This window comes from Setaria viridis, chromosome 8 (assembly GCF_005286985.2).
Source record: "Setaria viridis chromosome 8, Setaria_viridis_v4.0, whole genome shotgun sequence".
Taxonomy (NCBI): Eukaryota; Viridiplantae; Streptophyta; class Magnoliopsida; order Poales; family Poaceae; genus Setaria; species Setaria viridis.
The window spans coordinates 17653038-17725126 of NC_048270.2; the positions used below are offsets into that span (position 1 = coordinate 17653038).

At 45.3% G+C, this 72089-nt stretch overlaps 2 protein-coding genes and 1 pseudogene across 2 annotated transcripts; all 3 read right to left on the reverse strand.

Annotated features, from left to right (window-relative positions):
- Window positions 1–31154: 31154 nt before the first annotated feature.
- On the reverse strand, window positions 31155–33678 carry LOC117833948 (copper transport protein ATX1). The gene is made up of 3 exons (XM_034713537.2): window positions 33517–33678; window positions 32534–32609; window positions 31155–31498 (listed from the first exon to the last, which is right to left on the reverse strand). The coding sequence occupies exons 1-3, from the start codon at window positions 33523–33525 to the stop codon at window positions 31344–31346; spliced, it is 240 nt and encodes a 79-aa protein (XP_034569428.1). The 5' UTR covers window positions 33526–33678; the 3' UTR covers window positions 31155–31343.
- A 1084-nt stretch (window positions 33679–34762) lies between these two features.
- On the reverse strand, window positions 34763–35947 carry LOC140220234 (protein ALP1-like; annotated as a pseudogene).
- Window positions 35948–36305: 358 nt separating this feature from the next.
- On the reverse strand, window positions 36306–37539 carry LOC117834345 (L10-interacting MYB domain-containing protein-like). The gene is made up of 4 exons (XM_034713946.1): window positions 37489–37539; window positions 37058–37396; window positions 36767–37007; window positions 36306–36505 (listed from the first exon to the last, which is right to left on the reverse strand). The coding sequence occupies exons 1-4, from the start codon at window positions 37537–37539 to the stop codon at window positions 36306–36308; spliced, it is 831 nt and encodes a 276-aa protein (XP_034569837.1).
- Window positions 37540–72089: the final 34550 nt, after the last annotated feature.

Genomic DNA, 72089 nt, shown 5'->3' on the forward strand with positions numbered 1-72089 from the left:
TGTATAGCCATCACATGGCTGGTACTAGCGCTTTTCTTGATGTCAGCCTCTGCTGTTTTAAGCATGCCACACAGCTCATTCAGACCCTTCTCCGTCCCATGCATATGGTAGTTCGATATGAAGTTCCCATAGCTAGGCGGAAGAGACGAAAGAATAAAATCAGTGGCCAACTCTTGGCCCAGTGGGAAGCCCAGCTTCTCCAACCGTTGAGTGTAACCAACCATCTTGATTACGTGTGGTCCTACTGCTGCGCCTTCTGCTAGCTTGCTCTCAACAAAGGCCTTAGACACATTGAACCTTTCAGTCCTAGCCTGTGTTTGGAACATGTCTCTAAGCACCACGATCATATCGTGCGCCTCATGGTTTGTTTCAAACTGCATCTGCAGCTCGGGTTCCATGCAAGCAAGCATAAGGCAGCTTACTTCGAGGTTAGCATCACATGCTTTCTTGTAAGCATTCTTAGCAGCAGCGGGTGCATCATCAGCAGGTTTTTCTGGTAGTGGGTTGTCTAGAACATCTTCCTTTTTCTCAGCCCTGAGAACAATTCTCAGGTTACGGATCCAATCCGAGTAATTTGTTCCATTCAACTTGTCCTTCTCAAGGACCGAACGCAAAGCAAACGGTGTAGTGCTGCTAGGTGCCATTTAATCTACAACAAAATAATGCAAAATACACTAAGACAAACGTATCCATGATAGAGCAAATCACATTAAACTATTTTAACAGAATCTACTCCCACTAAAATCAATATCCCTCTATTGAAACTTAGTGATTCAGGATCCACAACTAACAAGTCGACTAGTGAGCTTTAGCATCACCGCTAGCAAACGAGGTAGATCGGTAAGCAACTTTTGCTAATCATATCACATATGACTCCTGTTGTTGGGTGACATCTCTATGTCTCGGCGTCCAACCTTTATGCCCCAAGGTCCTTAACCGTTAAGATAACCTTGTTAAGCAAACCAACCCTTATGCGTGTAAGTGTCCGACACAAACCCGTCTAGTCAAGGAAAACTAGTGGTACCCTAATTTCATAGACCCACCACTAATTGTACAAGACATGGGACGGTGCAAGTTTTAGTTGGAAGGGCATACTAACTTAAACTTTGTGAGGGATCGTTCTACTTCTAACATCACAGCATGCAGAAAGTAAAACATAAATAGAATAGCATTCACACAGTTGTGACACAGTATGGCCCGTTTTCATATGGTGATCTCCATCTCCATAGAACCTGTTCACCATGGTGATCTCCATCTCCATGTTCCATGTGCGCCATCCTCTTGGTGATGAGTCCTCCAAGAACTAGAGCATGCTATTACGCCTAATAGCTAGTAAAGAAGCTAGTAATGAAGATTACATAGTTGCTAACTTCGGAGGCCCGAAACTCCATCTTCCAAGCCGGCTTGGAAGATGGAGTTTCGGGCCTCCGAAGTTTGGAACGTTAGGACGCCTAACTCTCTTTTGCAGGATGTATGTATGTATCTTGTGATCAGTATGGCCCCCTTGTGTATGTGATGCATGTGTGTAACTCATTCGTGACTTGCGTGTCACGCGTACGGCAACACAGCAGGAGCCATATGTGTTGTCACTTTATTGTATTTAATGGTCTGCGTACCAATCTATGATGATCCAAGCAACTATGTAATCTTCATTACTAGCTTCTTTACTAGCTATTAGGCGTAATAGCATGCTCTAGTTCTTGGAGGACACATCACAAGGAGGATGGCGCACATGGAACATGGAGATGGAGATCACCATGGTGAACAGGTTCTATGGAGATGGAGATCACCATATGAAAACGGGCCATACTGTGTCACAACTGTGTGAATGCTATTCTGCTTATGTTTTACTTTCTGCATGCTGTGATGTTAGAAGTAGAACGATCCCTCACAAAGTTTAAGTTAGTATGCCCTCCCAACTAAAACTTGCACCGTCCCATGTCTTGTACAATTAGTGGTGGGTCTATGATATTAGGGTGCCACTAGTTTTCCTTGACTAGACGGGTTTGTGTCGGACACTTACACGCATAAGGGTTGGTTTGCTTAACGAGGTTATCTTAACGGTTAAGGACCTTGGGGCATAAAGGTTGGGCGCCGAGACATAGAGATGTCACCCAACAACAGGAGTCATATGTGATATGATTAGCAAAAGTTGCTTACCGATCTACCTCGTTTGCTAGCGGTGATGCTAAAGCTCACTAGTAGACTTGTTAGTTGTGGATCCTGAATCACTCAGTTTCAATAGAGGGATACTGATTTTAGTGGGAGTAGATTCTGTTAAAATAGTTTAATGTAATTTGCTCTATCATGGATACGTTTGTCTTAGTGTATTTTGCATTACTTTTGTTGTAGATTAAATGGCACCTAGCAACACCACCGCATTGTTTGCTTTGCGTTCGGTCCTTGAGAAGGACAAGTTGAATGGAACAAACTACTCGGATTGGATCCGTAACCTGAGAATTGTTCTCAGGGCTGAGAAAAAGGAAGATGTTCTAGACACCCCACTACCACCAGTACCTGCTGATGATGCATCTGCTGCCGTTAAGGCTGCTTACAAGAAGGTATTTGATGCTAATCTTGAGGTAAGCTGCCTTATGCTCGCTTGCATGGAACCCGAGCTGCAGATGCAGTTCGAAACAAATCACGAGGCACACGATATGATCGTGGCGCTCAAGGACATGTTCCAGACACAGGCTAGGACCGAAAGGTTCAATGTGTCCAAAGCCTTTCTGGAGTGCAAGTTAGCAGAAGGTGCAGCAGTAGGACCACATGTAATCAAGATGGTTGGTTACACTCAGCGATTGGAGAAGCTGGGCTTCCCAATGGGCAAAGAGTTGGCCACTGACTTCATTCTTTCATCTCTTCCGCCTAGCTATGGGAACTTCATCTCGAACTACCATATGCATGGGACGGAGAAGGGTCTGAATGAACTGTGTGGTATGCTCAAGACAGCAGAGGTAGACATTAAGAAAAGCGCTAGTACCAGCCATGTGATGGCTGTACAGAACAAGCCTACCTTCAAGAAGAAGGGCAATTCTTGGAAGAAGAAGGGTAAGGCTGGAGTGTCCAAGCCAAACCCAGCGCCCAAGGCTAAAGCTGGACCTGCTCCAGATAAAGAGTGCATTTACTGTCATGAACTTGGTCACTGGAAGAGAAACTGCAAGCAGTACCTAGCTTCGTTGAAGAACGGCAGAAGTAAGAGTACTTCTACCTCATGTACGCTTGTTGTTAATGTTATAGACAACATATTTCTCACTGATACAATTATTAATTCTTGGGTATTTGATACCGGATCGGTTGCTCATATTTGCAATTCGATGCAGGGAATGATAAGAAGTAGAAGCGTGGAAAGAGGAGAAGTTGATTTCCGCGTGGGCAATAATGCAAGAGTTGCTGCTTTGACCGTCGGGACGATGCAACTCCACCTCCCGTCAGGATTTATTATGGAGTTGAATAATTGTTATTTCATTCCTAGTTTAAGTCGAAACATTTTGTCTCCTTCATGCTTGATGAAGGATGGTTATTCATTTGCGAGTGAAAACAATGGTTGTGTGATCTCTAAGAATAATATGTTTATGGCTTTTGCACCCATTGTGAATGGATTGTTTGTTTTAAATCTTGATGGTTCACCTGTCTGTAATGTAAGTGCTAAAAGGCCTCGGCCTAATGATTTGAGTCCTACCTACTTGTGGCATTGTCGTTTGGGTCATATAAGTGAAAAGCGCATGAAGAAGCTCCATTCTGATGGACTTCTAACTTCGTTTGATTTTGAATCATACGAGACATGCGAGGCTTGCTTGCTAAGCAAGATGACCAAGACGCCTTTCACAGGATTTCCTGAGAGAGCAGTAGACTTGTTGGAACTCGTACATAGTGATGTATGCGGACCAATGAGCACGACGGCTAGAGGAGGATTCCAATACTTCATAACTTTCACTGATGATTTTAGTAGATATGGCTATGTCTACTTAATGAGGCACAAGTCTGAAACCTTTGAAAAGTTCAAGGAATTTCAGAATGAAGTTGAAAATCAGCGTGGCAAGAAAATTAAGGCCTTACGATCTGATCGTGGAGGCGAGTATTTGAGCCACGAGTTTAGCAATCATCTAAAGAGTTGCGGAATTGTTCCACAACTTACGCCGCCTGGAACTTCTTAGAGAAACGGTGTGTCCGAGCGACGTAATCGAACTTTGTTAGACATGGTTCGATCAATGATGAGCCAGTCGGACCTACCGTTGTCATTTTGGGGATACGCTCTAGAAACAGCAGCTTTCACACTAAATAGGGTACCATCTAAATCCGTAGTTAAGACACCATATAAGATATGGACTGGAAAGGTTCCCAGTTTGTCTTTTCTAAAGATTTGGGGATGTGAAGTGTTTGTCAAGCGACTTCAGTCGGACAAGATCACACCCAAGTCGGATAAGTGCATTTTCGTGGGATATCCAAAGGAAACTTTGGGATATTATTTCTACAACCGATCAGAAGGCAAAGTGTTTGTCGCTCGAAACGGGGTTTTCCTAGAGAAAGAGTTTCTCAAAGGAGAAAAGAGTGGAAAGACAGTGCATCTTGAAGAAGTTCAAGATGAGCCAATCGGGCAAGAATCAATGAGTGATGCTAACGTAGCAGAACAAGTTGAGATACCCATGGCAATAGAAGCACCACCACAACCACGAAGGTCAGCAAGGCTCCGCGAAATGCGAGAAATATTATTGTTGGACAATGATGAGCCTGCGACATATGCAGAAGCAATGATGGACCCAGACTCCGAAAAATGGCAGAGTGCCATGCAATCCGAAATAGAGTCCATGGGAGACAATCAAGTTTGGAACTTGGTTGACCCGCCTGATGGTGTTAAAGCCATAGAGTGCAAGTGGATATATAAGAAGAAAAAGGACATGGATGGAAATGTTCACATCTATAAAGCACGACTTGTCGCAAAAGGTTTTCGACAAGTTCAAGGAGTTGACTACGATGAGACCTTCTCACCCGTAGTGATGCTTAAGTCCATTCGGAGTATTCTAGCTATAGCTGCATATTTCGATTATGAGATATGGCAGATGGATGTCAAGACAGCTTTCCTGAATGGAAACCTAGCTGAGGACGTGTATATGATACAGCCCGAGGGTTTTGTCGATCCGAAAAATGCTAGAAAGGTATGCAAGCTTCAGAGATCCATTTATGGATTGAGGCAAGCATCTAGGAGTTGGAACATTCGTTTTGATGAAGTGGTCAAAGGGTTTGACTTCACCAAGAACGAAGAAGAGTCTTGTGTTTACAAGAAGGTTAGTGGGAGCTCTGTAGTATTTCTAATCTTATATGTGGATGACATATTACTGATTGGAAATAACATTCCTATGCTTGAGTCCGTAAAGACTTCACTGAAAAAAAGTTTTTCGATGAAGGACTTAGGGGAAGCGGCATATATTCTGGGCATTAAGATCTATAGAGATAGATCGAGAAGGCTTATAGGTTTAAGCCAAGATACTTACATTGACAAAGTGTTGAAGCAGTTCAGCATGGAAGAGGCAAAGAAAGGGTTCTTGCCTATGTCACATGGCATACATCTCAGCAAGACTCAGTGTCCTTCGACTGCTGATGAGCGGGATCGCATGAGTAGAGTGCCATATGCCTCGGCTATTGGATCTATCATGTATGCAATGATAAGTACTCGCCCAGATGTTTCATATGCACTAAGTATGACAAGCAGACACCAATCTGATCCAGGTGAGAGTCACTGGACAGCGGTGAAAAACATTCTTAAGTACTTGAGAAGGACTAAAGATATGTTCCTCGTCTATGGAGGTGAGGAGGAGCTCGTTGTAACAGGTTACACCGATGCTAGTTTCCAAACCGACAGAGATGATTCAAAGTCACAATCAGGATTTGTGTTCACGCTGAATGGTGGTGCTGTTAGTTGGAAGAGTTCCAAGCAGGAGACAGGTGTTTGGATAAGGAATTTCCTCATTGAGCTTGGTGTGTCCCGAATGCGTCCAGCCCATTGAATCTCTACTATGATAACAATAGGGCAATTGCGCAAGCAAAGGAGCCAAGGAACCACCAGAAGAACAAACACGTAATGCGGCGATTTCATCTCATTCGAGACTTCGTTAACCGGGGTGAGATCAAGATATGCAAAATACACACGGATCTGAACATTTCTGATCCGTTGACAAAACCACTCCCGCAGGCTAAGCATGATGCGCATGTAAGAGCTATGGGTATTAGGTACCTTCTCGATTGACTCTAGTGCAAGTGGGAGACTGTTGGAGGTATGCCCTAGAGGCAATCATAGAGATGATGATATTCCATTTGTATCCATGATTTGTATGTTGTGTTCATTGAATATCCATTGAAGGCTACTTGAATTGATTTGCAATTATGTGAATTGTATGTGAAACTCTTTACTTGTATGGTTATTCTAATGTTGTCCCTAGTCGGAGTTCATGTGAGGACACACATGAATATTAGACTAGCACATGTATTAGTTGATGACTATGTTTCACAAGTCATGGACATGGAGATGTTGAACTAATAATGTGGACACATGTGGAGACATGTGCTAGGACTGACCCAACATGAGAAGTAGTTCTCTCTTTAAACAACATATACGCTTTGTCCTTAGACCTGAGATTGTCGCATGTATTCTAGATGTGGATCGACCTACTTAGGGGCTATCAAACGCTACGCCGTAACAGGGTAGTTATAAAGGTAGCTTTCGGGTTTGTCAAGAAGCATGCTATGAGACATGGTCAGTCAAGATGAGATTTGCCCCTCTCTGATTGAGAGTGATATCTCTGGGCCCCTCGAGTGATCGAATACGAAAATGCATGGCCATGCTACGTACGGTTAAGAGTTAACCTACAAAGGGATTCCGAATCACAGGATCGAGAAAGAGCGGTCGGCTTGAAGCTAGACCAAATATCGTGAGGCAAAGGGAATAGCATGTATATTATGTTGTGATTGATGAGGACACCACAAGTACATCTACACCAGCAGCACCTCAGGCGCCTCCAGTTGCTCCTCCACTTCAGGCACCTACAGTTGATCATCCAGTTGGGCCAATCACTCGAGCCCGTGCGAGAGACTTAAACTTCATCATGGTGTTAAGGAACGAAGGCCCATCGGAATAGGAAGATGGCCCAACAAGGCAGCCCAGGTGGGGCGCCTAGGGTTGGGCGCGCGTGACCCCTTCGGATTCCAGGGGCTGTGCCCCCTTTATTTAGTCCGAGTCCTTTTTGTTTACGACTTGAGTTTTGTTTTACATCTAGCTTTAGCTACTCTTGAACACGCGCAAATATGCGCTGTCCTTGTTGATTCAGAACTCCACCTTCGAGTGATATTTAGATTGCTCGCCTCTTTTTCTTGTTCGTTCTTCGATTGCGGACAGGAATCGATCTTCGTGATCAGGCTGATCTCGCACCGGCGAGGTTGGTAACCATCGGGAGTTGGTTCAGCGATTGCATTGGCGCTTCGGGTTCGCTCGTCGTAGTCGGATCGTGAGGGTCTACTTCCACCAAGTCGAATTTATCTCCACTCACCGAAAGATCGTGCACTCCGACTCTATCAAGTGGTATCAGCTTTCCAGGTTGATCGGTGAGTCTTACCGAGTGTTTTTCCCTTCCTACAGTCCACAAACACCAAAACAAATTTTTTCAGGTTAGATCCTTTGTCCCAGCAACCGTTTAGCCTCGCACATTCTTTCAATAAGTGTCTTTGTTGAATTTGTGTGCCTACTCGTTCAATTGTTGCTGGTTCCTTGTGTTTAATCTCTTGTTTCTCGTTTTTCATCTAACCCTAGTTTTCGCCGCCGCCGCCGTTCCGCTGCTCGCCGACCCTACCAGCCGCGCCCACCGCACCTCCCCCCGCGACAACCGCGCCGCGCCATCCCACTACTCCGATCGCCCCTCCCCTGTCAAAAAAAAAAGATAGAAAGCAATCAAAAAAAAAGGGAAAGAAACAAAAAAAAAGAAGAAGAATCCAACAGGGAGAAGGAAGGTGATTCGGATTTGTTTCGGTGGAAACTCCCTTTGCGCGCGCCGTGACTCCCCCTGGGTCACGACTCTCTGGGGCAAATTCCCCCCCCCCCACGCATTCCGTGCCAGCCTTTCATATCCGTATCTCTCTTTCTTGGTCCTTTTTTATTCTGAGGTCCGCCTTACTCTAGAGAGAGAGAGAGAGAGGGAATACCCCTGTACTTTCCGAAAAAAGTGTGTGCCATAATTTGATGTTTGTGATCCTCTGTGTTCATATTATCAGTTTTGGGGCACCCTCTGTGAAAAAAAAACAAAAAAAAAACAAAAGAGGTGCGCCCTCTCCACCTTTGCCTCTGTTCTTTCGATTTCCCTTGTTCCAGCAACTTTTGTTACGTGTTTGGCACTATCTTTCAACTTTGCATTATTGTTTGATTGTGCTAATCCTTCATTTGAGTGCAGCCTTCCCAGAACTCCACATAGTTCTACGACGAGCATATTTTGTTTCTCCAGGCAATCGCTCCTCCAATCTTTCGTGAGTTCTACCGGTTGGTTGCAGTTCGCCCCTGTGTGCGTGGTAAGAACGGATAAGAATTTGATAACAGCACTAGTGTGAGCGCCTTGTGAGCCGTTACACCCCTGTTTTGTCGTCGCTTTGGTTCTTGTATTTGCGCTAACCATGGCAGATGATGTCGACACGGGGGCTAACCAGCTGCAGGGCATACAGGCACAAGTTGAAGGGCTTGTCACCGACATTCAGACGATTCATGAACGGCTGGACTCGACGATCTCCTCATCGACCGAGCGGTGTGATCAGCTCGACCTTGCACAGACGGCCGCTAAGGCCACACTCGACTCAGTTGTGGCAAGACTCGATGCATTGCACACAACAGTCGCCGAGTTGCAGCAGGGTTATGGTGGTGACTCGGACCAGGACGATGGCGACCGCCGAGGCCGTGCCCGCCGCGTGCCACGCCGTCCCGGTAATGATTCCTTTGCCAAGATTAAATTTAAAATTCCACCTTTTAATGGCAAATATGATCCTGCTGCATATCTTGATTGGGAATTAGAAGTTGAACAGAAATTTTCATGCCATGATATTCTTGCTAATTCTCAAGTTAAAGCTGCTATTAGTGAATTTACTGATTTTGCTTTAATTTGGTGGCGTGAATATAAACACAAACATCCCAATACCATTCCAACCACTTGGGAGCAATTAAAAACTGCTATGCGCCATAGATTTGTGCCTTCTTATTATGCCCGAGATTTGCTTAATAAAATGCAACGTTTTCAGCAAGGTTCCAAATCTGTTGAGGAATATTTCCAGGAATTACAAATAGGCATGATTCGTTGTGGGTTATTGGAGGAAAATGACGCTGCTATGGCACGTTTTCGTGGTGGTTTGAACCGCGAAATTCAGGATATACTTGATTATAAGGACTACACAGATATGACAACATTATTTGAATATGCTTGCAAAGCTGAACGTGAAGTGCAGGGACGCCGCTCGAAGACATATTCTAACTCTTTTGCAGGAAGAAGCTCGACATCCAACTCCGCACCCGCTCTCCCTGCACCACCCACACCCACCACTACACCGCGCGAGCGCACGGCCAAACCTGCCAACGCTGCCCCTTCCACAGGCGCCGCCCCTCCCACAGGCCGTACACGGGATATTCAGTGTCATCGTTGCAAAGGATTTGGCCATGTGATTCGGGACTGTCCGAACAAGCGCACTTTGCTTCTTCGTGACGATGGTGAGTACTCTTCCGCTAGTGATTATGAAGATACTCGACATGCGATGCTTGCCACTGACCATGCAGCTATGGAGGTACATGTCAACCCGGGCGACGCCGATAGGTATGAAAGTCTTGTTGTGCAGCGTGTTCTTAGTACACAGGTCGCCCCGTCCGAGAGGAATCAGCGACACACTCTTTTCCATACCAAGGGCGTTGTGTAGGAGCGGTCGATTCGCATCATCATCGACAGCGGCAGCTGCAACAATTTGGCGAGTACCACGCTGGTTGAAAAGTTGTCTTTACCCACTCGTAAGCATCCACATCCATATCACATTCAATGGCTTAATGATGGTGGGAAAATTAGAATTACTCGATCAGTCCGTGTTCCTTTCTCCATGGGTGCTTATTCTGATTTTGTCGATTGTGATGTTATTCCCATGGAAGCATGCTCTCTATTACTTGGGCGACCTTGGCAATATGATACTGATAGCTTGCATCATGGTCGTTCAAATCACTATTCTTTCATGTTTAAGGGTCAGAAAATAATTATACATCCAATGACACCTGAACAAATTCTTAAAGATGATCTTGCTAGAGCTGCTAAACCTGTTAAACAACTTGAACCATCGACATCTATTAATTCTGAAATCAAGTTGAATGCTCCTGTTTTGCTTGCCACACGTGCTGATTTTGATGAGTTACGCGATGCTCCTTTGCCATGCTATGCCCTTATATGCTCTAGTGTGCTCGTTTCACTTGATGATGCACCATCTTTGGATATTCCCCCTGCGGTTGCTAACATTTTGCAGGAGTACGCTGATGTCTTTCCAAAAGATTTGCCACCAGGACTCCCACCACTTCGTGGCATTGAGCACCAGATCGACCTCATTCCCGGCGCATAGCTTCCGAACCGCGCACCATACCGTACAAATCCGGATGAGACGAAGGAAATCCAGCGCCAGGTACAGGCGTTGCTTGACAAGGGTTATATTCGTGAGTCTCTTAGCCCTTGCTCCGTTCCCGTGTTACTTGTTCCAAAGAAAGATGGCTCATGGCGTATGTGTGTAGACTGTCGTGCTATTAATAACATTACCATTCGCTACCGATACCCTATACCACGCCTTGATGATATGCTAGATGAGCTTAGTGGTGCCATTATTTTCACTAAGATTGATTTGCGTAGTGGCTACCATCAGATTCGCATGAAGTTAGGTGATGAATGGAAAACGGCTTTTAAAACGAAATTTGGGTTATATGAATGGTTGGTTATGCCGTTTGGTTTGACTAATGCGCCCAGCACATTTATGCGTTTGATGAATGAAGTTCTGAGGCCCTTCATAGGATTGTTTGTAGTTGTCTATTTTGATGATATCCTCATTTACAGCAAGTCTATGGAAGAGCATTTAGAACATTTGCGTGCTGTTTTTGATGCGTTGCGTGCAGCCCATTTATTTGCTAACCTTGAAAAATGCATGTTTTGCACACAACGTGTCTCGTTTCTTGGCTATGTTGTTACTCCACAGGGCATTGAGGTGGATAGCAGCAAGATTGATGCCATTCGGGAGTGGCCTACACCGACGACGGTCACACAAATTCGAAGCTTTCTTGGCCTTGCAGGTTTCTACTGCCGGTTTGTTCGTGATTTTAGCTCCATTGCAGCGCCTCTACATGAGCTTACAAAGAAGGATGTTCCCTTTGCTTGGAGTGATTCGCAAGAGGTTGCGTTCAGCACCTTGAAAGATAAGTTAACCAATGCTCCTCTCTTGCAGTTGCCTGATTTTACTAAAGTGTTTGAGCTTGAATGCGATGCTAGCGGTATTGGGCTAGGTGCTGTTTTGTTACAAGAAGGAAAACCTGTTGCTTACTTTAGCGAGAAATTAAGTGGTGCTAGCTTGAATTATTCTACTTATGATAAGGAGCTTTATGCTTTAGTGCGCACTTTGCATACTTGGCAGCACTACCTTTGGCATCGCGAGTTTATCATTCATTCTGATCATGAGGCTTTAAAACATATTCGTACCCAAACAAACCTGAACCGTCGTCATGCTAAATGGGTAGAATTCATTGAGTCTTTCCCTTACATTATTAAACACAAGAGCGGGAAGGAAAATATCATTGCTGATGCTTTGTCTCGTCGCTATACCATGCTGTCACAGTTAGATTTTAAAATCTTTGGCTTGCAAACTGTGAAGGATCAATATGTGGATGATGCTGATTTTAAAGATGCTTTCGCCCACTGTATTCATGGCAAACCATGGGGCAAATTTCACATACAGGACGGGTTCCTGTTTCGCGCTAACAAGCTGTGTGTTCCAGCTAGCTCGGTTCGTCGTTTGTTGTTACAGGAAGCGCATGGAGGCGGTCTCATGGGGCACTTTGGCGTCTACAAGACGCATGAAGTGCTGGCTGCCCACTTCTTTTGGCCCCAGATGCGCGCTGATGTTGAGCGCCTTGTTGCACGCTGCACTACTTGCCAGAAAGCTAAGTAACGATTGAACAACCATGGTTTGTACATGCCTTTGCCTGTTCCTACTTCCCCTTGGCTTGATATTTCTATGGACTTTGTTTTGGGATTGCCTAGAACTAAGAAGGGGAGGGACAGTATTTTTGTAGTTGTTGATCGTTTCTCCAAAATGGCTCATTTTATACCTTGTCATAAGACTGATGATGCTAGCAATGTTGCTGAATTGTTCTTTCGCGAGATTATTCGTTTGCATGGTATTCCAAATACCATAGTCTCTGATCGTGATGCTAAGTTTCTCAGTCATTTTTGGAGATCACTGTGGAATAAAATGGGAACTAAATTGCTGTTTAGCACCACTTGTCACCCTCAGACTGATGGACAAACTGAGGTGGTTAATCGCACCTTGTCCACTATGCTTAGGGCTGTTTTAGATAAACACTTGAAACGTTGGGAAGATTGCTTGCCTCATGTTGAGTTTTCTTATAATCATGCAACGCATTCTTCTACAAAGATGTGTCCTTTTCAAGTTGTTTATGGGTATATTCCTCGAGCGCCTATTGATTTGTTTGCACTTGATGCCGAGGACGCCCCACACATAGATGCCGCTGCACATGTTGATCAAATGATTAGCTTGCATGAGCAAACTCAACAAAACATTGCTGCTGCTAATGCTAAATATCAGGTTGCGGGTAGTAAAGGGAGAAAACATGTTACTTTTGCACCGGGTGATCGGGTTTGGTTGCATTTGAGAAAGGATCGTTTTCCTACCTTACGTCGTTCTAAATTGATGCCACGTGCTGCTGGTCCTTTTAAAGTGCTAACCAAGATTAATGATAATGCTTATATCCTTGACCTGCCTGCGGAGTTTGGTGTTTTCACGAGTTTTAATGTTGCAGATTTGAAACCGTATGTGGGCGAAGATGAGGAGTTGCCGTCGAGGACGACTTCAGTTCAAGAAGGGGAGGATGATGAGGACACCACAAGTACATCTACACCAGCAGCACCTCAGGCGCCTCCAGTTGCTCCTCCACTTCAGGCACCTACAGTTGATCATCCAGTTGGGCCAATCACTCGGGCCCGTGCGAGAGACTTAAACTTCATCATGGTGTTAAGGAACGAAGGCCCATCGGAATAGGAAGATGGCCCAACAAGGCAGCCCAGGTGGGGTGCCTAGGGTTGGGCGCGCGTGACCCCTTCGGACTCCAGGGGCTGCGCCCCCTTTATTTAGTCCGAGTCCTTTTTGTTTATGACTTGAGTTTTGTTTTACATCTAGCTTTAGCTACTCTTGAACACGCGCAAATACGCGCTGTCCTTGTTGATTCAGAACTCCACCTTCGAGTGATATTTGGATTGCTCGCCTCTTTTTCCTGTTCGTTCTTCGATTGCGGACAGGAATCGATCTTCGTGATCAGGCTGATCTCGCACCGGCGAGGTTGGTAACCATCGGGAGTTGGTTCAGCGATTGCATTGGCGCTTCGGGTTCGCTCGTCGTAGTCGGATCGTGAGGGTCTACTTCCACCAAGTCGAATTTATCTCCACTCACCGAAAGATCGGGCACTCCGACTCTATCAGTGATGGTTCGTCTGATATGATCTTCGTGTGCGTATAGGAGTTGGCACGTCTTGCTAGAGGCCGCTACCGACTATTGGGCCGAGTAGGAGTACTCGGGCCATGTCTATACGTATCCGAACCCATAGGGTCACACACTTAAGGGGCTGGAAGCCCAATTCGGATCTGATTCGAGTTGGATTAGGTTTAGGAGTACTAATGGGCCTCGGATCCAGAGGCCCATCAGGAACCTCTATAAATAGAGGGGTGGGGGCGCCCTAGGGTTTACACCTTTTGGCGAAACACATCTGCCGCGCCTCCCACGCCCTCGCCTGTTGCAACTCGCGGATCTAGCAGTCCGGCTTGTGACGCTTCCTCCCTGCACGTGTGGATACCTTGGAGGTGTTGTGCCTGCAGCACTTGGACGAGCCATCGACGAGCCGCCGACGAGCCACGACGAGCCGACGACGAGCCACGGCACCAGAGGCGATCTTGCTGCACGTGGACGATCTGCTGAGGAGCTGCTGGACGTGACGTTGATCGACTACGTACGACTACGTGATCGTCTTCACTGCATCGACGCATATCTACATCTTCCGCACCAGTAGTGCGTCGAGTGGTAATCCCGTGATCCTTATACGGCAGTTCTTCCTGGTTATACGCGGTAGAAATTTTGTTTTGCGCTAGTGTAGCCTACCTCGTATCCCAACAGTCTCATAGCATGCTTCTTGACAAACCTAAAAGCTACCTTTATAACTATCCTGTTACGGCATAGCGTTTGATAGCCCCTAAGTAGGTCGATCCACATCTAGAATACATGCGACAATCTCAGGTCTAAGGACAAAGCGTATATGTTGTTTAAAGAGAGAACTACTTCTCGTGTTGGGTCAGTCCTAGCACATGTCTCCACATGTGTCCACATTATTAGTGCAACATCTCCATGTCCATGACTTGTGAAACATAGTCATCAACTAATACATGTGCTAGTCTAATATTCATGTGTGTCCTCACATGAACTCCGACTAGGGACAACTTTAGAATAACCATACAAGTAAAGAGTTTCACATACAATTCTCATAATTGCAAATCAATTCAAGTAGCCTTTAATGGATATTCAATGAACACAATATACAAATCATGGATACAAATGGAATATCATCATCTCTATGATTGCCTCTAGGGCATACCTCCAACAAGCCTCCGTGGCATTACCGAGCCCGCCCGCTCGACGATTCAGGATGGTTCCCCCTCAGGTGCCCCACCGGCCACAGCAGTCGGGATGATGGATTGCTCGCCCTCCACCGCCCGCGGTACCTCGTTTCCCCGGTTTCCAACCGCAGGCGCCCCAGCCGACCTTACCGCCGCCATGCCTGTGAATGGCAACCGTTGTTTCACCTGCGGCAATGAAGGACACTTTGCCAAGGACTGCCCCAGAAACAAGAATCAGCGACCTGGCCAAAACCCCACGGCCAGCAGAGGAAGAAGGCCCAAGGTGAAGGTTCGCCAAGGTCGGCTCAACTACACCAGCCTGACCGAGCTCCCTGAAGGTGCGCCAGTGATGACGGGTACCTTCCTTGTCCATAATCAAACTGTTGTTGTTTTGTTTGATCCGGGAGCATCCCATAGCTTCATCGGAAATAAGACTGGTGAGAGATGTAAGCTGAGCGTTGGCCGCACTAAAGGGTCATATGTGATCTCTACCCCGGGAGGGAAGATAGCCTCAGACAAGATAGATAACCTTGTACCTATCCAGCTAGGCCAAACTCTTTTTAGGGAGAATCTCATCATCCTTGACCTGGAAGGAATAGATATCATCTTGGGGATGGATTGGATGACCCGACACCAAGTGGTTCTAGATGTAGCTGCCTGAGCTCTCCACATCAACTCCCCCTTGCATGGCAGCTCTACCCTATCCTTGACCTGCCCTGAGTACGCAACTCCTTGTGCGTATCCTGTATCAGAAGCCTAGATAGAAAAGCTTCCTGTTGTCCGTGAGTACCCGAATGTGTTTCCAGATGACTTACCCGGCATGCCACCAGATAGAGATATCGAGTTCGCCATTGAACTGCAGCCCGGCACTGCTCTGATATCAAAGAGACCCTATCGGATGCCACCCACCAAGCTGGCCGAGTTGAAAACCCAACTACATGGTCTGTTGGAGAAAGGCTTTATCTGACCCAGTACTTCACCCTGGGGTTGCCCAGCCCTGTTCGTGAAGAAGAAGGATGATAGTCTACGCATGTGTGTGGACTACCGACCCCTCAATGCGGTGACTATCAAGAACAAGTATCCACTTCCCCGCATTGATGTTCTGTTTGATCAATTAGCTGGAGCCAGAGTGTTCTCCAAGATTGATCTTCGTTCTGGTTACCACCAAATCAAGATCAGACCCTGTGACATTCCCAAAACTGCTTTCTCCACAAGATATGGACTCTACGAGTACCTGGTTATGTCTTTTGGACTCACCAATGCACCCGCCTAGTTCATGTACCTCATGAATTCGGTGTTCATGCCCGAGTTGGATAAGTTCGGGGTGGTGTTCATTGATGATATTTTGGTGTACTCGAAGGATGAAGAAGAACATGCCAAACATCTTCATGTGGTTCTTCAACGGTTGAGAGATCATCAGCTCTATGCCAAATTCTCCAAGTGTGAATTCTGGTTAGAGAGTGTCATGTTCTTGGGACACACCATCTCTCGGAATGGCATAGCAGTTGACCCCAGCAAGGTGCAGGAAGTCATGGACTGGAAGCCACCCACTTCAGTTCACCAGATCCGAAGTTTTCTTGGACTAGCAGGCTACTATCGGCTTTTCATCCCAGATTTCTCCAAGATAGCTAAGCCGATGACTGAACTGCTGAAAAAGGAGGTCAAATTTGTGTGGAACAACAAGTGTGAAGAAGCCTTCCACACCTTGAAACACCTGCTGACCTGAAGCGTCCCCACATAAGTAGAGACTAAATGTGATCCAAATTATCAGTCCTAGGAGGCTGATAACACATTTATTCAACAGAAAGTTCAGAAACCGTACAGCTCCCGAAGGAGCGGGCGGGCAAGCCACACCCAAAGAAAGACTAAAGCGATAACAACACAAATCCAAGTTGCAGTCCAGTCGGACTCCGGGTTGCAATCGGAGCTAAGCGTCAGCGGAAGCATCCTGCAAAAGAGCCAACACCACAGGCAGTGTTGGGTGCAGACGCAACCTCCTACTCGAAGTCCTCGGCGACGAAGTCCGGATCCTCCTCTGAAGTAACAACACAAGGGTGAGTACAAAAGTACTCAGCAAGTCTAACCCCATCCACGGAGGGGGATACAACAAGAATATGCATAAGAATAATCAAGGAATAAGCTATGGTTTATTTGCAGTAAAGCTGAATTTTTAGACACATGCGGGGTTCCATTTCAAAGCGGTTTAATGAAAAACATTTTAGTAAACAACATATCAAGTGGGGTTGATCCTACACAAAGGATCCAAGTTTTATCACTACCGGACTCCCCGTCCGCCGTAGCGCACGGCACACCTGCCGGACACTTCCAAAATTCCACATACCTACACACGCAGTAAAATACCAGTCATCCCCAAAAGCTAGTTGTGTGACCGAGCCTTAACTCGTCCAATGCCGTGGACACGGCTACCCGGATAGGTTTTAACTCTGCAGAGGTTGTACACTTTTCCCACAAGTAGGGTACCGTATCGCGATCACCTTAGTGTCGGTACGGATCCTAGCAAAGCCATTACCCACCTTAGCCAACACTGACTAGTCAACACGGAAGCGCTCAAGGGGTTAGCAACCCATCCACGGGGCCGAAACCGGGACCTAAGTCACCAAGAGCTTAGCCCTTTTCCAAGGCCTCCCGTTGCTCACCAGCACGCCTAAAGCCTAGCAGTTTAGCTAGTGGGATTTATGCTAAGCCGTTGCCCATACAACGGTCGAGTGGTTGTACGATGATGGAATTAGGCGGGATGACACATCAACTCGGTCCTTAGCCATGACAAGATGGATATCTCCCACTTTGCTTAACCACTGAGGTACAAGCCCAACAACCCGGCGTTCCACACAAGAAACACCCATCCATCTCATCCACCACCTCTCTTTACACCCGAAAACCCAACTCCTCAGTTAAACATACTCACACATTATTTTCCGAGTAAACAGGTGTAGTCATGTTTGAATTTGGATAATGAATTCCTAAGCATTCTAGCAGTATTTATCATCTAAACAGAGCAACTCATATTTAGAGATAAATATGGGACAACAAGGAATAGTCATAACAATCAAGGGGTGGCTATCCAACCATGTCTTGCGATAAAACAATATGCATTTTATAAAACAGGTCAATAGGTTGTGTCTGGAAAACTGGGTATTAAATATGCATCAAAGGGTGAGATTGGACTTGCCGTTCTCAAAGCCTTCCGGGAGCTCCTGCTCGCGGTACTAGTCCTCGGGCTCGGGCTCGCAGTCGAACTCCTCCTCGCGCTCCTCCTCGGGTACTCCGCGATCTACGGCACACACAAATGAGCACACAATAAATAAAAAGGAAAAAGATTTTACCCGCTGAGCTCCGAACAGGAAACATGAACGAAAAATAGTTAGGCAGGGTATTTTCATGAAATTTTGATATGCCTCGGCGGAAATATATGAGAGGAGGCTGTGGTCGAATTTGGGGTGGATTGGAGGAAATTTGGCGCATGAAATGACGGGTTAAAGGAGTATTAGGGGCTTTAAAACGGGGTTTAGGACTGAACCGCGAGAGCAGGGGCCTATCTGTAATTATTTTTGGAATAGTGGGAGGACTTGTTCGCGAATCAGGGAAATTGGTGGGTTGGATCGCGAGGAGAGGGATTTACCCCTTCTTCTTCCTGGAGGCAACAGGAGGAAGAGATGGCCGTCGGCGCTCTGGTGGTGGGAGTGGAGGAAGGCAAGGTGCTCGTGGTGAGGGTGTGGAGGTGCAAGGCTCGGCTCCCCCTTTTATAGGCGGCGCACGGGCGGGCGAGGGCCGAGGCAATGATGGCGGCCGGACTTTTGGCCGGTGGCGTGCCGGGGTGGTGAAGCTCGTGGACGGCGTGGCGGCGTGGTCGACGAGGCCACAGGGGCGGCGACCGGTGACCGGCGACACGACGCGACGCACCGAGCCAAGCGCTAGATGCCAAGGCGCGAGCGGGCGTGGCACGGGCGACGTGACGCGGCGCGGGTGCGGCGCGGCGCGGCGTGGGCGCGGCGGCGGCGCGGCGGCGTTGGTGCCAGGGAAGGGGGAAGGGGCGCGCAGGTGGGTGGGGGTGCCAGGGAAGTGAAGGAAGAGAGAGAAGAAAAGGTAAAGGGAGAGGAGGAAGAAAGAGAAGGAAAAAGGAGAAGGGAAAGAAAGAGAAGGAAAAAGAAAGAAGGAAGAGAAGGAGAGGGAAGGGAGGGGAAAAAGATGGCGGAAATTGCGGGATTCGACTGCGCGCGGTGATGGACTTGACGGGCACGCGGCGAAAATTACGGGGAGCGGAAAAAAAGGGAATTGACGAGCCGGGGCCAGGACGGCGGGTCCGACGGAAGGGAAAGGTTTTGACGGAGCTCTGCGGTCGGAAAAATTTTGGAAAGTATTTTTAACGGGTGATTTAACTGGGTGTATTTTACGGGCGTTACAAACCTACCCCACTTAAATTGAATCTCGTCCTCGAGATTCGGCTGAGTCCTAAACAGATGGGGAAATTCCTTCTTTAACGCATCCTCGCGTTCCCAAGTGGCTTCTTCCTCACCATGCCTACTCCATTGAACTCTGCAAATCCGTACTGCTGAATTCCTTGTTCTCCTGGTGACGGTGTCCAGAATCTTGACGGGTACCTCCTGATATCGCAGATCCTTCTGCAAATCTATGGTTTCCACCGGTACTTGCTCCTCTGATACTCTCAGGCATTTTCTTAGCTGGGACACATGAAATACCGGGTGGATGTCCAACATTTCTTCGGGCAACTGAATACGGTAGGCTACCGCTCCAATTCTCTTTAGCACCTTGTATGGTCCGATATACCGAGGGGCCAGCTTTCCTTGCACTTGGAACCTTCGGGTACCTCGAATCGGAGAGACCTTAAGGTACACGAAGTCCCCCTCACTGAAAATCAACTCTCGTCTCCTTTTGTTTGAGTAGCTCTTCTGTCTAGACTGTGCTGCTTTCAACTTCTCTCGTATTTCCGCTACTCGCTCTTCTGCTTCCTTGATAAAGGCAGGTCCTACCAGGGTGCGCTCTCCCACTTCTGACCACGTCAACGGGGTCCTGCATTTTCTTCCATAGAGGGCCTCAAACGGTGACATACCTAAGCTGGCTTGGTAACTGTTGTTGTATGAGAACTCTGCATATGGTAGGCTCTGCTCCCAATCCTTGCCATAAGTAAGGACATATGTCCTCAACATGTCTTCCATGATCTGATTTACTCTCTCTGTTTGGCCATCTGTCTGGGGGTGATAAGCCGAACTAAAGTCCAGTTTGGTGCCCATAGCCTTATGAAGACTCCTCCAGAATCTAGAGGTGAATTGGGTCCCTCTATCCGAAACAATTCTGCTAGGTACACCATGCAACTTCACTATGTTGTCCACATAGAGCCGAGCTAGCTTTTCTCCTCCATAGGTGGTCCGTACGGGTAAGTAGTGGGCAACTTTAGTGAGTCGATCCACTATCACCCATATGGAGTCATTCCCTTTTTGGGTCTTGGGTAATCCCACTACAAAATCCATGCCAATCTCGTCCCATTTCCACACTGGAATGGGTAGTGGTTGCAGTAACCCGGCTGGCTTCTGATGTTCGGCCTTAACTCTTTGGCAAATATCGCAGTGAGCGACGAACTGGGCTATGTCCGCTTTCATCCCGTTCCACCAGTACTTCTACTTTAAGTCCATGTACATCTTTGTGGATCCCGGGTGGATGGAATATGCTGAGTTATGGGCCTCATCCATGATGGTTTGCCGGAATTCACCTTCCTTGGGTACACAAATCCTATCCTTGTACCACAAGGTTCCCTTTTCATCCAGTCTGAAGTCTGGGGCCTTATTTTCTCCGGTTTGCCTGCGGATCCTCACCAGGTCCGGGTCCGAGCCTTGGGCCTCTCGGATTCTTTCTTCCAGGGTGGGCTGAACACTTAGCTTGCGGCTGGTACCCTGAGGAATGATATGCACATTTAATCGGGCCATTTCCTCCTGTAAGTGGGGATCCCTAGGTCCGATCTGCCCATAGGATTTCCTGCTCAAGGCATCCGCCACCACATTGGCCTTACCGGGGTGGTAGTGAATTTCCAGATTATAATCCTTGACCAGCTCTAACCATCTTCTTTGCCTTAAATTCAGATCTGGTTGGGTGAAGATATATTTTAGGCTCTTGTGGTCAGTGTAAATCTCACACTTATTCCCGATCAAGTAATGCCTCCAAATCTTGAGGGCATGCACTACAGCTGCAAATTCCAAGTCATGGGTGGGGTAATTTTGTTCATGGGGCTTAAGTTGACGGGAGGCATATGCTACTACCTTTCCATCTTGCATCAGGACACACCCTAACCCTTGTCGAGAAGCGTCACAATAAATGACGAAGTCCCTCTGGATATCCGGTAGGGTTAACACTGGGGCGGTCGTTAATCTTCTGTTCAGTTCCTGAAAACTCCTCTCACATGCCTCAGTCCAATTGAATTTCTTGTCCTTCCTGAGTAGCTCTGTCATAGGTCGGGCTATCTTGGAGAATCCCTCAATGAACCTCCGATAATACCCAGCTAAACCAAGAAAACTCCTGATTTCACTAACATTGGTGGGCTGCTGCCAGTTGGAGACGGCTTCCACCTTCTCGGGGTCGACTGCTACTCCCTCTGCGGTCAAGATGTGACCAAGAAATGCCACCTTTTCTAGCCAAAATTCACATTTACTGAATTTAGCATAAAGTCGGTGGGCTCTCAATTTCTCCAGCACTACTCGCAGATGTTGCTCATGCTCTTGGACACTCTTGGAGTAAATAAGTATGTCGTCGATAAAGACCACGACAAACTTGTCTAACTCCTCCATAAACACCTTGTTCATGAGATTCATGAAATAAGCAGGGGCATTGGTCAGTCCAAAGGACATCACTGTGAATTCAAACTGGCCATACCGGGTAACAAAAGCTGTCTTCGGGATATCACTTTCCTTAATCTTGAGCTGGTGGTACCCTGATCTCAAATCTATTTTGGAGAAGTACTTGGCTCCTTTTAACTGGTCAAATAGGTCATCTATTCTGGGAAGGGGGTATTTATTCTTGATGGTGACCTCATTTAGTGCGCGATAATCCACGCACATCCTCATGCTTCCATCTTTCTTCTTGACAAATAGCACTGGGGCTCCCCACGGGGATGAGCTAGGTCTAATAAAGCCACTCTGCTGTAGTTCACCTAGCTGTTTCTTCAGCTCTGCTAACTCAGATGCTGCCATTCTATAGGGCCTCTTGGCTATAGGGGAGGTTCCAGGGATAAGGTCGATCACAAACTCTATATCCCTATCCGGGGGCATTCCAGGTAGTTCTTCCGGAAAAACATCCGGGTATTCACTCACTACCAGGACTCCTTCTATGACTTTGACTTCCATGCTAAAAACCATTGGGTCGGGCCCACTTCCCCGGGTGTGGCAGGTTACTTGTACGCCATCCTGATTAATTAGGCGCACTACCTTATCAGCACATCCTATGTGTCCATCATGTAGGCTTAACCAATCCATTCCAAGGATCACATCTATTCCTTTAGACTTAAGTACTACTAGATCTGCTAGGAATTCTACCCCACTTAAATTGATCCTTACCCGGGAACAACCTAGTCGACACTGGATGTCGGCTCCAGGCGTCCGGGTTATTAGGGGTACCTTTAGTAGTTTTGTAGGTATGTGGTGCTTATCCACAAAGCTTGATGATATAAATGAATGTGATGCTCCAGAATCGAAGAGTATTGTTGCCAATACTGAGCTGACTAGAAACTCACCGAGTACAACGCCCTGAGCTTCCTGAGCCTCTTGCGCGCTGATGTGGTTGACGCGGGCGCGTCCAAACGACTGCTGGGGCTGCCTCATCTGCTGGCTGTTGTTGTTGTTGTTGCCGGGGTTGTTGCTGCGGACGGGAACACGGTTGGCTCCTGACACTGCTGCCCTTGGCCCAGTCACTGCGTTGGAGAAGGCTGATGCAGCTGGCTTGTTGGCGTAGGGGCAGTTGGCAATGAAGTGCCCTGGCTCACGGCAGTTGAAGCATGCCCTGCCGTTGTTAGTGACTTGACTGGCGCTGTTCTGCGGGGCCTTGACAGGGTTCTGGCCTCTGAATGGGGCATTGGTCTGATGGGAACCGGAGGCTTGAGACTGGGTCCGGTACTGCATGGGAGCTTGGGACCTGGGCATGGGGTAACCAAAGCTTCTTGGTTTCTGGAACCTGTCTTGCTGGTGGGCCTTGCTGTCCAGGAACCGGTGCTTGTTGTCCCTCCTTTCATCTGCCTTGGCTCTCTCAGTCAGAATGGCCATGTTCATCAGGGTGTTGAAGTCAGGGTAGATCTGAGGAGTAAGCAGGTCCTCAATTCTGCGTTCAAGCCCTTCTTGAACATATCTTGCTTCTTTTCATCCTTGTCTACTTCTTCTGGAGCATAGCGAGCCAATTCCATGAACTGATAGGTGTACTCCTCCACGGACTTGTTGCCCTGGCGCAGTTCACGGAATTCATCCGCCTTGCGCTTCATGGTAGCTGCAGGAATGTGATAGCGGTGGAACTCTATAACAAACTCATCCCAGGTGATAGTGGAGGCATCCTGGGCGGCCGTGCAGTAGTTCTCCCACCAAGCTAAAGCAGTCCCAGTGAGCTGGTGTGCAGCCAGGAGAACCTTATCCCGGCTCTCACAGCCGAATGGCTCTAGCTTCCTCTGAATGACCCGCAGCCAGTCATCTGCGTCCAGGGGGTTGATGGACCCGCCAAAGGTGGGTGGCTTGGTGCGGAGGAAGTCTGTCAGTTTCTCATTCATACCCTGTCCGCGGGGCCTCTGGCGAGTGATGGCATTGGCCAAGGCTTCCAGCAGAAGGGTCTGGTTGTTCATGACTTGTACCAGATCAATGACCGGTGGGGGCGGTGGCTCCTGTACTCCCACTTGACTCTCTCCCCTGCCCTCGGGCTGATTCACCTCCTGCTCCTCATGGTGCACTATTGGTGGGGGTCCCTGCCTTTCCTATTGCCTTTCTGCACTAGGAGTGGCACGTGCTTGACTCGGGGAGGTCCTGGTGGCACGCTTGGGAGGCATCTGCAGATTGAGTGAACTTTCATAAGACTTGGATTTGGATATTAAGGTGATGTTTAGTTAATTATTTCGAATTTTCGAAGAGACAGAATCCACCTCCTGTCGACAAGCACACAGACTAACAAACAACAAGCACGTAAATCCCTCATACTCCCTGCTGGAGTACTCCGGGCGCTCGTAAATCCCGAGGAGGTCCATGCAGGCGAACAGCAACCTGGGAAAACCGGGCTCCTCCAGGCAGTGGCTGTTGGTCCATCCTTCTTCGGCCATCTGGAAAGAATCGAGGTGTAAATCAGTTTTGCAATTGAGCAGGGGTAGCAAGAAATTTTGTAAATCATTTAATTTGGTCAAAAAGGCTTTTCCGGTCCTAATGGTTACGTCCTACGGCCAATGACGGCTCTGATACCACCTAAAGCGTCCCCACATAAGTAGAGACTAAATGTGATCCAAATTATCAGTCCCAGGAGGCTGATAACACATTTATTCAACAGATAGTTCAGAAACCGTACAGCTCCCGAAGGAGCGGGCGGGCAAGCCACACCCAAAGCAAGACTAAAGCGATAACAACACAAATCCAAGTTGCAGTCCAGTCGGACTCCGGGTTGCAATCGGAGCTAAGCATCAGCGGAAGCATCCTGCAAAAGAGCCAACACCACAGGCAGTGTTGGGTGCAGACGCAACCTCCTACTCGAAGTCCTCGGCGACGAAGTCCGGATCCTCCTCTGAAGTAACAACACAAGGGTGAGTACAAAAGTACTCAGCAAGTCTAACCCCATCCACGGAGGGGGATACAACAAGAATATGCATAAGAATAATCAAGGAATAAGCTATGGTTTATTTGCAGTAAAGCTGAATTTTTAGACACATGCGGGGTTCCATTTCAAAGCGGTTTAATGAAAAACATTTTAGTAAACAACATATCAAGTGGGGTTGATCCTACACAAAGGATCCAAGTTTTATCGCTACCGGACTCCCCGTCCGCCGTAGCGCACGGCACACCTGCCGGACACTTCCAAAATTCCACATACCTACACACGCAGTAAAATACCAGTCATCCCCAAAAGCTAGTTGTGTGACCGAGCCGTAACTCGTCCAATGCCGTGGACACGGCTACCCGGATAGGTTTTAACTCTACAGAGGTTGTACACTTTTCCCACAAGTAGGGTACCGTATCGCGATCACCTTAGTGTCGGTACGGATCCTAACAAAGCCATTACCCACCTTAGCCAACACTGACTAGTCAACACGGAAGCGCTCAAGGGGTTAGCAACCCATCCACGGGGCCGAAACCGGGATCTAAGTCACCAAGAGCTTAGCCCTTTTCCAAGGCCTCCCGTTGCTCACCAGCACGCCTGAAGCCTAGCAGTTTAGCTAGTGGGATTTATGCTAAGCCGTTGCCCATACAACGGTCGAGTGGTTGTACGATGATGGAATTAGGCGGGATGACACATCAACTCGGTCCTTAGCCATGACAAGATGGATATCTCCCACTTTGCTCAACCACTGAGGTACGAGCCCAACAACCCGGCGTTCCACACAAGAAACACCCATCCATCTCATCCACCACCTCTCTTTACACCCGAAAACCCAACTCCTCAGTTAAACATACTCACACATTATTTTCCGAGTAAACAGGTGTAGTCATGTTTGAATTTGGATAATGAATTCCTAAGCATTCTAGCAGTATTTATCATCTAAACAGAGCAACTCATATTTAGAGATAAATATGGGACAACAAGGAATAGTCATAACAATCAAGGGGTGGCTATCCAACCATGTCTTGCGATAAAACAATATGCATTTTATAAAACAGGTCAATAGGTTGTGTCTGGAAAACTGGGTATTAAATATGCATCAAAGGGTGAGATTGGACTTGCCGTTCTCAAAGCCTTCCGGGAGCTCCTGCTCGCGGTACTGGTCCTCAGGCTCGGGCTCGCGGTCGAACTCCTCCTCGCGCTCCTCCTCGGGTACTCCGCGATCTACGGCACACACAAACGAGCACACAATAAATAAAAAGGAAAAAGATTTTACCCGCTGAGCTCCGAACAGGAAACATGAACGGAAAATAGTTAGGCAAGGTATTTTCATGAAATTTTGATATGCCTCGGCGGAAATATATGAGAGGAGGCTGTGGTCGAATTTGGGGTGGATTGGAGGAAATTTGGCGCATGAAATGACGGGTTAAAGGAGTATTAGGGGCTTTAAAACGGGGTTTAGGACTGAACCGCGAGATCAGGGGCCTATCTGTAATTATTTTTGGAATGGTGGGAGGACTTGTTCGCGAATCAGGGAAATTGGTGGGTTGGATCGCGAGGAGAGGGATTTACCCCTTCTTCTTCCTGGAGGCAACAGGAGGAAGAGATGGCCGTCGGCGCTCTGGTGGTGGGAGTGGAGGAAGGCAAGGTGCTCGTGGTGAGGGTGTGGAGGTGCAAGGCTCGGCTCCCCCTTTTATAGGCGGCGCACGGGCGGGCGAGGGCCGAGGCAATGATGGCGGCCGGACTTTTGGCCGGTGGCGTGCCGGGGTGGTGAAGCTCGTGGACGGCGTGGCGGCATGGTCGACGAGGCCACAGGGGCAGCGACCGGTGACCGGCGACACGACGCGACGCACCGAGCCAAGCGCTAGATGCCAAGGCGCGAGCGTGCGCGGCCCGGCGCCTCGGCGCACGTGCTAGGCAGGGGGAAGGGGCAGCGCAGGTGGGTGGGGGTGCCAGGGAAGTAAAGGAAGAGAGAGAAGAAAAGGGAAAGGGAGAGGAGGAAGAAAGAGAAGGAAAAAGGAGAAGGGAAAGAAAGAGAAGGAAAAAGAAAGAAGGAAGAGAAGGAGAGGGAAGGGAGGGGAATAAGATGGCGGAAATTGCGGGATTCGACTGCGCGCGGTGATGGACTTGACGGGCACGCGGCGAAAATTACGGGGAGCGAAAAAAAAGGGAATTGACGAGCCGGGGCCAGGACGGCGGGTCCGACGGAAGGGAAAGGTTTTGACGGAGCTCGGCGGTCGGAAAAATTTTGGAAAGTATTTTTAACGGGTGATTTAACTGGGTGTATTTTACGGGCGTTACATGACCTCAGCCCTAGTTTTAGCTCAACCCGACCCTTCCAGGCCGTTTGACGTATATTGCGACGCCTCTGGCACTAAACTTGGGTGTGTTCTTATGCAAGACCACCGAGTCATTGCCTATGCCTCGCGGGCGTTACGACCTCATGAGCTAAACTATCCGACCCATGATCTTGAGTTGGCAGCAGTGATTCATGCCTTAAAGATATGGAGACACTATCTAATGGGCACCCATTGCAACATCTACACCGATCACAAGAGTCTCAAGTACATCTTCACTCTGGCCAACCTCAATATGCGCCAGAGAAGCTGGTTGGAGTTGATAAAGGATTATGAGTTGGAAGTGCATTATCACCCCGGCAAAGCCAACGTTGTGGCCGATGCTCTAAGCCGCAAGACTCATTGCAATTGCTTGATGGCAACCAACTTCACAGAGACCCTGTGCCAGGAAATGGGAAAGCTCAGTTTGGAAATTGTTTCCCATGGAACCCTCGGCCATATACCCCTTGAGTCTGTTTTAGAGGACCAAATTGGGTCAGCACAGTTAGAGGATGAGGAAGTAAGGCGAATCAAAAGGAAGATTTCATGGAAGGATGAAGGGTACAAGCAATTCCGATAGGATGAGAATGGGAGAGTGTACTATGGAAATTGACTCGTTGTACCATCCGACCCCAATCTGAAAACGCAAATCCTAGATGAAGCTCATCTCTCCAAGTTCCCGATCCATCCTAGCAGCAATAAGATGTATCATGATCTCCGTCAAACTTTCTGGTGGAGTGGAATGAAGCCAGAGATTGCACGCTATGTTTCGGAATGTGACACTTGCCAACGTGTCAAGGCTAGTCATTTAAAGGTAGCAGGTACCCTACAACCACTACCTATTCCCTCTTGGAAATGGGAAGACATCAGCATGGACTTCATTGTTGGACTTCCCCTTATATCACAGCGACATGACTCCATTTGGGTTATTGTGGATCGTCTTACCAAGTCCGCCCACTTTCTTCCTGTTCACACCACCTACCTGACCAAGAAATATGCGGAGTTGTATCTTAACCGCATTGTTTCCTTGCATGGTGTGCCTAGGACGATCATATCTGATCGAGGTGTTCAGTTTGTAGCGCGTTTTTGGGAACAGCTGCAAGCATAATTTGGCACCAAGCTCATTCGTAGCTCTACCTATCATCCTCAAACCGATGGTCAGACCGAAAGAGTAAATCAGATCCTTAAAGATATGTTAAGAGCTTGTGTCATTCATTATGACAAAAATTGGGATAAGTGCTTACCCTTGGCAGAGTTTTCCTATAACAACAGCTACCAGACTAGCTTGAAGATGGCACCGTTTGAAGCCCTATATGGTCGGAGATGTCGGACACCTTTGAATTGGTCACAAGTTGGAGAAAGATAGACCTATGGCCCTGATTTAGTAGTAGAAGCAGAAAAGCAAGTGAGGATAATCCAAGCCAATCTCAAGGCCGCCCAATCTCGACAGAAGAGTTACTCCGACAGGAGAAGGAGACCCTTGCAGTTTGACATTGGTGATCACGTATACCTTCGAGTCTCCTCGACCAAAGGAGTGCAACGGTTTGGAATAAAGGGAAAATTGGCTCCCCGTTACATTGGTCCTTATGAGATTGTGGAAATTTGTGGACCCGTTGCTTACTGGATAACCTACCGGAACAGCTCTCAGCCATACATGATGTTTTCCATGTATCCCAACTGAAGAAGTGTGTCCAAGTTCCAACTGAGGTCTTGGAACAGGAGCAACTTCAAATCGAGCCCGACCTGACTTACACCGAGTATCCAACCAAGGTCCTCAACCGAAAAGAGAGACATACCCGACGACAGATTGTGAAAATGTACAAGATACTATGGAACAACCACACAGAGGAAGAAGCAACATGGGAAATAGAAGAGTATCTGAACAAACACTTTCGAGGTTTTCTTTCCAACCAAGGAGGTAAGGACTGTACACCCCACTGGTTACCCTTACACCTGAATCTCGGGACGAGATTCTTTTTAAGGGGGGTAGGCTGTAACGACCTTGGACAATCAGCCGAGTTAATCTTCAACCGAAGTCCCTAATCCCGCTGACTTAGTTTTCTGGAGCTTAAGCGCTCAAGGTCCGATTCTCAGTCCCGACCCCTAAAAACCCAACCCAAAACTGCCGATTCTTTCTAAGTCCAAAGGCAGTGTTCCTTCCAATTTTGGAGCAGTGGAGAAAACGAGACTGACTGGTGGACCCGCAATCTTTCCCCGGTTCTCTCGAGGCAGACGCGCCTGAGCAGCATGTGCCCGCTTCAGAGCTTGCTGCTGGCACTTGGCTGCCCCAGTTGCCTCCTGGGTGGACGGTCGAGTGGGATCCTTCCCCGGACGGCGGGGATTGGGATCAATGATGTCCTGGCTGGCCTCACCAGGGACATCCGACCCCGATGATTAGCTTCCGCTATGTTTTTATGTTCTGATGTTCCTTTCAACCCTTGTTAAACTCTGATTTCAACCAGTGTGTAATGAATTGTTAAACCCATTGGGGATTGTTGTATTCTCTGGAACCACTCACCTTCGTGTGAGCTATGCTAACTCGGTCCTGTTAAGTGGTTAAATCGGATGTAATCCGACGGCACATCGAGTTAACTTGATTAAGGCATGAGGATCGCGTGTTAAGCGACTTAGCCGTGCTTTAGTTGAGTTAATCCAAGGTGTTCCGCCACAGGAATTAGCCTTCGTTTGTGTAATTGGTTTTATAATTAGCTCATGTTTAGTCCTCCTAATTAGTATCTTAACATTCGATGTGATAGCGACTAAACTTTAGTTCTTGTAACCAAACACTCGCTAAGTGTTCCCGTAGCACGTAGTATGTGACACAGTTTGAAAAACATTGATTTTTCCATCCGCAATTCCGCGATACAGTGTTTCTCCTCACCACATTAGAGTTTCTGCAGATATTTCATCCTTTCTTTGTTCCTCTCTAACGAAGAGTATGTCATAGGATTATTGGTATTGCATTTATATCAGCAATGTCCAGCATGCCAATATAGAAGCGCTGGTGAATGCAATCTTTCTATTAGCTAGGCATGGTCGTCCATCTATAATCAATTAGTTACAGTAGCTAACACACGATGCAAAGAAAATAGAGATTCGATAGACAGATCACCAGTACGTATAGTACGTATGTAGAGCATAGTGTATTGACAAATGATTAGCAAAAATGGAATTTTAGTATGACAAATCACAACTTTGAGGGTGTTTGGTTCCTCCCCTAAACTTTAGCTCCCGTCACATCGAATGTTTAGATACTAATTAGAAGTATTAAGCGTAGACTATTTACTAAACCCGTTACATAAGTGGAGGCTAAACGGCGAGACGACTCTATTAAGTCTAATTAGTCCATGATTTGACAATGTGTTGCTACAGTAAACATTTGCTAATGATGGATTAATTAGGCTTAATAGATTCGTCTTGTCGTTTAGCCTCTATACGTGCAATTAGTTTTATAATTAACTTATATTTAATTATTCTAATTAGTCTCCGAATATTTGATGTGACACGTATTAAACTTTAGCTCGAGAAACCGAACGCCTCGTTTGCGCTTAAGATTGGGGAACAAGTGCAGACCTTGCAAACGGAAGACGAAGTACTCAACTTCCCTCACGAGTTCACCTGCTGCCGAACAGCCGCATAGATCGATTCCGCCTGCTGCTGAAGAACAGCCGCAGATCGATTCCGCCTGCTGCCGACGAACAGCCGTAGAGATCGATTCCGCCTGCTGCCGGAGAACAACCCAGAGATCGAATCGACGGTCTTGTAGCAGTCTAATCTTATGGCGTCGGCCAGTAATGGAGTAAAAATCGCTCGAGAAGGCGGAGGGATAGGGCTGCGTGGAGCGCGAGAAAGCAGAAAGTCAGCCGAAAGGGTGGAGTTTGTTGCGGATGGAGCTGGTTTCGTGCTCATTTGTTCAACGCAACGCCGATTTTGCTGTAAGAGGCGAGCGAAATCGGCTCTCCTTCGAAGGTGAACTTTTTTGGCCCTGCAAGGCTCGAGAAGCAAGAATTTTTTTACGGATCTAAAGACCTACCCTAGTTTAACGACGCAGGAGCTATATTTGCCGAGGATCCAAACGCGTCAAACATCATACAAGCAATTATCAATTATCTTACCGAACCGGCCAAACCATTACGGAGTACATCATAGCGAGCATACAGAATGTACAAATTGCAGTAGCTGTTTGGCATTATTTGTAACATACTAAATGCCATCAGACCAAACCCATTTTTAGCTTTACCGGACAATAACACTGGAATTTGTTACATCCAACTTGTCAAGCAGTAGCATCAGCTGGCGCCGCAGGTTCAGTCTCCCAGAACGAAGTCTTTTTGCCAGTTTTCGAAACAGTCTGCAGAACTGCATCCGGTGTTACGTTACCCTTCACTGTGACCTTCTGCTCCTTGATGTCTACTTCGTAAGACTCAACACCTGATACAACCACATGACCAATGCATATGTTTAGATTGCAACATACTGCTATAAATTAAAATGACCGAGGAGTTTAAACCGTAAGACATTGTAAGAAGTAGATACAAGCATATTAAATTGCGCAATATGTTAAGCGTTAAACTGCAAAAGGTTCAATCGAACTAGATACAAGCATATTTAATTGTGCAATATGCTCAGCGTTAAACTGCTTCTTCCACTTAAGTCGGTCATTTAAGGCTAGAAAGCAACTGGCTTACAAGTTGGACCAATAACATATGATAATGCTATAGCATTGTGATTCCATTACAATTATTCACAGACAGATATATTCAGAGTAGCACTAGCCAGCAGGTTAAAAGTTGAAGTTCAGAGTAGCATTGGCGATAAAATTGCATTGCAGAAACTGTAGAAACTACTCCCTTCGTTCCAAATTATGAGTTGTTTTAACTTTCTCCTAAGTTTAAGTTCTTACTTTTGACCAAGTTATAGAAAAATGTATAAATATCTAAAACATCAAACTAGTTTCATTAGATGGACCATGTCATGTATTTTCATAGTGCATTTATTTGATATTGTAGATGTTAATTTTTTTTTGATAAACTTAGTCAAAATTAGATAAGTTTGATTTAGGATACAGTCAAACGACTTATAATTTGGAACAGAGCGAGTAAATGTTTCCATCCTTTGAAACAGGAAGTTCAAGGAAAACTGAACAACATCCTACCTTCTCTAACCACATACAAGTTGTTAACGACAGATTCACTGAATTGGCTCATCTACTTGGTACGTGTAATGAAGAACTTTTGCAAAAGCATGCCAAGTTTGTTCTAAAGATTCTATAGGCCATTTTACCAGAGCCTAATCCAGCACCAGCTGCATAGCAGGGTGGCAGGATTGCTAGAGGAGTTGGGATTTAGTATAAGTTCAGAACAAGCGCAACAGAATGTTGTATCCAATTCCAGACTTACACTTACAAATTGAAATAACTAACAATCAGAAAACATAGAAAATATTAAGCAAGAGAAACCGATCAACCTTCCATTTTGCCTAGAACCCGCTTAACAGCTCCAACACAGCCTTCACAGGACATGCCAACCCTGAGTACAACAGTCTGCATCACAGAACAAAATTTTTGGAGGAATTAATACTTTCTGCTTAATAGAAGAGAAAAAAATGGACGTGCTTCTCCAGATTCCGTAGATATAACTTTAGCAATTCCATTGCTAAGACTTCTGTGTGTTGTTGCCTCCAAATCAATATGGTGACATAGTTTTTCCCCAACCCTTTTATTTGAAGACCAATATACTCATATTATATAATTGCATAGCATGTATGTTCTACCATGACCGCATAATCCTAACAAAGTAAGCAGTTAACATCTTCCGATATGAAAAGGTGGAAACTAGTTGACCATGTTGCACAGCAAGACACAAAATAATTAGTTCACATATATAAAAGTTTCAAGCTTTTTTAGAGTTACAAGAGAGAGAGTCCTCTAAGGTTTATAATCAAAGCCCAATATAATTTATACTCACTAGATAAACATACTGCGTTAAAAGTACTTTCCAACGAGCAATTTAAAACATAAACACTGATAATTAAATTATTGAAGCTCGGTGGCCAGTCCCTCAAACAAATAATTGGCGTACTATCATGCCATAAAGTCATCTCATCTGGCATAACCGAGGCCCAAAATTGTCTGGACAAAGGGCATTTTTTTTCAGCATCGACGGAAAACATGTGTGCGAATTAAGAAAAAATCAACCTTAGATCTATGTAGGTTTAACTAGTTGATCTCGCACCTACAGATCAGGCCCTAAATAGCAAGTCAAGCGGACGCATTCATCTCTGGCGCCATCAACCTGCAGTGCAGGGTCTTTGCTACCCGTAGAGAAATTGTCGAAAATTGTGGGGAAACCGGATCATTTGGTACTCCGAAACATCGTTCCAATCTTTAAGCGAAGGGCGGTGCCTGAAATTCGACATGGAAATTTCACAGGGGGGATAGCACTGCTTACCTGGGCCATCGCGCGAGGGGAAAAGTGGGCTGATCTCTCCGGAGAGGGGGGAGCGGAGGGAACACGGCGGGATCGGGGAGCTCTTGACGGAATCGACGGAACGGAAGACTCCCGATGGGAACGGAGGTCGATAAATACAGGTAGTGGCGTCACGAAACACGCAATGGGAGGGAGGGTGGATCCAGCCAGGGACGGGGAGAGGCCGGACGCGTTCTAGCTGTCTAGATCGCGTGCTGAGATGTGGGGCCCGGAACCGTGGGGTCGCAGCGACCGTGGCCCTGGCCCGTGGGTGCGCGGCGCGGAGGAGGGTTGGTGTAGGTGGGTAGGGCGGTGCCTGCGTCTGTAGAATCGCTGGTCAACGGGAGAGCGCGGACCCAGTGGACGCCGCGGGCGGCCTGTCTCATGCCGTCACCGCGCACGTCTGCTCCGTGGCTCTGTGTGAAAGGGTCCGTTTGGTTCCCTTTACTCATTTTTAAGTAAGTGTTACATCAATGTTTAGATACTAATTAGGAGTATTAAACGTAGACTATTTACAAAACTCATTACATAAGTGGAGGCTAAACAACGAGATGAATCTATTAAGCCTAATTAATCCATCATTAGCAAATGTTTACTGTAGCAACACATTGTCAAATCATGGACTAATTAGGCTTAATAGATTCATCTCGCCGTTTAGCCTCCACTTATATAATCGGTTTTGTAAATAGTCTACGTTTAATACTCCTAATTAGTATCTAAACATTCGATGTGACAGGTGCTTAAATTTAAGCAAGTGAACCAAACCAGGCCTAAATGAAAAAAAAAAATCGGTGCAGGCTGCAAACTGCGCCCATGCAACCCAGTCCTCGATTTGCTACACGCATCCGGGCCTGTTTGTTTGGGTTGCTTATTATAAGCAACTAAAGTTGCTTATTATAAGCAACTAAAGTTGCTTGTAGTTGCTTATTTTTAGATATAGCTATTCAGTTTGAGTTGCTAAACTGCATTGAATGAGGTTGCTTTTGACATGTTTGCTCCTAATAATTACATACCATCCCATTTCTCACTCTTGATCTTTACCCCTAACATCATCATATCAGGGCTGTTGGTGCCAGTTGATGTTAGCGCCAAATCCAGGAGCTGGTGCCCAACGCCCTTTTTTTCGCCATTCTTTTTTTTGGCTGCCACGGTGCTGGCAGCTATTTTTTTTATTCAAAGCAAATGTTGTTCAACATTCCACAAATGTCATCGTTACAAAGCAATAAAGCTACGATCTATTGAACAGTCTATCGGCAATCCAATCCCTAAACCGGTTCATGTTCTGATCTTCGTCCTCGTGTTGAGTAGTACCCACAATGGTTTGTGACGACGATGCTTCCGAAAGTGCCACATAGCATTCATCATGATCCGCCCTCTCAAAGTCCACATCAGCAAGTGCACTCTCTCTAATGAAGTTATGAATAGCCATGCAAGCGATAATTATGTTGCTTTGCTTTGCCATTGGATATACCGGTAAATCACGCAAAATACGCCATTTGTTCTTCAAAACTCCAAAAGACCTCTCAATCACATTCCTTAGTGATGAATGGGCATAATTGAAAAGCTCTTTTTTACCTCTTGGGAGTGGTCCTTGTCGAAACTCTGGGATATGATATTTTGTACCCTTGTATGGTGCAAGATAACTCAGTCTGTTTGGGTACCCAGAGTCCACAAGATAAAATTTTCCTGCACAATCATTTAATTCGTGTTGTATTCAAGCAATGGATTGCTATTGTGTCAAGTATTGGATCATAGAATCGGGAAGCACCTTCAGGCGGATGAGGAAACTTGTCGCCATACTTGGTCAATGCATCTTTGAAGACTCTCATGTCATGGACCGACCCAGGCCATCCCGCAACAACAAAAGTAAATCTCATATCGACATCACATATTGCTAACACATTCTGGCTAGTGTACCCATGTCGTCCCGTATGTTGGACAACCTTATCAATTGGCACAACAACAGGCATATGTGTTCCATCTATTACCCCAATGCAATTATCAAAGTAGGGAGAGAACCGTGGTGATTGCAGTCTATGATGCACGGTACTAAATGTTGGGTCCACTGGTCTAATGATATCACCTGCTAGCTTGCAAACACTACGCAATACTTTATCAAATTTCTACTGCATGTTTCAGTTGACCTAACAAAACGATCTTGCCTCATGCTTTGAGGGGCACCACAAATCCACACAAACATAGCTAAAGACTCTACTGATGTCATCCTCCTTGTTGACTTTAACCCATAAGATTGGACTAGGATATTGTGTAGCCTATCAAACACATCCCTACTCATCCTGAACATGTTGTAGCAAGATGTCCTATTTCCTAGTGTTTTAATAACCCATTCATAACTAGTTTCTGAAGCAACCCTATATTTAGCTTTGTCTAGGTATGTGTCGTAATAGTACATACCGACAGCTGCACAAACAATAGAAAGTGTTCTCCTCCTCCTCTTCCTTCTTTTCAGCCATTCTTCATCAGAATCAGATGACGATGATGAATGAGCCGTTAGAATCTGTACAAACATAACAAAAATGATCAGACTTCATGTACAAAAAACACAAGCGTAAATAGGTTCACAAATACAATAGATGACATATTAATGGGTTCACAAACAGAACAGGTGACACATACATGGGTTCACAGATAGAACAGATGACACATAAATGGGTTCACAAAACCAGATAGTTCAAACATAACAAGGATTCACAAGTCAAATAGCTCAAACATTATTTTGGGGTCGACCCAAGCAACTTCAATCTACATGTTCAGTAGCTTGATTTGTTCCCGATGCACTTCATTTTCAGCCACGTCAACCTAGCTTCATTTTTATTTATGTTGGCAAAAACAGTTCGGTTGTATCTTGTGGCAAACAATTCAATGGCCATGAAAAACTCTTCTGTACCATCTGTTGCTCCACATTCCCTCGCCAACTTGAGGCTTTGTTCTATCTCATTATCTTCTCCTTCTTGAATTTTTCATCTTTCTTCCATCTCCATTTCCTTTTCCTTCCTCCTGTATTCCATCTCCATTTTCTTTTGCTTCATCTTTACTTCCATCTTCATTTCCCTCTGCTACTTCATTTGTTCTATCTTCATTTCTTTTTGCTTCATCTTTAACTCCATCTTAACTCTTATTGTGTTTGTTTCTTCAGAGCTTTCAGCTTGCATGTTGTGGACAAGGCCCTTGAATATGTTTAGCATATGATTTTTCCCCTTCTTTGATAGACTAGATGTTGTATCTTTTGTGCTAGAACTCCTCTTGCGACTGCTATTACTCAATGGGCTTGCATCAACATCATTTCCATCTTCCTCAGCCTCAAGTTCATCTTCTTCTTCATATTCCTCTTCCTCATTGACATCTCCAGCTATGGTTGACGAAGTTCCATCCACAACTACATTGTGGTACATTTCATGTAACTCATCAATATAGTGTGGTATGAATTTTGAAAATTTCATGCACTCTGAACTCTAAAATACAAAAGAAAATAGCAAGTAAGGTCTTTCATAAACATTTATACATCTAGCTGAAATTTCTTGAGGAAACCAGAATACCTTAATGTTTTTTTCCACCACTTCTCCAAAGCTCTAATCGCACCATTTGGTTTTCTACCTAATCCTGACTGTGACATTGTGAACTTATAAAAAGTATAAAGTTTCTTGCATTGTGTCCATCTATTTCTGAATTGTTTGGGGGCATGGTTCAGGTTTGTCCTTTCTTTAAATTTTTGTACCATTTCTTTGTAACCCCTTGTATTCATCTTTCCACTTGGGCAATTCCCTAGCCTCATTTGCTCGACAGCTAGTTCACAAAATATACCGGTGTTTGTTTTGCTCCAATTTGTCTTGTCATACTTGTTCTAACACACAACATGGGAAGATAAATAGTTCTCACATTGTTCTGTTCTAACACACATGAGCATGGAAAGATATCTATGCTTAGGATGTTTACAGAAGGTTCGGAGTCCTCATCTTCATCATCCATCTCTTCTTCATCCACCATGTTCGTGAACGATGAAAAGGCCGCACCACCTGAAGAAGATGCGCCACGTCTACAGCCACCCCCTTGAGATAACCTCCCCCGTACTGGTAGACGTAGGGGAGGACTTGCACTTGCAGTTAACAGTGGCTCATTAGCACATAAACAAGGTCGATAAAAGATGATCCATACAGGTCCCTACACTTTATTAGGAAGCAGCTTATTGATCCAAGATGAAAAAAATAATTTTTGCACACACTTTATGCCCATCTGAAGGATTAAAATCTCTGATTTCAATATGTCAGTAGCACCCATGTTCAAATAACTATATGAAATCAAAGGCTTCATGAAAAGAAAATTAATACAGGACTGAGCACAGTACATATGATGTTAAATAAGGGCTGTTGATTCTATCATTAAATTAGATCTGCTTCAACCATGAATGATAGCTTTTCAACACAGATTTGGTGCTGATGTCTATTTTTCAACAGAGTGCTTGGCTATAACTCCATCCACATAAGCTAGACACAGGTTTAGAACTAAATTGTTTCAAGTCTCCCAACATTAGAATTGTACAACACATCTACAACATATCTACAAGTCTCCCATACATACGAACCATACCATGATCATAATGAAGGATATTCAGTGATGCAATCAGGAAAGAATGTGAACCTGCGGGCGGCGAATGTGAAGCACCGACACTCTTTCCACGGGCACGACGACTACCACGTGTAGCACTCCTTCCCCGGCCGATCGGAACACCACCTGCGCTTTGACGGGGAGGTTGAAACGAGCCTAGTATCCCGCCATCGCCATGCCCTTTTCCACAATCGAGTAATGCCGAGTACTCATCGATGTAGGGGAATTCCTCTTGCTGCGAGTTGAGATCAAGATTCTCCATCCCAACCCTCCCCAATGATACACTAGGAGCTGTCTGTGCGTGAGGCGGCCATTGGGACAGGAGCTCCAACTCATCGGGGTCGGGGACGATAGCGGGTTGAGGGAAGGATGGAGCTGCCGAGGATGAGGCCCCCTGCGAAAAAAAATCATGGTAACCGTCCATGATTTGGGGTTTGGGGTTGGGTTGCGGAACAGGGACGGTGGCGGATCGAGATGTGGCTGGAGGACCACGACCGGCGGTGGATGGAGATTCACTTGGATCGGGATTGAACAGGGGGTGGGGCGGGTTGGATGCGTAGGGCCCGTCGGTGGCTCGGATGTGCAAGGGGGCGGCGGCTTGGATGCGCAAGGGGCCGTCGTCAGCTTGGATGCACAGGGCCCGACGGTGGTGTGGGTGCGCAAGGGGGGCGGCGGTAGGCGGAGATGAATAGTGAGGGGTGGCGGTGGCGGGGACTATGCAGGGGAGGGCGGCGGCGGGTATGGTGCTGTGGCAGGGTTGTCGCCGGTGAGACGGAGGGATGGCGTAGGGGCGGAGGGAGTGCTTCGACCAGAGGAGGGAGGCACAGGGGTGCCGGCGGTGGGATGGCGCAGGGGCGTTGCCGCCAGGGATGGTGTAGGGACGCAGGGGAAAGAGATCTGGGGGAGAGACCGAGAGAGAGAAAGGAGGAGTTACCCGGCCATAAATGAGGGTAGGGGGGTAAAGATCATCTTTTAGTCCTCATAAGCAACCCATGGGCTAAAAATAAGCAGCCCCATAAGCAACCCAATAAGCAAGGGTGATTAGTTTCATAAGCAAATAAGTTACTTATTTTTAGTTGCTTATGCATAAGCAACTCAAACCAAACCGGCTCGTAGTGATCGCACGCTCGCGAGGCCTCAGCTCCCTTCCCTAGTTTTCCTTTTCATTATAAAAAGGGAGGGCTACCAGCTACGTGATTCGTCCAAAAGAAAGAGAAGCAAATATCTGCCGCACCTCTCTCTTTCTTTCTATTTGAAATAATCTCTCTCTCTTTCTCTCTCTATCACATCGAGTTGTGAGAGGAAAATACTATTTGGTGCCTGATAAGCCAGCTGAATAAGCTGAAGCGAACAGGCCCAATGCACGTGGCAGCACTTGGACACCATGATATATTCGGATAAAAATGGAGTGCCACTCCACGAAATAAATATGGTTCCGAGACATAAAGCGAGTTTTATCCTAACTTTTTCTGCCCAGCCTCTAGTTGTGTTTGAAAGCGCATTTGTGACAAGTAAATATAGTGTTTGAACAAGAAAATAGTATTTTTATTGACTACTCTCTCCCTTCCAAATTGTAGATCATTTTAACTTTTTAATATATAATTTTTGCAAAATGAAAAAATTGACCTACTATTTGAAGGGAGTACAAAGCTCTAAATATCTGTCAAGTAAATGACTTTTCCCCCATGAAAATACATATACTTACACACACACGAACGCATATCCCACCCCTGATCTTTGCTGTCTAGGTTGTTTTTCCCACTTCTAGGGAAAGGGTCATCAGTACCGATTGAAACCATTTAGTACGGTTTCGCAACCAGTATTATTAGTTTGGTACTAAAGGGGTCTTTAGTACTAGTTGAAATAATTGGTACTAAAGAGGTCCTTTTAGTACTGGTTGGGGAGACTAACCAGTACTAGAGGGCCTACCATGTCGCGCAAGACACCTGCCAAATTAGTATAGATTGTTCTCCCCAACCGCTACTAATTTATTTTTTTCTTTTATCATTTTCTTTTCTGTTTCTTTATTCTATATTCGTATTTCGTATTTGTTTCATTTACGTATACTAGTTCTAATATGCTAATATATATACATTTGTATTTATCTTTAATATTACATTTGAGATACTATTATATATATAGACATATTATGCATACACATATATGAATAATATTACATTGCCTCAACTTTCCAAGTTCAACATTTCATATCAATTATTCTGAACCCAAGTCCTGACAGTAATGTAAATTTGATCCATCATTATGAAACTCCTGCACTGGATTTATTACCTGGTCCAGAAAAAATCCAGAGAGTTGTTCTTGAATTGCCCTGATGCAGTCCGTGTCGAGGACTCTTTCTTTCTTGTACATCATCTGTGTCATTAGCAAAGGTTATTATATAGTAGATTAATGGGTTTGCACAATTAGAACTAATTTATTATTAAGAATTTTGTATACGTACACTTAATTCATGGTCGGTCATATGCTTCAGACCTACAATGCCATGGATGAACTCACATACGTAGTATCCGCATAAATTATTCCCCGGCTCCTATCTCAAACTATATATATATGGCAAAAAAAAGTTATGAAATATTTGTTGTGTTCAAGGAAGTGTCACGAGATGTGAAAATTCAACAGATACCGGGAATTCAGGCTTCTAATAAAGTTCCTCCTTGAATTCACCCACGTGATTTCGACGGAATCGAGCCCATGCTTTGTTCAGAATGTCTATGAGATCTTTGTATTCATCTCTTGGTTTCCTCAAAGAGTCGAAGATATAGAGCGCACTCATATCAGGCACGACAACAATGAGTATCCAGTGGAAACTGTACAGCCAAAGCTAGTTAGTCTTATATTTAACTACTAGTTCGAAAATGAAAGAGATGGGAAACACGTTCACTTGAAGTTGTACGGTAGTAGTATGTACTTCTTGTCATTTTGCTTGTCGAGGAACTTATATATATTCTTCAATATCCGGTTTGGTTTATCTCTTAGAGTTGACTCATTTACAACATCGGGATCCATGAAGCCTACGTCATAGTATCATTCCTCCAATAAGTTTGAATCTCCATCCTGCATGATACAAATTCGAATAGGAGTTAAGACATCGCATAATGATTAGAGCGGGGATTTTTAAGTTAGAGCAAATTAAAGAGTTACACAACCCAGGAACTGATGAGTGACTTGTCAAGTGTGTCTTGATTGTAAAGGTAATATAGTTCCTCCAGTAGCACATTTATAATATCTTCCCCATGAAAATAATGTTGATCTCCAATCCGAACTTGGAGCACGAAAAAACCATCGGCTCAAGCCTCCATGTATCATTGGTGCAACTTGTACATCTTCATTGGAAGATGGTCCACCAACTGCGGCTACACAAGCGGTTTCCCGTACTCATATTTCCATTTAGCAGCCCTAGGGTGCTTTGGGATGTGATCCTCCCCTCAAAGTTGAGCTGGGGTGAGATTTGTATCTTTGGCGAATTGTAGCAAGTTCTGATCAAACTCCGAAAGCACCTTGAGTGTGGCAATTGATTGGTTGGATTGTGTTCCGAGTTGAGGAATAGTTGACCCACTTTTCTTCCTCTTCTGAAAAGCCTTTGTTATTTGTCTGTCGTAGTCAGATAGCGATGGTTTCTCTGGCTATTTCCTTCGCTCCACCTCCATGCTTCTGATGAAAGCTCGAATTTGCCCCTTATCAAGTGGTGGATCTTTCTTTGGCTTCTCCCTTGCGAAGAAAGCTTTAACCTCAGCATCCACTACTGCGCGGAGTTCCTTATCTGTCATATCACATGGGTACTTGGGCTCTTGTTCCTTCTCCTTCGTCTTTTTCTGCTTCTCCTTCGGCGGAACTGAAGGCATCTTTCGCCGTGTAGCTATGCTTGTAGTAGAGGGAGGTGGACTCATGCTAGGATCCCTGTCTGGTAGTGGACTCATGCTAGGATCCCTGTATAGTAGTGGAGAGGGTGCCCTAACAGATGGCGTAGGTGATAATGCCCTTGAGCCTTGGGGAGATGATTCCAAGGTCAGCGGATTCGGCTGCATAATCGTTATGTAGTGCTTGGGCCATAGGATCCAACCATGGATGGCTTCTCCTAGATTCTTTTCCCCGTCACCTCCAGGGATCTCTAGTTCCAAATCATCCCAACCGTTGACCACTCGGTCCACCCGAACTTTGGCGTAACTGCAAGCAGGAATCTCCACGGCATGAAGTGTTTGGCCTTGCGTCGGTTGCTTAGCCACACCATAAGCCACCACGATGAGCTTGTTTTTCACGAGAGTAACAAGCTCACAAGGAGCTCTCCTAGTGATGTCATCCACGGGGTGGCGTTGGTTGTCCTCAAGTATGTTAGTAGATCCTCCAGCTAGGGCTTCCGTGGAAGCGACACTGTTTCGATGTGGAGAGGGGCTTACGTCAACATGTGCCCCTGATGCTACAGCTTCTTGTTCATTGGCTTGTTTACTAAGATCTAGAACCATACGCCGGTCGATTGCTTCCTCCATTCTTGCCTCTGTCAAACCTTTGTGTTCTTGCAACTCTCGCAGCTGTCGTGCGTGTTCGGTCTTGCTTCTTTGGCGACTTCTGTATGAATCAATGTGCTCATGAAAGGTAAACTTCCATGGAATTACTCTTTTGCCTCAGCAACATCCAGGGTGTTCGGGATTACCCAGTGCCATAGTCAGTTCGTCCTTCTCTCGATTAGGCACGAAAGATCCATCGGCTGTTGCCTTTATTAAGTCAACAAGCCTCGTAGCCGCTTCTCTTAATTCTTGGCCGAACACAAATGATCCATCTTCGGGATTGAGCTTGCTGCCATGAGCGTAATAGCAATTTTTTGCTCACTCCAGCCATTCAAGAGTCTGCGGTACTATTCCCCTAGCAATTATGTCATCTTCCATCCTCTGCCATTTCACGATCCCCTTCTTGTAACCTCCTGGCCCAAGATGATGTAAGTATTTCTTCTTCTGAGCATTGTCAATGTTCGTCTGAGTTGTCTTAGCACTCTTTTGCGACTTCTTAAACTATACAAATGAATCCCAGTGGTCTCTTAACTTCAGGTGCTTCGTGAAATGTGGTGTAAGTCCCTTCTTTATGTACTCTTTGTTCAGATTTTTCTTGTACATCTGAAAAGCAATTGTGAGGGATATGGGTACCGCATAGGTCCCTACTGACCAGGATACTTGTAACACCCAGTGTTAATGACAACTTAAGTATGACATTAAGAGGCTAACGGTGAAATTTGGGTTAAAGGAAGGTAAATTGAGCCAAACTCGAATTTGAGCCGAATTCGACCAAATTTGCAATTTGGAGTTTCAAATTCGGATAAATTTGGCAAACATATGAAATGGAGACTTGAGAGTATTTAGAACTCAAGAGAGTGAAGCTTGGGGTCTCAATCAAGTCATAAACCTCTCAGAAATATAATCGAAGATGGAATCAATGAAGTTACTATGCATCGTCCGAAAACGCGCAAATCTGAAAATAATATTGAGTACACAACTTTGGAGCCAATTTCTGCAGAATTTTTCTTGTAAGTGAGCAGATGTTTTTGGACATTAGTGAAATATGTATTGTGGAGAAGGAAAATGAAATGTTGTTGGCCAGAGAAAGTGGAAGGTTCGAATTTAAAATGAAGCCTAAAATCAGCAAATAAGTAGATTTCAGCCTTCTCGCCGAGATAATCCTAAGTCTGAAAACAGCATTGACTAGCAATGTTTGGAGTAAATTTCAGAAAAATCCAGTGTAAAAGTTATATGGGTTCTTGTGCAAAATGGAATCTTTGTTAGTTGTAGAACAAGGATAGCCAAGGTTCAAGCTGCATGGAACAAGATTGACTAACAAAACTTGAGCTTAAAGAGGAGTAAATGACCGTGTACCACACCTGATGAAACTGAATCGAAGGGATTCAGTTACAGATTGGTTGTGCTCGAACTTTGGGCTGAAAAGTCTCGGTCTTAGAGTGATCAATTCGGTTGGAGGCCAATCTATCAAATAAAGTTCTTGGATTAATCTACAAGTTTGCTTAAGGAACATTTGGACATTTGGATTTGAATTTGGTCGATGGGGAGGTCTAAAATTCAGAGGCAAAGAAGAAGAAGAAAGAGGGGAAAACGAGCAGAGCAGGGAATAGAGCCGTGCCGCCGCCAGCACTTTTGCCCACCGGCCAGCGCGACGGCCCATCCGCGCCACGCACGCTTGTAAGTCGTCGAGGTGGCCTCCATGCACGCGGTGAACGCTTGAATATTTACCGCTCCCGTCCTCATCCGTTTCCTCTTTCGCCATTTCACCACCACGAAGCAGAGCCTTGTAGCGCCGCCACTCCTCTCCTCGATTCCATCTGCCCAAAGCTCCGTTCACCAGTTTTTCCGCCAGCGAGCCCACACCGCCGCATCTCCTTTCCGCCGACCGTCACCACCGGTCCCTCCGGTGAGCTCTCCGCGCTGCCACTTCTCCGTTCTTGTGCTCAGGTATAGAGGTGCTGGAGTCGTGTAGAAGCCGTAGGGTGCGCCGCCGGTTGTTTTTGCGCCGCCGCCGGACTTAAAGCCAGCCGGCCACCAGCCATGGCCGCCGCCGCCCGTGGAGGGCCCGGCTCAGGACACCTCCGGGTGGGCTAGTACCGCCCGCGGGTGCGCCAGGTCCTGGGGGTGCTCCCTGGCACGGCCCCGTCGCCGGCGAGCCGCCAGCCTTGCCCGCCCTGGCACCCTGTTGTGGCGTCGGGTAGGATAGCCTGGCCGGCTGGCCCACGCATCTGTGAGAGTAGGGTAAAAGAGGGCCGGTAGAAAAAAAAAGAGTTCCAGGGGGGTTTTCGGATAAGGTTTGGTTTTTCAATTTTAAAATAGATTTAAATAACTGCCAACCCATTTAATTCATTGTAAATGGTATAAGTACCCAAAAATAGTGAAATAAATTTTAATAGGTTTGTTTTTATCTCCTTTACACATTAAAATTGTTAAAACTTATTTGTTTATAGAAACATTTTGGGTATTTATTTAGTGCCTTTAATCAAATGTATTAAATAAATACTTAATAATTCCAAAATACATAAAATATGAACTAATGCTTTTGTAATTACAAATTAATCATAATCTATAGTAATTAGGAGTTTAAGGTTAGAAAGTATTTATGATGCTTTTCAAAAATAAAAAGAAAAGGCTTACATTTTTAAATAAAAAGGATAAAGATTAAGTATTTATTAATGCTTTTCCTTACAATATTTAAGTAAATGCTTAAGATTTATAAATAAATAAAATTCTGAATAATGTTTTGATAAATTCCAAACAAATGTTAATCTATAGTTTTACATTTTCTTTTACATTAGAAATTAATTCAAATGCTTTTCAAAAATAATAGGAAAAGTCTAAAAATGGGTTAAATAAAGGAGGTTTGAATCGTGGGTTAGTCGTTACGGGTAGAATTTTGTTGGCTTGCAACTTTATCATGAAGTTAACTTGTCTAAGTCATTGTTGGCTTGCAACTTTATCATGAAGGAAGTTGTATAGTCTTGTGCTTAAAAAGTTGCATCTCTGACTCATGCATGCACTTTATCGTAGACACTGAATCTCCAGAAGCAGAATTTCTGGAAATTTCTGAAGAACCTCCGGAGTTTGAGGAGATTATTGAGTTGATCCGCTGTGAAGTCGGACCGTCGGACAACACTAACCTTTTTATAGATCAAGGCAAGCCCTGGTGCATTTAAGCCTATCTACTTTTGGAGTTATTATTTCATGTGTCCAACTATTGGTTATTTTGTTATGAATGCATTAAGTCTAGGAGTTGATTGAAAACTTACTTTTATGCATAATCCAACCTTGTTATTAAGGACATCTTTGCCACCTATTCCAAATAGTTAGTAAGTATCCCATGCTTAACAAAGCATAATCATGCTACCTTTATCCTTTCTAAGTACCCATGGTACTCAGCGACCTAAGGTAACATTGTCATACATATGTAGATCAAAGAAATGACCTATTTTGGAACATAGTGGACGGAAGCTTGGATGGAATCAAGAAAGGAGTCTTGAGTTCCGTAGTTCCGTCTACTCGGTTAATTTGATTAAGGACCGATCATTGTTTTAACCAGTGATCAAGTGATATTACCTGGTTACTTACTGTCATCTGGGAACTAGCAAGCCCGATAGGTTAGTTGGCTCTCTGATCGGAAATATTTCGTACCCGTGCTTGGCGTGCAGTGGAAGGGCAGGGGCGTAGCCTGAAACTCACATTGGAGATCAGGCCAGACGTGGGGTCCCATGTGGGGGTGCGTCCCTGGGTTCGAGTAGTCATATTTTCGATCGTTGGGTACAACCAATCGAAAGGTCGTTATGTGCAACCCGGACAGTTGTACCTAGCTGGTGGTCGGGTATCTCCTGTAGGATGTAAATCGGTTCAGATCACCGCAATTCTCGAATATGAATGCACTTGATCATTGCTTGAGCATCGTAGTGTAACAAAGAGAAGGGAACCATTTGCTTTGAATAATTATGTTGTATGACTTAGTTCTATCTGGTTGCTAAAATATTTTTCGTCATTTAGACTGGTCAGGTAACGAACTCAACTGAAGTAAAAGATAAAACTAAGGTTTCACTTATAGTAAGCTCTTTCTGCAAAATGTGAGTCAGCCTATACACCATAAAGCTATCATACAGTATACAGGAAGTATTTATATTGGTTAGATGGGTCAGACTTGCTGAGTACTCAGGGGATCCTTTGTTGTTGTTTTCAAAAACCCAGCAGGGACCCACTGAGGAGGAAGCTCTGAAGAACTAGGGTATCTTATGAGTCTCATGATACCCCAGAATAAACTTAGATGTTTAATTACTTGCCCCGGACTAGTTTATATTTTAAACTCTTAGCAATGGTTTAACTTGCACTATTAAGTTTCTTTCAATCTATAGTTTGTAATAAATCGTACCTCTAGTATGTATGTAAAATGTAATATTTGTTGATGCTATCCCATCGCGGAAGCAATCCTGATGTATGGCTATGGAACACCCGTGGAAGTTTTCAAGGAGTTTTGTGAACAGAACCCTTGACGGACTACCGGACTTACACTATTTTAAGTGCATTTTGGATAATTGTTGTTCTGATAGCAATTAGACGCACTTAAGCCAGTTTAAGTTGGGCGGTTCCACCACAGCTGGTATCAAAGCCATAGGTTGGGATAATCAACAGATATTACTGTTTAAAAATTGAGACTCTATTTGAAATAAAGAAAACTTGAGTCTTAGGTGGCAATAGTGTTAATTGGTTGATTGTTTTGGAGATGCTAACTGTTTGCTGTGTGTCGCTAGTATTCGATAGCATATTATTAGGGAGAGATTACGATGCCACCAATTTTCCTACGAGTATGTATATGAGTCTGAAAGCACATAGGAATCACTGCATCATAATTGCATAGCATGTTTTAAAAACTTTTGGGTTTGGGGAGTGTCGTTAGACCTAAACACGTTCCATGCGCTAGAAATTAGACGAAGTCAGGACCGGTGCAAACAGAGGACCGAAGAAGAAAGTACTAAGGAAGGTGAATAGATCTAAATCCTTTGATGCAACCGGCTTCACTAAGATGCTATGGAAGGACATCATTTCAAGCATACCTGAAATTTTGGTAGTTTATGATGAAGTTTGAGGAAATTAGTTTCAAATGTTGTTCTAACATATGCACATATAACTTTGAAGATATGACATATATAAGTGGATGGGAGCAAAGGTTTAATGGATTTCTGTACAATTTCTTGACAGGAATGTCGGATCCTAAGGAGCCCAATTCTTCCGGGATGAGGGTTAATGATGAAATCCCACCACGAGCTCAAACGTTGGCCGATGCTATTGCCAGTTTGGTGAACTTTGGGGCTGAGCAAGCCCGGCTGCTTCAAATGATTGCTTAGAACATAGGAAATATAGGTGGTCGGAGGGATCCAGAGCGGGGTGTGACCTACACCCAGTTTTTGGAGACTCGTCCCCCTATCTTTCAAAAAGCTGAACACCCACTGGAAGCAAATGAATGGTTGCAGACACTGGAGCAAAAGTTTCGTGTAATTCCGCATTGCACAGAAGCACAAAAGGCAGAGTTTGCCGGACTTCAACTTCAAGGTCCTGCCGGAACTTGGTGGACCAGTTATTTGGCAAGGCAACCCGTGGGAAGGGAGATCATATGGGAAGATTTCAAGAATGCTTTCCGTACCCAGTTCATACCTAAGGAAGTCCTAAGGATGAAGCTAGAGCAATTTCTAAGGCTTCAACAGGGAGGTCGAAGCGTACTGGAGTACACTCATGAGTTTGACCATTCGGCTCAATATGCCCCAGAGCATGTGAACATGGAATCTAAGAAAAGGGATTGCTATCTTCGAGGACTTAATGCGAGGATGCAGGAGAAGTTATCTACCTGCACCTTCGCTGGTTATAGTGCTGTGGTAAGTGTGGCCATTACCGTATAAGAGAAGATGAGAATCCTGGATGAGACTATGAAGAAAGAAGAATCTCTAAAGAGGAAAGATATTCCTTTCGGGGCATCTGGAGGTGCTTCACAGAGGATGAAGGTCATCTATCGAGGTCCTCCTCGACCAGCATACTGGCCTTCATTCCAGCAGAGGCCACCCCAACCTTGGATTGCCAGGAGCCCCATAAATACTCCTCGCCTAGTGAGTGCACCAACTTCCGGGTTTCGTGATCCCACTCCTTTGGGAAATCAACATGTTTGCTTTAATTGTGGAAAGCTAGGGCACTTCGCCCATGATTGCCATTTTCCCAAGGCCGGAGGAAACACGAATGTAAAGGCTCAGACTTCGGGCCAAGGTATGGGTCAGAAATTTGCCCGGAAGAAGTTTGTGAATACCAAGACTGGAAGGGTCCATTATATGAATGTTGAGGAAATTCCAGAGGGTGAGCTTATCCTAGAAAGTATGTTCTGTATCAACGATCACCCTACCATGGTTTTATTTGATTCTGGCGCTTTGCATACTTTTATAAGTAAGAACTTTGTGAAGAGACACCAAATGGAAGTATACACTTTCAACACTAATTATGCTATACAAGCCACTGGAGCCACCCAAAATACCAATCAAGTTGCTCACAATGTGGTCTTAAATTTAGAGGGATGGAAAGTGGGTGCAACTCCTTTAATTTCGGAAGATCAGGAAATAGATATTATTTTGGTAATTGGATGAAACAGCATAAGGTTCAGATTGATGTGTTCAGACGAACCATTAGCTTAAAAGATTCGCGAGGACATCCTTTCAAACTCCAATTACCCACTCATCCATGTTTGGACCAAATGGTTAATAAAACTAGAGCCGTGACTCTAGACTCTATCCCCGTAGTTAATGAGTATGCAGATGTGTTTCCTGAGGATCTTCTAGGTTTGCCGCCTGATAGAGCGGTAGAATTCACCATTGAATTAGAACCTGGCACTGCTCCTATCTCTAGGAGGCCATACCGGATGCCACCTAAAGAACTAGCAGAATTGAAAACTCAATTACAAGAATTGTTGGATAAGGGTTTTATTCGGCCTAGTACTTCACCCTGGGGCTGCCCTGCACTTTTTGTCAAGAAGAAAGATAATACTCTAAGACTGTGTGTGGACTACCATCATTTGAATGCTGTAACTATTAAGAACAAGTATCCGTTACCACAGATTGATTTGTTATTCGACCAATTGGCTGGAGCCAAGGTCTTTTCCAAGATTGACCTTCAGTCTGGATATCATCAGATTAAGATCAGACCTGAGGACATTCCTAAAACAACATTCTCGACTAGGTATGGGTCGTATGAATACTTGGTCATGTCCTTCAGTTTAACAAATGCCCCAGCTCACTTCATGTATCTCATGAACTCAGTATTCATGCCAGAACTGGATAAATTTGTGGTAGTCTTTATTGATGATATCCTAGTATTTTCAAAAAGTGAGGAAGAACATGCGTGGCATCTGCGTGTTGTCTTGGATAGACTCTGGGAGCACCGACTATATGCCAAGTTTAGTAAGTGTGAGTTTTGGCTAAAGAAGGTTCCATTCCTTGGGCATGTTTTGTCCGAAAAAGGAATTGAAGTGGATCCTGGAAAGGTCAAGGACATATTGGATTGGAAATCGCCAACAACTGTTGATGAAGTAAGAAGTTTTCTTGGAATGGCCGGATATTACCGAAGGTTTATTCCAAGCTTCTCCAAGATCTCTAAGCCAATCACCGAGTTGCTAAAGAAAGAAAAGAAATTTGAATGGACTTCTGAATGTGAAGAATCCTTCCAATTGTTGAAAAAGCTATTAACCACAGCACCAGTGTTAGCCCAACCCAATTTAGAGAAACCCTTTGATGTTTATTTTGATGCCTCAGGAACTGGACTAGGATGTGTTCTTCTGCAAGAAGGGAAAGTCATTGCTTATGCTTCACGACAATCGAAGCATCATGAAGAACATTATCCTACCCATGATTTAGAACTAGCTGCCGTGGTTCATGCATTGAAAATATGGCGACATTATCTTTTGGGTAGTGATTGTCATATTTTTACTGATCACAAGAGTTTGAAGTACATATTTACCCAGTCATATCTGAATATGAGGCAGAGGAGATGGCTGGAACTGATCAAAGACTATAAGCTGGAGAATCACTATCATCCGGGTAAAGCTAATGTAGTAGCGGATGCTCTGAGCAGAAAAGCTCCATGTCACTGCGTTACAGTTCAACCACATGTTAAGACATTGTGTGAAGAGTTAGAAGATCTGAATTTAGGAATAATAATGCAAGGTACCTTGCATAATCTTATCTTGTATGATACCTTAAAGGAGGAGATAGAACAAGCCCAGAAGAAGGACAAAGGAATGAGAATACTTCGGGAGTGAGTAAGTCAAGGTGATGTTACTTGTTTTACCCAGGATGAAAAAGGGGTGCTCTATTTCAAAAACCGAATAGTAGTACCCAAGAAGATGGGCTTGAGAAAGAAGATCCTAGATGAAGCTCATTTGTCAAGATTCTCTATCCACCCTAGAAGTACTAAGATGTATCAAGACCTGAAGCAATGATTTCGGTGGACAAGAATGAAGAGGGAAATAGCCAAGTATGTATCTGAATGTGATACATGCCAAAGGGTGAAAGCCACACATCAGAAATCAGTTGGCTTATTGCAACCCTTAACCATTCCTAAATGGACGTAGGAAGACATTTCCATGGATTTTATAGTAGGATTGCCTACTACCTCAAAGGGGTATGATTCCATATGGGTTATCATAGATCGACTCACTAAGTCGGCTCATTTTATTCCTGTCAAGACCACTTACCGTATGCTAGCTTATGTGCAACTCTATATGTCTCGGGTAGTATGTTTACATGGAGTACCCAAGACAATTGTCTTTGATCGAGGTTCCCAATTTGTCTCTAGATTTTGGGAACAATTGCATGAAACAATGGGGACTACCCTTATTAGGAGCTCCGCCTACCATCCACAGGCTGATGGTCAGACAGAAAGGGTAAATCAAATCTTAGAAGATATGCTTCGAGCCTGTGCTCTTACCTTCTCGAAGAAATGGCATGAATGTTTGCCTCTGGCAGAATTCTCCTACAACAATAGTTACCAAGCTAGTATACAAATGGCACCTTATGAAGCATTATATGGCCACAGGTGTAGAACACCTTTAAATTGGTCAAAACCAGGAGAAAGAGCACATTTGGGACCAGATCTAGTCATTGAAGCTGAGGAAAAAGTTCAGAAAATTCGTAAGAATCTTGAAATAGCTCAGTCCCGACAGAAAAGTTATTCGGATAAAAGAAGAAGATCTTTGGAGTTTTGTGTTGGAGACTTTGTATGTCTCAAAGTATCTCCGATGAAAGGAATGCACCGATTTGGAGTTAAAGGAAAATTAGCACTGAGATATATTGGTCCTTATGAAATTCTGGAAAGGAAAGGTGTGGCGGAACACCTCGGATTAACTTAACTAAAGCACGGTAAGTCGCTTAACACGCGATCCGCATGCCTTAATCAAGTTAACTCGATGTGCCGTCGGATTTCATCCGATTTAACCACTTAACAGGACCGAGTTAGCATAGCTCACACGAAGGTGAGTGGTTCTAGAGAATACAACAGATCCACCATTTGATTTACATTTCATGACACACGGGTTGAAAATCAGAGTTTTACAAGTTATGAATGAAACAACAGAAGGCAAAATGTAGCGGAGGCTATCGTCGGGGTCGGATGTGTTGGAGGTATGCCCTAGAGGCAATCATAGAGATGATGACATTCCATTTGTATCCATGATTTGTATATTGTGTTCATTGAATATCCATTAAAGGCTACTTGAATTGATTTGCAATTATGTGAATTGTATGTGAAACTCTTTACTTATATGGTTATTCTAAAGTTGTCCCTAGTCGGAGTTCATGTGAGGACACACATGAATATTAGACTAGCACATGTATTAGTTGATGACTATGTTTCACAAGTCATGGACATGGAGATGTTGAACTAATAATGTGGACACATGTGGAGACATGTGCTAGGACTGACCCAACACGAGAAGTAGTTCTTTCTTTAAACAACATATACGTTTTGTCCATAGACCTGAGATTGTCGCATGTATTCAAGATGTGGATCGACCTACTTAGGGGCTATCAAATGCTACGCCGTAACAGGGTAGTTATAAAGGTAACTTTCGGGTTTGTTAAAAAGCATGCTATGAGACATGGTCAATCAAGATGGGATTTGCCCCTCTCTGATTGAGAGTGATATCTCTGGGCCCCTCGAGTGATCGGATCCGAAAATGCATGGCCATGCTACGTACGGTTAAGAGTTAACCTACAAAGGGATTCCGAATCACAGGATCGAGAAAGAGCGGTCGGCTTGAAGCTAGACCAAATATTGTGAGGCAAAGGGAATAGCATGTATATTATGTTGTGATGGTTCGTCTGATATGATCTTCGTGTGCGTATAGGAGTTGGCACGTCTTGCTAGAGGCCGCTACCGACTATTGGTACTCGGGCCATGTCTATACGTATCTGAACCCATAGGGTCACACACTTAAGGGGCTGGAAGCCCAATTCGGATCTGATCCGAGTTGGATTAGGTTTAGAAGTACTAATAGGCCTCGGACCCAGAGGCCCGTCAGGAACCTCTATAAATAGAGGGGTGGGGGCGCCCTAGGGTTTACACCTTTTTGGCGAAACACATCTGCCGCGCCTCCACGCTCTCGCCTGTTGCAACTCGCGGATCTAGCAGTCCGGCTTGCGACGCTTCCTCCCTGCATGTGTGGATACCTTGGAGGTGTTGCGCCTGCAGCACTCGGACGAGCCACGACGAGCCGACGACGAGCCGCGGCACGGGAGGCGATCTTGCTGCACGTGGACGAGCTGCTGAGGAGCTGTTGGACGTTGACGTGATCGACTACGTACGACTACGTTGATCGACTACGTACGACTACGTTGATCATCTTCACTGCATCGACGCATATCTACATCTTCCGCACCAGTAGTGCGTCGAGTGGTAATCCCGTGATCCTTATACGGCAGTTCTTCTTGGTTTTACGCGGTAGAAATTTTGATTTGCGCTAGTGTAGCCTACCTCGTATCCCAACAGTGGTATCAGAGCCGTAGCTGCTTAGTTTTGGATTCGGGATGTGTGCATATGAAGATATGCGAGTTTTTTGTTTGATCTATGTCCTGGTTTCGTGCCCTTGCTGCAATGGTAGTGTAACGACATACTCCTACCGGTCGGTTTCCGCCATCGGAGTTCAGTGATACACGTAAATCCAGTTGCAGTGAGCGAAGATCAATATGATTGGTCAAATTGAAATCCAGGGTCATACGCCAGGTGCATTAGATGTGCAATAGTAGATGGGATCTACTACCGGGGTCGGAATTTTGCCGTGTGCGTGTGCTTCGGTAAAACAGCCGTAACTTTTCGGTACGATCTCGGATCGAGGCGAATTATATATGAAAATTGATCTACAGAAAAAGTTACACATGATTACGAAATTAGATTCCCAATTTCGACCTCTAAGATGGAGTTTCGGGCCTCTGAAGTTTGGAACATTAGAACATCTAACTCTGTTTTGCAGGATGTATCTTGTGATCAGTATGGCCCCTTTTGTGTATGTGATGCATGTGTGTAACTCATTCGTGACCTGCGTGTCGCGCGTACGGCAGGAGCCATAAGTGTTGTCACCTTAATGTATTTAATAGTCTGCGTACCAATCTGTGATGATCCAAGCAACTATGTAATCTTCATTACTAGCTTCCTTACTAGCTATTAGGTGTAATAGCATGTTCTAGTTCTTGGAGGACTCATCACCAGAAGGATGGCGCACATGGAACATGGAGATGGAGATCACCATGGTGAACATATTCTATGGAGATGGAGATCGCCATATGAAAACGGGCCATACTGTGTCACAACTGTGTGAATGCTATTCTGTTTATGTTTTACTTTCTGCATGCTGTGATGTTAGAAGTAGAACGATCCCTCACAAAGTTTAAGTTAGTATGCCCTCCCAACTAAAACTTGCACTGTCCCATGTCTTGTACAATTAGTGGTGGGTCTATGAAATTAGGGTACCACTAGTTTTCCTTGACTAGACGGGTTTGTGTCGGACACTTACACGCATAAGGGTTGGTTTGCTTGACAAGGTCATCTTAACAGTTAAGAACCTTGGGGCATAAAGGTTGGGCGCCGAGACATAGAGATGTCACCCAACAACAGGAGTCATATGTGATATGATTAGCAAAAGTTGCTTACCGATCTACCTTGTTTGCTAGCGGTGATGCTAAAGCTCACTAGTGGACTTGTTAGTTGTGGATCCTGAATCACTAAGTTTCAATAGAGGGATATTGATTTTAGTGGGAGTAGATTCTGTTAAAATAGTTTAATGTGATTTGCTCTATCAGGGATACGTTTGTCTTAGTGTATTTTGCATTACTTTGTTGTAGATTAAATGGCACCTAGCAGCACTACACCATTTGCTTTGCGTTCGGTCCTTGAGAAGGACAAGTTGAATGGAACAAATTACTCGGATTGGATCCGTAACCTGAGAATTGTTCTCAGGGCTGAGAAAAAGGATGATGTTCTAGACAACCCACTACCAGAAGAACCTGCTGATGATGCACCCGCTACTGCTAAGAATGCTTACAAGAAAGCATGTGATGCTAACCTCGAAGTAAGCTGCCTTATACTTGCTTGCATGGAACCCGAGCTGCAGATGCAGTTCGAAACAAACCATGAGGCACACGATATGATCGTGGCGCTTAGATACATGTTCCAAACACAGGCCAGGACTGGAAGGTTCAATGTGTCTAAGGCCTTTGTTGAGAGCAAGCTAGCAGAAGGCGCAGCAGTAGAACCACACGTAATCAAGATGGTTGGTTACACTCAACGGTTGGAGAAGCTGGGCTTCCCACTGGGCCAAGAGTTGGCCACTGATTTCATACTTTCGTCTCTTCCGCCTAGCTATGGGAACTTCATCTCGAACTACCATATGCATGGGATGGACAAGGGTCTGAATGAGCTGTGTGGCATGCTTAAAACAGCAGAGGCTGACATCAAGAAAAGCGCTAGTACCAGCCATGTGATGGCTATACAGAACAAGCCTAGCTTTAAGAAGAAGGGCAATTCTTGGAAGAAGAAGGGCAAGGCTGGAACGTCCAAGCCAAACCCAACGCCTAAGGTTAAAGCTGGACCTGGACCTGCTCCAGACAAAGAGTGCTTTTACTGTCATGAACTTGGTCACTGGAAGAGAAACTGCAAGCAGTACCTAGCTTCCTTGAAGAATGGCGGAAGTAAGAGTACTTCTACCTTAGGTACGCTTGTTGTTAATGTTATAGACAACATTTTTCTCGCTGATACCATTATTAATTCTTGGGTATTTGATACCGGATCGGTTGCTCATATTTGCAATTCGATGTAGGGAATGATAAGAAGTAGAAGCGTGGAAAGAGGAGAAGTTGATTTCCGCGTGGGCAATAATGCAAGAGTTGCTGCGTTGACCGTCGGGACGATGCAACTCCACCTCCCGTCAGGATTTATTATGGAGTTGAATAATTGTTATTTCGTTCCTAGTTTAAGTCGAAACATTTTGTCTCCTTCATGCTTGATGAAGGATGGTTATTCATTTACGAGTGAAAACAATGGTTGTGTGATCTCTAAGAATGATATGTTTATGGCTTTTGCACCCATTGTGAATGGATTGTTTGTTTTAAATCTTGATGGTTCACCTGTCTGTAACGTAAGTGCTAAAAGGCCTCGGCCTAATGATTTGAGTCCTACCTACTTGTGGCATTGTCGTTTGGGTCATATAAGTGAAAAACGCATGAAGAAGCTCCATTCTGATGGACTCCTAACTTCGTTTGATTTTGAATCATACGAGACATGTGAGGCTTGCTTGCTAGGCAAGATGACCAAGACGTCTTTCACAGGTTTTCCTGAGAGAGCAGTAGACTTGTTGGAACTCATACATAGCGATGTATGCGGTGAGCACGACGGCTAGAGGAGGATTCCAATACTTCATAACTTTCACTGATGATTTTAGTAGATATGGCTATGTCTACTTGATGAGCAGAATGAAGTTGAAAATCAGCGTGGCAAGAAAATTAAGGCCTTACGATCTGATCGTGGAGGTGAGTATTTGAGCCACGAGTTTAGCAATCATCTAAAGAGTTGCGGAATTGTTCCACAACTTACGCCGCCTGGAACACCTCAGAGAAACGGTGTATCCGAGCAACGTAATCGAACTTTGTTAGACATGGTTCGATCAATGATGAGCCAGTCGGACCTACCGTTGTCATTTTGGGTATACGCTCTAGAAACAGCAGCTTTCACACTTAATAGGGTACCATCTAAGTCCGTAGTTAAGACACCATATGAGATATGGACTGGAAAGGTTCCTAGTTTGTCTTTTCAAAAGATTTGGGGATGTGAAGTGTTTGTCAAGCGATTTCAGTCAGACAAGATCACACCCAAGTCGGATAAGTGCATTTTCGTTGGATATCCAAAGGAAACTTTGGGATATTATTTCTACAACTGATCAGAAGGCAAAGTGTTTGTCGCTCGGAACGGGGTTTTCCTAGAGAAAGAGTTTCTCAAAGGAGAAAAGAGTGGAAAGACAGTGCATCTTGAAGAAGTTCAAGATGAGCCGATCGGGCAAGAATCAATGAGTGATGCTAACGTAGCAGAACAAGTTGAGATACCCATGGCAAGAGAAGCACCGACACAACCACGAAGGTCGGCAAGGCTCCGCGAAATGCGGGAAATATTATTGTTGGACAATGATGAGCCTGCGACATATCCAGAAGCAATGATGGACCCAGACTCCAAAAAATGGCAGAGTGCCATGCAATCCGAAATAGAGTCCATGGGAGACAATCAAGTTTGGAACTTGGTTGACCCGCCTGATGGTGTTAAAGCCATAGAGTGCAAGTGGATCTATAAGAAGAAAAAGGACATGGATGGAAATGTTCACATCTATAAAGCACGACTTGTCGCAAAAGGTTTTCGACAAGTTCAAGGAGTTGACTACGACGAGACTTTCTCACCCATAGTGATGCTTAAGTCCATTTAGATTATTCTAGCTATAGCTGCATATTTCGATTATGAGATATGGCAGATGGATGTCAAGACTGCTTTCCTGAATGGAAACCTAGCTGAGGACGTGTATATGATACAGCCCGAGGGTTTTGTCGATCCGAAAAATGCTGGAAAGGTATGCAAGCTTCAGAGATCCATTTATGGATTGAAGCAAGCATCTAGGAGTTGGAACATTCGTTTTGATGAAGTGGTAAAAGGGTTTGACTTCATCAAGAACGAAGAAGAGTATTGTGTTTACAAGAAGGTTAGTGGGAGCTCTGTAGTATTTCTAATCTTATATGTGGATGACATATTACTGATTGGAAATAACATTCCTATGCTTGAGTCCGTAAAGACTTCACTGAAAAATAGTTTTTCGATGAAGGACTTAGGGGAAGCGGCATATATTCTGGGCATTAAGATCTATAGAGATAGATCGAGAAGGCTTATAGGTTTAAGCCAAGATACTTACATTGACAAAGTGTTGAAGCGGTTCAATATGGAAGAGGCAAAGAAAGGGTTCTTGCCTATGTCACATGGCATACATCTCAGCAAGACTCAGTATCCTTCGACTGCTGATGAGCGGGATCGCATGAGTAGAGTGCCATATGCCTCGGCTATTGGATCTATCATGTATGCAATGATAAGTACTCGCCCTGATGTTTCATATGCGCTAAGTATGACAAGCACACACCAATCTGATCCAGGTGAGAGTCACTGGACAGCGGTGAAAAACATTCTTAAGTACTTGAGAAGGACTAAAGATATGTTCCTCGTCTGTGGAGGTGAGGAGGAGCTCGTTGTAACAGGTTACACCGATGCTAGTTTCCAAACCGACAGAGATGATTCAAAGTCACAATCAGGATTTGTGTTCACGCTAAATGGTGGTGCTGTTAGTTGGAAGAGTTCCAAGCAGGAGACGGTGGCCGATTCTATGACAGAAGCCGAGTACATCGCGGCTTCGGAAGCCGCGAAGGAAGGTGTTTGGATAAGAAATTTCCTCATTGAGCTTGGTGTGTTCCCGAATGCGTCCAGCCCATTGAATCTCTACTGTGATAATAATGGGGCAATTGCGCAAGCAAAGGAGCTAAGGAACCACCAGAAGAACAAACACGTAATGCGGCGATTTCATCTCATTCGAGACTTTGTTAACCGGGGTGAGATCAAGATATGCAAAATACACACGGATCTGAACATTTCTGATCCGTTGACAAAACCACTCCCGCAGGCTAAGCATGATGCCCATGTAAGAGGTATGGGTATTAGGTACCTTCTAGATTGACTCTAGTGCAAGTGGGAGACTGTTGGAGGTATACCCTAGAGGCAATCATAGAGATGATGATATTCCATTTGTATCCATGATTTGTATATTGTGTTCATTGAATATCCATTAAAGGCTACTTGAATTGATTTGCAATTATGTGAATTGTATGTGAAACTCTTTACTTGTATGGCTATTCTAAAGTTGTCCCTAGTTGGAGTTCATGTGAGGACACACATGAATATTAGACTAGCACATGTATTAGTTGATGACTATGTTTCACAAGTCATGGACATGGAGATGTTGAACTAATAATGTGGACACATGTGGAGACATGTGCTAGGACTGACCCAACACGAGAAGTAGTTCTTTCTTTAAACAACATATACGTTTTGTCCTTAGACTTGAGATTGTCGCATGTATTCAAGATGTGGATCGACCTACTTAGGGGCTATCAAACGCTACGCCGTAACAGGGTAGTTATAAAGGTAGCTTTCGGGTTTGTCAAGAAGCATGCTATGAGACATGGTCAATCAAGATGGGATTTGCCCCTCTCTGATTGAGAGTGGTATCTCTGGGCCCTTTGAGTGATCGGATCCGAAAATGCATGGCCATGCTACGTACGGTTAAGAGTTAACCTACAAAGGGATTCCGAATCACAGGATCGAGAAAGAGCGGTCGGCTTGAAGCTAGACCAAATATCGTGAGGCAAAGGGAATAGCATGTATATTATGTTGTGATGGTTCGTCTGATATGATCTTCGTGTGCGTATAGGAGTTGGCACGTCTTGCTAGAGGCCGCTACCGACTATTGGTACTCGGGCCATGTCTATACGTATCTGAACCCATAGGGTCACACACTTCAGGGGCTGGAAGCCCAATTCGGATCTGATCCGAGTTGGATTAGGTTTAGAAGTACTAATGGGCCTCGGACCCAGAGGCCCGTCAGGAACCTCTATAAATAGAGGGATGGGGGCACCCTAGGGTTTACACCTTTTTGGCGAAACACATCTGTCGCGCCTCCACGCTCTCGCCTATTGCAACTCGCGGATCTAGCAGTCTGGCTTGCGACGCTTCCTCCTTGCATGTGTGGATACCTTGGAGGTGTTGCGCCTGCAGCACTCGGACGAGCCACGACGAGCCACGACGAGCCGACGACGAGCCGCGGCATGGGAGGCGATCTTGCTGCACGTGGACGAGCTGCTGAGGAGCTGCTGGACGTTGACGTGATCGACTACGTACGACTACGTTGATCGACTACGTACGACTACGTTGATCGTCTTCACTGCATCGACGCATATCTACATCTTCCGCACCAGTAGTGCGTCGAGTGGTAATCCCGTAATCCTTATACGGCAGTTCTTCCTGGTTTTACGCGGTAGAAATTTTGATTTGCGCTAGTGTAGCCTACCTCGTATCCCAACAGGATGTCCCTGGTGAGGCTAGACAGGACATCAATGATCCCATTCCCCGCCATCCGAGGAAGGATCCCACTCGACCGTCCACCTAGGAGGGAGCTGGGGTGGCGAAGTGCCAACAGCAAGCTCGGAAGTTTCAACCTCACCTGAAAAGAGATGCCACAAACAAGGCTGAGCTTCTAAGCTCCACAAGACTTAACCGACTAGTGAAAAGCTACTTCACCACTTCTAGACATGTAAGGCTCTTTGGCTGAGGGGTTTTGTTTGCCAAAAGCGACTATGTTAGGTCCTTGCTTTCAAGTTTTAGCTCAGATTCTAAGTTCATTAACCAGTCTACGTTGGCAACTTACACTAAGCAATCATAGATCCAACTTTATGTATACAAGCTCAACATTAAGACCATGTCATCATCAGACTCCTTCATTACTCAGTGTAGCATAGCAATCCAGCAGTCTCAAACTGTGAGAGGCAGACGAATCGATTCAAGTTCTTTAACCATGCATGGTAATCCTAACCTCACGACATCCGCGTCCCACCGAGGGTCGCTTCCTGTGTCGGCCTTCCCCATCAATTCCCTAACCCATGTTGGACCCACTTTCCTTGGCGCAAGGTTCCACAGACTCGGCCTCTGCCGTTCTGTGACCAGACTTGCCACCACGTGCGGCCGCAGGGGAACTTTGTTCCAGAGACAATGGATCGAACCGCTCACGTTTAGGTTCAATCAGGTACTAGGCTTCCCCATCCCATAATGGGTATGAGATTAGTACTTTCAAATACTTGATCATGAATACCACCACTGTCGAGCCTTAACAGATTGAGTAAACAGACGGGGCGATCAGCCGACCACCAAAGGAGTTCACCAAAACCCTGCCCCGTCCATTGTTCTTATAGTTGTAAACAAAACAGAACATCCAACTCCTATAACTCGCGAGTGACAGGAAATCACTCGACTTTTACCGAGTCCTATTAAGCATTGCCACTACTCAAATCCAACATACTAGTGTTCAGATCAAAGGAACTATGTCATGCATCTAGGGTTTCAAACAACTCCTATACGTAAATGCACATTCATGAGAAGGAAGGCATGTGCAAGTTTAGAAAGTTGGGTGCATGCTCCGGGGCTTGCCTTCAAGCGGAGTGGAGGTGAACTAGTCTTCAGCAGTTGCTGCTTCGGCTTCTGGGATTGGCGGCTCTGCTACAGCTCCGTCTTCAGGCGCCAGGTGTAGCTCGTAGGTGCCGTCGGTGAGATGTAATTCTACACGAGTGCACATGCAGCAGTTAGCGTATAGATAGTTATTTCAACAACACTTGCAAGTTAAAGCTCAGACACTTGTAGCAAAGCTACAGAAAAGGTGGGGGAGTTCAACTTTAGTTGGTGAAGGGTCGGATAGGGGTAAACTTGTGATCTGACCCTTAAAGTTAAGGAATAAACTTGTGATCTGTGTCGGCGAACACACAGGGTCGGGCGACACGGAAAAAGGGGTCGGGCGAACCGGAAAGGGGTCGGCAACTTACCTTCAGGTCTACTGGTGAAGGTTTTGGGGTTGGGAAGGAACAGACTTGGGCGGAAAGACTAAAGTGCTAAGGCTTGAGCTGCGGCGAGGTTTGACGGTGCTCCGGCGGTGACGGAGCTTCTTGTGGGCAACAAGAAAGCTCTAGCACAGCGCAGAGGAACAAACGGCTTGGTGGATTGGGGAGAAGCGGGTTTGAGCGGAGAGAGGAACTTCTCAAGAGCTCAGGGGGAGTGCTCAAGTGTGCTCAGAGTATGGGCGGCGAAACAGCGATGGCGAAGGAAACTCCGCTGGGACTCTGGAATGCCTTTTTATAGCTGCGCGGAAGAGAGAGATTTTTGAGCAGCAGGAAGACCGGGAAGAAAAGGATGGAGTGCGCTGCCATGGCGGTGATTGAGCGGCGATGGGCGGTGGAACAGGACCTTGGAGATAGAGTCTTCGGCTATTGGGCACTGGAGACAAGGCCGGCGCAGGCGCGGCTTTGCCAGAATTTTGATTTGGCAGAGGCGAGCATGGTCTGGTCGCATCGAGCGGCGGATTTGACTTGCGTGTGACAGGGAGAAGGGCGCTACAAGCGAGGTTGCAGCAGGCGAAGTGACAGGGCGAGCGCGAAATAGTGGCTTGCCAGGGCATATTACTGGCGAGGTGGAAAAAGGGAGCTATCACGGCCAGAGTCGGGGTTGGCGAGGGAGGTATCATCGTGGAGCGAGCTCGTGGGCGGTGCAACTGTGGAGAGGCGGAAAAACCGGAAGGCATCGGGGCTTGCAGCCGGGGATCCGGGCGAGATGATGGGCGCGGGTCGCGAGGCGGTCTGACGCAGCAGCGGCAAAACTCTACCACGGCGGTGACGGGGCACCTTGGAGTGGCCGGCGAGGGCACGAGCGAGACGAGGCGAGGCAGAAAGGGTTGCAGGGGGCTTCCACTGTGATTGGGGAGGAGGGCACGCTGATCCATCCTGTCGCGGTCAGCGACTGGGCGAGGCGGCAGGCATCGGAGAGATTAAGCCACACGGCGGGGGAGCTCTGAAGCGGGCGCATGCTGCTCAGGCGCGTCTGCCTCGAGAGAACCGGGGAAAGATTGCGGGTCCACCAGTCAGTCTTGGTTTCTCCACTGCTCCAAGATTGGAAGGAACACTGCCTTTGGACTTAGAAAGAACCAGCGGTTTTGGGTTGGGTTTTCAGGGGTCGGGACTGAGAACCGGACCTTGAGTGCTTAAGCTCCGGAAAGCTGAGTCAGCGGGATTAGGGACTTCTGTTGAAGATTAACTCGGCTGATTATCAAAGGTCGTTACAAAAGGTCCAATTGCATATAAGCTTTCATTACCGGACCAACTTGCCTCCATACATGATGTATTTCATGTACGTCAACTCAAGAAATGCCTGAGGGTCCCAGAAGAAGAAGTATTGGAAGATCTGGAAGTAGAACTAGAACCAGATCTAACGTACGAAGAAAGGCCCATAAAAATTTTGGATTAGAAGACTAGAGATACTCGAACTAAGAGTATCAAATTTTACAAAGTACAATGGAAAAATCACACACCAGATGAGGCCACTTGGGAACAGGCAGAGCAATTGGAATCCAAGTACCCTGAGTTGTTTGAGACTGCTGAAATCAGATAAACAGTCGGCGGCCAACAACCACCCCAACTCTCTTTATGAAGAATAATGAAAGATGTCTAAATGACGCTGTTTCCATTCCACTCTCCAGCAGAGGCTTTAGCACTTGGAATCTCGGGATGAGATTCTTTTAAGGGGGAGAGGCTATAACACCCAGTGTTAATGACAACTTAAGTATGACATTAAGAGGCTAACGGTGAAATTTGGGTTAAAGGAAGGTAAATTGAGCCAAAATCGAATTTGAGCCGAATTCGACCAAATTTGCAATTTGGAGTTTGAAATTCGGATAAATTTAACAACATATGAAATGAAGACTTAAGAGTATTTAGAACTCAAGAGAGTGAAGCTGGGGTCTCAATCAAGTCATAAACCTCTCAGAAATATAATCGAAGATGGAATCAATGAAGTTACTATGCATCATCCGAAAACACGCAAATCTGAAAATATTATTGAGTACACAACTTTGGAGCCAATTTCTAGAGAATTTTTCTTGTAAGTGAGTAGATGTTTTTGGACATTAGTAAAATATGTACTACGGATAAGGAAAATGAAATGTTGTTGGCTAGAGAAAGTGGAAGGTTCAAATTTAAAATGAAGCCTAAAATCAACAAATAAGTAGATTTCAGCCTTCTCGCCGAGATAATCCTGTCTGAAAACAACATTGACTAGCAATGTTTGGAGTAAATGCCAGAAAAATCCAGTGTAAAAGTTATATGAGTTCTTTGTGCAAAATGGAATCTTTGTTAGTTGTAGAACAAGGATAGCCAAGGTTCAAGCTGCATGGAACAAGATTGACTAACAAAAATTGAGCTCAAAGAGGAGTAAATGACTCTGTACCACACCTGATGAAACTGAATCAAAGGGATTCAGTTACAGATTGGTTGTGCTCGAACTTTGGGCTGAAAAGTCTCGGTCTTAGAGTGATCAATTCAGTTGGAGGCCAATCTATCAAATAAAGTTCTTGGATTAATCTACAAGTTTGCTTAAGGAACATTTGGACATTTGGATTTGAATTTGGTCGATGGGGAGGTCTGAAATTCAGAGGCAAAGAAGAAGAAGAAAGAGGGGAAAATGAGCAGAGCAGGGAATAGAGCCGTGCCACCACCAGCACTTCCGCCCGCCAGCCAGCGCGACGGCCCATCCGCACCACGCACGCCTGTAAGTCGCCGAGGTGGCCTCCATGCACGCGGTGAACGCTTGAATATTTACCGCTCCCGCCCTCATCCGTTTCCTCTGTCGCCATTTCACCGCCACGAAGCAGAGCCTAGTAGCACCGCTGCCGGCCGATTCCACTGTGCCGCCGCTCCTCTCCTTGATTCCATCCACCCAAAGATCCGACCGCTCCTCCTCAACGCCCCACATCGCTTCGTTCACCAGTTTTTCCGCCGGCGAGCCCACACCACCGCATCTCCTGTCTGCCGGCCATCACCACCGGTCCCTCCGGAGAGCTCTCTGTGCCGCCACTTCTCCGTTCTTGTACTCAGGTATAGAGGTGCTGGGGTCGTGTAGAAGCCGTAGGGTGCGCCACCGGTCACTTTTGCGCCACCGCCGGACTTAAGGCCGGCCGGCCACCGGCCATGGCCGCCGCCTGTGGAGGGCCCAGCTCAGGTCACCTCCAGGTGGGCTAGTGCCGCCCACGGGTGCGCCCGGGCCTGGGGGTGCTCCCCGGCCCGGCCCCGTTGCCGGCGAGACGCCGGCCTTGCCCGCCCCGGCGCCCTGTTGTGGCGTCGGGCAGGAAGGCCTGGTCGGCTGGCCCACGCGTCTGTGAGAGTAGGGTAAAAGAGGGCCGGTAGAAAAAAAAAAGAGTTCCAGGGGGTTTTTCGGATAAGGTTTGGTTTTTCAATTTTCAAATAGATTTAAATAACTGCCAACCCATTTAATTCACTATAAATTGTATAAGTACCCAAAAATAGTGAAATAAATTTTAATAGGTTTGTTTTTATCTCCTTTACACATTAAAATTGTTAAAAAATATTTGTTTATAGAAACATTTTGGGTATTTATTTAGTGCCTTTAATTAAGGGTATTAAATAAATACTTAATAATTCCATAATACATTAAATATGAACTAATGCTTTTCTAATTACAAATTAATCATAATCTATAGTAATTAGGAGTTTAAGGTTAGAAAATATTTATGATGCTTTTCAAAAATAAAAACAAAAGGCTTATGTTTTTAAATAAAAAAGGATAAAGATTAAGTATTTATTAGTGCTTTTCCTTACAGTATTTAAGTAAATGCTTAAGCTTTATAAATAAATAAAATTTTGAATAATGTTTTGATTAATTCCAAACAAATGTTAATCTATAGTTTTACATTTTCTTTTACATTAGAAATTGATTCAAATGCTTTTCAAAAATAAAAGGAAAAGTCTAAAAATGGGTTAAAGAAAGGAGGTTTGAATCGTGGGTTAGTCGTTACGGGTAGAATTTTGTTGGCTTGCAACTTTATCATGAAGTTAAGTTGTCTAAGTCATTGTTGGCTTGCAACTTTATCATGAAGGAAGTTGTATAGTCTTGTGCTTAAAAAGTTGCATCTCTGACTCATGCATGCACTTTATCGTAGACACTGAAGCGGAATTTCTGGAAATTTCTAAAGAACCTCTGGAGTTTGAGGAGATTATTGAGTTGATCCGCTGTGAAGCCGGACCGTCGGACAACACTAACCTTTTTACAGATCAAGGTAAGCCCTGGTGCATTTAAGCCTATCTACTTTTGGAGTTATTATTTCATGTGTCCAACTATTGGTTATTTCGTTATGAATGCATTAAGTCTAGGAGTTGATTGAAAACTTACTTTTATGCATAATCCAACCTTGTTATTAAGGACATCTTTGCCACCTATTCCAAATAGTTAGTAAGTATCCCATGCTTAGCAAAGCATAATCACGCTACCTTTATCCTTTCTGAATACCCATGGTACTCAGCGATCTAAGGTAACATTGTCATACATATGTAGATCAAAGAAATGATCTATTTTGGAAGATAGTGGATGGAAGCTTGGATGGAATCAAGAAAGGAGTCTTGAGTTCCATAGTTCCGTCTACTCGGTTAATTTGATTAAGGATCGATCGTTGTTTTAACCAGTGATCAAGTGATATTACCTGGTTACTTACTGTCATATGGGAACCAGCAAGCCCGGTAGGGTAGTTGGCTCTCTGATCGGAAATATTTCGTACTCGTGCTTGGCGTGCAGTGGAAGGGCAGGAGCGTAGCGTGAAACTCACATTGGAGATCAGGCCAGACGTGGGGTCCCATGTGGGGGTGCGTCCCTGGGTTCGAGTAGTCATATTTCCGATCGTTGGGTACAACCAATCGAAAGGTTGTTATGTGCAACCCGGACAGTTGTACATAGCTGGTGGTCAGCTATCTCTTGCAGGATGTAAATCGGTCCGGATCGCCGCAATTCTCGGATATGAATGCACTTGATCATTGCTTGAGCATCGTAGTGTAACAAAGAGAAGGGAACCGTTTGCTTTGAATAATTATGTTGTATGACTTAGTTCTATCTGGTTGCTAAAATATTTTTCGTCATCTAGACTGGTCAGGTAATGAACTCAACTGAAGTAAAAGATAAAACTAAGGTTTCACTTATAGTAACCTCTTTCTGCAAAATGTGAGTCAGCCAATACACCATAAAGCTATCATACAATATACAGGAAGTATTTATATTGGTTAGACGGGTCAAACTTGCTGAGTACTTCGTACTCAGGGGATCCTTTGTTGTTGTTTTCAGAAACCCTGTAGGGACCCACCGAGGAGGAAGCTGTGAAGAACTAGGGTATCTTATGAGTATCATGATACCCCAGAATAAACTTAGATGTTTAATTACTTGCCTCGGACTAGTTTATATTTTAAACTCTTAGCAATGGTTTAAGTTGCACTATTAAGTTTCTTTCAATCTATGGTTTGTAATAAATCGTACCTCTAGTATGTATGTAAAATGTAATATTTGTTGATGCTATCCCATCGCGGAAACAATCCTTATGCATGGCTATGGAACACCCGTGGAGGTTTTCAAGGAGTTTTGTGAACAGAACCCTTGACGGACTACCGGACTTACAATGTTTTAAGTGCATTTTGGATAATTATTGTTCTGGCAGCAATTAGACGCACTTAAGCCAGTTTAAGTTGGGCGGTTCTGCCACAGTTGGTATCAAAGCCATAGGTTGGGATAATCAACAGATCAACATTTAGAGAGTGCTCAATCAGTTCCTTGGGCACACCGGGCATGTCAGCTGGTTTCCAAGCAAAGACATCATGGTTAGCCCGAAGGAAACTGATAAGCGCGGTTTCCTATTTAGGATCTAGCCCTGTTCCGATCAGAGCTATCTTGGAAGAGTCACTCGTCTGGAGATCGACTGGTTTGAAGTCTTTCTCGCTTGCTGGTTTCACCTTTGTGGACCTCGACTTGTTTTCTTGGATCTCGAGTTCAGTTGGGTGAAGTTTCTTTGAAGCTGTGAAAACTTGTTGCATGGGGCTAGGTGCTTGAGAGGTTGCGGCAATCTCCACGGCTTCGGTGTCGCACTCGTAAGATCGCCGTAGATCTCCTCGTAGCGTTAGTTCTCCCTTGGACCCTGCATTTTGAATGCCAAGTAAACGTAATGTGCTATGGCCATGAACTTGGCTAGTGCTGGCCTTCCGAGTATAGCGTGGTAAGATGTCTCGAAGTCGATGACTTCAAATATGATGTACTCGGTGCGGTAGTTGTAACACCCGCCATTTTTAGTCATCAAAGTGACTTTGAAGAATTGGAAGCGATTCGAGAAGAAAAGAAAAAGGAATTGACCGAAAATCAAATTCGGGTCAAATTCGGTCGAAATTTGAATTTTGAATTTGAAATTCAGAAAAATTCAGCGAAAATATAGAGTGGAAGTATAAAGATGATTTGAACTTAAGGGTCAACAATTTGGAATAATATTTGATCCTAAAGACTCAAAAGAAATCAGAGAAGGAAATGAAAAGCTACGTTTACTATTCACCGTCCGAAAACATGAAATCAGAGAAACAGCTCAGAGTCCATTTTGGAAAGTGAATTCTGATAAATTTCTCAAATAAGTAAATCAGGACAACTATACCATGTTGAAGTATGAACCTTGGACTCTTAAATCTAGGTGTTGTTGATCAGAAATAGTGGAGGGAACCATTTTAATTAGAGGCCTAAAGTTGGCACTTTGTCACAATCGGCAGCTTTGCTGAATTTTGGTTAAGTCTGAAAATGACATTGAGTACATGACTTTAGAACCAATTTCTGGAGAAATTTCCTTAAAAGTGAGCAGATGTTTTTGGACATTAGTATAATATGGGTTATGGAGAAGGTAAATGAATAGTTATTGTCCAGAGAAAGTGGAAGGTTTGAATTCAAATTGGAACCAAAAGTCAGCAATTGAGCGGATTTCGAACTCCTTGCCGAATTAAGTCTAAGTCTGAAAAACATGACGAGTATCTATGTTTGAAACCGAATTCTGCCCAATTTTTCAAGTAAGTGAGCAAAGGCAACTAGACAGCGGTGAAGTATGATCCTTGGACATGTTTAATAGGGTGTTGTTGCTCAGAGATAGCAAAAGAATCAAATTTAAATCAAAGCTCAAAGTCAGCACTCTAACTATTTCGGCCAGCTGCATAAATTCTAAGTCTGAAAACAGTGTTAACTAGCAATATTTGGAGCAATTTTCAGGAAAATCCAGTGCAAAGGCTATATGGTTTCTGGTGCAAAATGGAATCCTTATTAGTTGTAGAACACAAATAAGGAGTGGTTGGCCTATATGGAATACAATTGGGCTACTGAAATTGGTGCTAAAGAAGAGTAAACAACCACAGTTGAAGACTGTCGAACTGAATCGCAAAAATTCAGTAACTGTACAACCTAACAGGAACTTGGAGCTCCAAAAACTCGGTGTTAGGGTGCTCATCTCGGGTAAAGGCCAATCTATCAATTGAAGTTCTTGGGTTACTCTACAAGATTGATTAAAGGATGTTCGAGAGATGGGGTTCGGATTTGCCGATTTTGAGGCGTGAACGTGTCGGTTTGGAGGGGAGGAAAGAGAACAGAAAGATCAGAAACAGAGCAGTGCCGTGTTGCCGCCGGCTCTCGTGCACGGCCGGCCAGCACACGGCCACGTCCACGCTCACGCAGGCGTTCAAGATTGTTGAGGTGGATGGCATGCAAACGGTAACCAGTTGGATAAATCAAGCTTCTGTGCCTATCCATTTATCCCGTTGGATTTCACCGTGACGAACAGAGCTCAAGCAAGCTAGCGCCAGCGCCGGCCAACACCATGCCGCCGTTGCCCTTCGCATCACCGCCAGCAAGTAGCTCCACTGGCCCCACCACGACGCCCAAGCCTAACCGTTGCTCGTCTCCCTGCCGGCAAGCTCCGAATCGCCGCCGTCACTGTCCGCCGGCCGCCGTCACCCGATTCCCCAAGGTGAGCTCCTGAACCGAATGTTCTTCTCAATTAGCGGGCTTAGGGGAGTCCTGCTAGGATGTGGGAGCTGTTGGGGAAGTCAGGAGAGCTGCTTGCGCCGCCTACGTGCGCCGCCATGGCCGCCAGCCGGTCAAGCCGCCGCCGCCGTGGAGGGGCCACATCCGGCCACCTCCCGGAGCGCCGCCGCCGCCCACGGGTGTGTCGCGGCCTGGGGGTTCCTCCCCGGCCCGACCCCGTCGCCGGCGAGCCGCCGGCCGGCGAGCCCCCATCGGTCCCGTGTGCCCCTGTTCTGGCGCAGGGAGAAAGGAACCGAGCGCCAGGAAGATGAGAGGAGAAAGGGGGGAGGAAGGCCGGTTGGTGAACTTGGGCCGGGAGTCCAAGTTTCGGTGGGGGAGGCCCAGGTGGAGCGGGAGAGAAGGAGTAGGCCGGTCACCCGTCTTGGGCCAAGGGAAGAAGTTGGCCCAGCTGGCCCGCGCGGCATAAAAGAAAAAGGAGGGGAGTAGCAGGCCAATAGAGTGTTGCTTGGGCCGTGTTACCAGGGTGCGGTAGGAGAGGCCCAAGTGAGAATAGGGAAGAAGAAAAAGAAAGGAGGGACAGCCGTCCGTTCATGGGCCAAGGGGGAAATCGGCCCAGCTGACCCGCGCGAGTAAAAGGAAAGGGGGAGCCGGTGGGCCGTTCTTTTGGGCTTAAGCAAGAAGTGAGCCCCGAGGCCCAGGTTGGAGTAAGAGAGGAAAAGAAGAGGGCCAGCCACCATCTTGGGCCGGGGGAAGGCGCGGGCCCAGCTAGCGTCGCGGTGTAAAGGAGGAAGAAGAAGGCCATGGGCCGAATTAACAGGCCGGTCAAGCGGAAAAGAAAAGAATCGGTGGGCCGTTTTTCATTCGGAAGGAACCAAGCCGTGCGGCCCAAGAGGAAATAGAAGAAAGAAAAGAGTGGGCCAGCAAATGGGTGAGAAGGAGAAAGTTAGGCCGTGGGCCCCACTTGTCAATGAAGAAGAAAGGGAGAAAATAGGAGACCAGATGGGCCCTAGGTGGAAGTAATAGTGGGTAGAAGCAAGTTGGGTGAGAAAAGTTTGGGCCGGGGGTTTTTATTAAATCTTAGGTTTTCTTTTATTAGATAAATAGATTAAATGTTGTTTTCACCATTTAATTCACAGGAAATTCTAGAAGTATCCAAAATTAGTGAAACCAATTTTATTAGGATTTTTTTATTTTCCTTTATGCATTAAAATTCTTAAACCCTAGGAAAAATAATAAAAATTTAGGTATTTATTTAATGCCTTTTTATCTAAGGTATTTAAATAAATGCTTAAACTTTATTAAATGTATAAAAATTTGAAAAATGCTTTATTATCCACAAATCATTATTAATTCATAGGAATTAGGTTTTGAGATTAGAAAATTATTATAATGCTTTTAAAAATAAATAAAAAGGTCTAAGGTAGGTTTAGTAAAGGAAATAAAAATGGTGGGCTAATCTTTTCGGGTTTTTGTGTGTTGGCTTGCAACTTTATCATGATAAATTGTATAGTCCTTGTTGGCTTGCAACTTTATCATGAAGGAAAGTTGTATAGTCTTGTATTCAAAAAATTTGCATCTCTAACTCTTGCATATACTGAATCGTAGACGTCACAACTCCTGGAGTGGGAATTCATGGATTTTAGCTGGAGATGGACAGCATTCGCAGTGCCTCTTTCAATAAACAAGTTTTCCGAAGAACTAACCTTGTTGATCCCAGGCAAGCCCCGGTGCATGTATACCTATCTATTTTGGAGTCGTTATTTCATGTGACTAGTTATAGGTTATTTGGTTATTGTATGCACTAAGTCTAGGAGTTGCTTGAAACCTATTCTTGTGTATAATCATACCTTGTTTTAAGGACATCTTTGCCACTTGTTCAAACCTTAGAAGACAACCCAAGTCTAGAATTGCTTACTTACTTACATGCTTGGTTTACCAACCTTAAGGAAAACTCTTAAGTCATACATGTTGCTTATGAAGGATAGTCTGGAATATGAAAACAGACAGAAGCTAGAGATGTAGTTCTGTCTGCTAGATTAATCTGCTTGAGGACCGGGCCGTGTCTTAACTGCTGATCAAGTGATAACATCTGATCACTTACTGGGTATGGGACCAGTAAAGCCCAGTAGGTTAGTAAATTCTATGATC

What these genes read in the sequence shown, in the direction of transcription:
- LOC117833948 (XM_034713537.2), bottom strand. An exon ending in GGTTCTAGGCAAAATGGAAG is followed by an intron (nt 31,499 to 32,533) that starts GTTGATCGGTTT and finishes TGGTTGTATCAG; the next exon opens with GTGTTGAGTCTTACGAAGTA.
- LOC117834345 (XM_034713946.1), bottom strand. Translation starts at nt 37,539, where the DNA reads ATGGTGGATGAAGAAGAGATGGATGATGAAGATGAGGACTCCGAACCT. An exon ending in ATGAGGACTCCGAACCTTCT is followed by an intron (nt 37,397 to 37,488) that starts GTAAACATCCTA and finishes GTTGTGTGTTAG; the next exon opens with AACAAGTATGACAAGACAAA. An exon ending in CACAAAAGATACAACATCTA is followed by an intron (nt 36,506 to 36,766) that starts GTCTATCAAAGA and finishes GAAAAATTCAAG; the next exon opens with AAGGAGAAGATAATGAGATA.